Genomic DNA, 68098 nt, shown 5'->3' with positions numbered 1-68098 from the left:
TTCCCAGGTTTTGTGGAGGGAAGATATTAGGCTTGTTAGGAGAATTCCAAGCCTGTGCCCAGACCGAGACGCAAATCCAAGTCACATTGTGCAAGCCATCTGTTTGGATTTTTGCTTGTGAGGGTCAATAGGAGATCTGTAAAACTCTGTGTTTTGTTTAGCAGCTGAATTCTGGATTTGAGGCTATTCACATCTAATGTGTTCAGCAATCCAAAGATAATGCTGTTGAGTGTGTTTCTTTTAAAACTGAAAATAAACAAACTAACTAAATAAATCTCCTGCCTCACAGAGCAAAATTTTCCACTGGGCTCTAATGCTTGAATCTATAAAGGATTTATTGCCTTTTTTGTTAAAAGAATAAAATATATCATTCAGCTCTCAGAGCAAATCATAATACAGCACTTAAACCAAAGAAACACAACAGCAGCATCATTTAAACATTATTAAAACAGTTAATAAAAATGCATACAATCATAAGCTGTTTATACTTTTTGCACCTATGGACATGACAGCCAGACAAAAGAGAAAATGCCAACACAAGTTTGGAAAGTATGCATCAGTTATTACGTAGTGATTTTTTTGTTAATTCATTTGTTTATGTTAAAGAGGCTTGAATTGATTTTTTGCACATGTTCAATAAAGGATGTGATTTTAACATACCTGCCTGCTGTTATTTTAAACTACCAAAAACGTCAGCACTTCAGCCAACAAGCCTGGTGATATATTCCATGTACAATGTGCTTTCTCAGACAATGAAAACAAGTCTTTAATTTTCCATGATAATATTCCCAGGCTGCACTTGTGAATGTTTTATTTCAGACGCTTCAAACTCTTCCCTACGTCATCTTCAAATACTGTCTTATGTCTCCCTTTTTAGAAAAGACAGCATGTTCCAAAAGATAATAATTTAGCACAGAAATAAGTGTGGTCTTTTTCTGTTTGAACCTTTTTTTTAATAAAAACTTTATCTTTGTATGTGGGTCCTAATTTTTAAATATTGTCTTTTGAGGCCCTGTGCATTTCTGCTTGTTTTCTGAGGCTAAGACTTTCAAAAGTAGGATCTTAAATTTTTTTACTGAAGTTTATGGGAACCATGCCAGCAATGGAAAAATCACTTAGGCTAGGTCTACACTGCAGCTTTTTCCAGTTTTTTTTCAGAAGAGGCTTTTCTGAAATTTGGCCTTTCTACACTGGGCCAAATTTTGGAAAATCCCCCTCTTTCGGAAGATCCCTTCTTCCTCATGGAATGAGGAAGACAGGGCTTCCAAAAGAGCGCATTTGCACTTCCGCAAAAAAAAGCGGAAGAGCAAATGCGTTCCCTGGATGTGGCAGAGTTTTTTCAGGATACCGGAGTACAGACATACTCTGATTCAGGTGTCTAAATAGGGTTTTTGAAGCTTAACATAAGGCTCTTTTTTCAAATCTTGGCTTTGCTTTGGAACTCATATAAAACAAGTTTTAAACTTGTTAATCATCTATCTAATTTCAAGATTCTTATTTGCTCTGTGTAAAAGGGCATGTAGTCATGCACCTGAGCTGTGATGCAAGTCAAATCAATGGCAAGTTCACAAAAAAGGACGTGTTATGTTCTGCTTAATTAAAAAGTGGAGGAGGAAGGAAACCCCAAGAGCTATCAGACCACAAAAACAGGAGAGGCATCAGAAATCAGGAAGTTATATAGTTCTATATTAAATATAGGAGTGGAAGATGCACCTTTACCAGATGAGGACATCATAGAATCATAGAACACTAGAACTGAAAGGGACGTTGAGAGATCATCAAGATCAGTCCACTGCCCTCACGGCAGGACCTAGTACCATCTAGACTAGTCTCAATAGATGTCTATCTAACCTGCTCTTAATATCTCCAGTGATGGAGATTCCACAACCTCCCTAGGCAACTTATTCCAGTGTTTTACCATCCGGACAGTTAGGAAATTTTTCCTAATGTCCAACCTAAACTTCCCTTATTGCATCAGAGGCCAAGGAGAACAATTTTTCTCCCTCTTCCTTGTGACACCCTTTTAGATACCTGAAAACTGCTATCATGTCCCCTCTCAGTCTTCTCCTTTCCAAACTAAACAAGCCCAATTCTTTCAGTCTTCCCTCATAGCTCATGTTCTCTAGACCCATAATCATTCTTGTTGCTCTTCTTTGGACCTTCTCCAATTTCTCCACATCTTTCATGTGGTACCCAGAATGACAGCAAGCACTGAGAAACCTACCCCACCACCACTTGCCTGCTCTACTTGTCCCAGGTTCAAAATATATGACCCACCCAACCCATAACTCATGAGAAGTCCCCTCATCTTTCTTTTCTTATGAAATGCCCTCTACATGGGGTTACATGCAGGGGCTCTCTTTTTGAGCAGGGTTTCTTGCACATTACCTTACTGCTTTGAGATTGGCATTAGCTTCCCAGTGATCCCCAGGAGAAGTTTAAGATGTTGGTTTGACCCAGAATGCCCTAAATGGCCTGGGACCAGCTTTCCTGACAGACTTCCAAGCCCTATTGCACAGCTGGGGTCAGCAGAGGTGCTCAGTAATGTTCCCTCTAGTTTTTTCCACCCATGTGTAGAATGCATTTTGTTATGTGCATTGAGACCAATGTGGATGTGCGCCACCAGAGAAACACATGCTGCAGGCTGTGGGTGCTCTGCTAATCAGTAGGGTTGCATGTGAATCTCTCCAGGATGGCCGTCCAGGCACTCAGCTTAGAGGGAACACTGCTGCTCAAGTTGGATTGCCCTCATTATGAAAGAGAGGCGTCAGCTGGCGGGGTGTTCTCTGTGTATACAGGAATTTGTTTCCTGCCTTACTCCAAAATCACACCGATTTGTGACCTTCCTGGTAGGGTACATTCAGCAGCAGCCAGTACTCAGAGTGGGAAAGAAAGAAGTGAGAGTAGGCTTCATATCATTTTTAACTTCTCCCTCAACAGACGCACACACACTTTCAACCATTAGTGAAGACATGACCCATTCATCTGCAACTTGCGGTTAGCCTGCCAGTATCCAGGTTTGATTGTTCTGTTGACAGTTATCTAGTGTTATACATGACCTTTTCTGATGAAAGAAATACAGCCTAATGATACTCAGGGTACATCTAGACAATCCAAGGAATGCATCTGCTTTCCAAAAAAAAAAAAAAAAATGTAGAGAAGCAGATGTGTTTTTTCAGCATCCCTGTAAACCGCGATCTATGATGAAGAAGGGATGTTCTGAAAGAGGGGTTTTTTTCCTCAACATTTGGCCCTGTGTAGACAGGTCAAATATTGGAAAAGCCTTTTTTTGGAAGAAAAGCGGAAAAGTATACACAAATTGCAGTTCGCAATTTGCATATCTTTTTCCAACTTTTCTTTATAGTATAGACATAGTCTCAATGGTAAGGACCGCTGAAAAAAATAGGGATGTCTCTATATTAGGGGTATGGACAAAGGGACTTGGTCACTATTGGAAACATATGGGCTGTGTCTACATTGGCATCCCTTTCTGGAAAAGGGATGCTAATGAGACACTTCAGAATTTCAAATCCGCGGGGGATTTAAATATCCCCCGGGGCATTTGCATTTACATGGCTGCCGCTTTTTTCCGGCTCGGGGTTTTTGCCGGAGAAAAGTGCCAGTCTAGACGCGATTTTCCGGAAAATAAGCCCTTTTCCGGAGAATCCCTTATTCCTACTTTTCAAATTATTTCAATGACCCTTTCCAAGCATCATTTAAAATCAGTTCACTTTAAGTTGATATCAGACTTTTCAGATACTCTATGGTGGTGGATTTCTCTCCTTCAATTCCATTTAATCTGCTTTTAGAGAACAAGTTTTGTCAATGGGAGACCTTTCAGCCATGTCCTGGGAACTGTAGGAGGTGTCTGGGGATGGAGCATGGGCAGAGCTACAACCATCTGTTAGGGGAGGCACAGCCTCCCCCAGATTGTGATACTCTTGTTTTCTGAGAAAGGCCATAACTGCAGCCAGGCTTTCAAGCTGTAGCCAGGGAAGGAAATGCTGGGATATGCGTTCCCAGACTGCAGCCCTGCAAATTCACCTGCTGCCAATGCTCAGCCTGTTCCAGCACTTCTTTCCAGCGCTGCATGATGCAGACAAACCAGGTGCCACAAAACTATTTCCCCTATGTGTTAGTATGGTTGAAATGGATACTGATGTGGTAACAATGTATTCAGACTTTGTGAAATGCTTCAAGTTCCTGCTTTATAACTGTAAAAAAACATTTGCTCTGGGACTGTGAACCCTGCCAAAAGGAATTGTCTTCTAACAATCAAGGAGGTCCTATCAACAGCAGACTTTGTTAATTGCCATTTCAAACCCATGAAGAAGCTATGTGCAAAAGGACTCTTCCCACCATCTTGCATTCTGGAAGAAGGAAACAAGAACAGCTAAGAAAATTTTTCTCTTTTTATTGCTGTTTGGACTCTCACTAGGCCAGGGCTATGAAATAGAAGCAGAGACCCTGCGCTCCTAAAAGAGATCGAGCAAACATATTCCTATAGGGGCAGTGTTCTCTCTAAGCTGTGCGGCAGCACAGCATCACGGGTGATTAATCATCTCTGCCCAGCCAGTCTGCTCCGTGCACAGAGCCTTGAGCTTCTGACTGGGAAGGGCTGATTAATCACCTGTGAAGCTTAGAGGGAACATATATAGGGGTCAGCTTTTAAAACCACAAAATATGTCATTTGTGTATGTTTGCTTATTTAACCTTTTAATAACCCTATAATTTCTTTTTTCCTAGTTAATAAATCTTTATTACAGGATTGGCTGTCTTTGGTGAGTCACTGACGGTACAAATTGGCTTACAGGGCATGACTGATCCTTTAGGACTGAAATCAATCTGAAACTTTTGTGATCTTTGGTATATAGCAATCAACTGATTACCACATCCAACTTGTCTTGATGGTAAGCTGGACTGGAATGCCCAAGGAGGCCGTCTGAGTCTCCATGGTAAAACTATTATGGTGCTTTAAGAGCAAACACTTGTACTGGGTTGGTAAAATCTAACTACAAGAAAATACAAGTCAGAGGTGTCTGCCCTCAGGTGGGCACTCATGCTGGAGGTATCTTGAAATAGCTACCTCGCGTATTCACAAGCCGCTCGTTATGTCAAAATATTTTTTAAAATAATGGGCATGCTATTTCGGCATGCCAGTAACCCTCATTCCGCGAGGGTTAAGGGATGTCTTGAAACAGTGCATTATTTCAAAATTTGGCACTGTGTAGATTGCCAAATGTCAAAATAGCCTATTTTGAAATTCAATTGAAATAAGATACGCAATTTGGATAGTGCAAATTGTGTATCTTATTTTGAGTTTAGGTGCTGTGTAGTTGTACTCATACAGTGTATCTTCCTTTCAATCAAAGCCAGTTTTGGAGAAAAATTATTAATAGTGGTAACTTAAGAAAACAGATCAAAAGTTAGATGTGTTTGTTTCATAGTAAGTTCTTGTGGAGAATATTAGGAGTAAGCTAGGTGGAAAGAAAAATGAATGATGAATTTAGAAAAGTGGCTAAAGCAAGGTCTCTATTACAAATAACTTACAGACGACATCAATGGCTAGGGTATGTGTTATGAATGGCTCATAACTGACTATTGATTGTTGCTCTCAGTTGGGAGCAACAAAATTCAACAAGAAAGAGGGGTAGGCCTAGCATGACTTTGAATTGCATGATTATCAATGACATAGAAAAAATCTAATTTGAATTGGGAGGACTTAGGTGATACGGCAGCTGATTAGCATGCATAGAGAATCTGGATCCAAGATGTAGAAGGAATAAAGTTGCAACTATGGGCAATTAATGGAATACTGTTAGAGAAATAAACCATGGCAAAGCCATGGATATAAGGCAACTATTTTTTTTTTAAAAAAAAAAGCATAGCAAAGCACGTCCTGGGTGAAACTGCAGGCACCCTTTGAATTTTGGATGGATTTCTTACTACATACTATTCTAGTTTTGTTATAGATTACATCTTGGTGGAAAAAAACTTCAAACTTTCTTTTCTTGTGGTTTTACATTCTTTTACTTATTTCATCACAAGCTGAATGAAAAAAAACAAACCACCTTTACCCAAGGCAGACTACTTTGAGTTTTCAAATGGTGAGCCAAAGTTGCAATATAGCTAAATTGTTGATAAAACGGTCCATATGACAACTGACTCCTGACCTTTCACTGACACCAGCCTCAATACCCCTTAAAATCTCCTCTTGCAAATATCTTTGTGGCTGTCTTCCAAAATTTTATTCAATTACCTCATTCAAATCCTTCCTAACAACTAGTTTCTGCAATATCACCTCCAAATGAACAAGTGCATTTACATGAAATAGTTTATGAACCCACTAAATGTGCATAACTAATACAGAATAGCAATATAAACACGTCTATAGACCATCTTCTTCCCCATTGCGCCCCGTTCCATAATATATGTGTTATCCTCATTTATTAAATCTCTCATTGGAATTGTAAGCTTTCTATGTGTTTTTGATTATAAGTGTTAGGAAATCACAAGAGACCATTTGTATAAGCTCTCCTAGTACATGATGGCCAGACAAGTATGATACATACATAAACACTAAGTAGCTAAAAATATCTTTGTATCATCCTTTATTCTCTGTGCCAATGCAAACAAAGTAATCACAGGCCCTGGAATAATAAAAATAGTTTGCATAGTTAGTGGCACATCTGATTATCTTAAAACACTTTACAACAAGGCTACGTCTACACTGGCCCCTTTTCCGGAAGGGGCATGTAAATTTCACAAGTCGTCGTAGGGAAATCCGCGGGGGATTTAAATATCCCCCGCGGCATTTAAATAAAAATGTCCGCCGCTTTTTTCCGGCTTTTAAAAAAGCCGGAAAAGAGCGTCTAGACTGGCCCCGATCCTCCGGAAAAAGTGCCCTTTTCCGGAGGCTCTTATTCCTACTTCAAGGTAGGAATAAGAGCCTCCGGAAAAGGGCACTTTTTCCGGAGGATCGGAGCCAGTCTAGACGCTCTTTTCCGGCTTTTTTAAAAGCCGGAAAAAAGCGGCGGACATTTTTATTTAAATGCCGCGGGGGATATTTAAATCCCCCGCGGATTTCCCTACGACGACTAGTGAAATTTACATGCCCCTTCCGGAAAAGGGGCCAGTGTAGACGTAGCCCAAAGGTACATAGTAATAGATTTTGAAAGCTTATGTTTATGACCTGTTAAAGATATTGGGAAACATTATTTTAAAAAATATTTGTAAATAAAACAATGGTTAGAATCCATACAAGCTGTGAGAATTCAAACAGTTCAATACTGCATTATGTGATGCACTTCTGGTGTTGAATGAAGCTGAAGAAAAAATATTGCTTCAATGTTTTCAGTAGTGAGACAGAGTCCAAAATTAATAATGGTTGCAATAGCTGTTCCTGCAGCTTTAAAGTGGATTTTTTATTTGGATGTTTTCATGAAATATCTTTTGTTGACATTCTGCAAATGATGCCATCCAGCAATGTGCCAATTTTTTCTTCCTGTGGAGTAAGTTTGTACATCTGTAGAAACAAAAAAATGTAACATGTAAAGGTTACATGAAGAAAAATTTGGAATGTACTCCTTTTCTTAAAAAAAAATCCAGTGCAATAAAACATTTCTTTATGAAAGGTATAAAGAATATATACAAGAAACATGTTAAATATGTTTTCATTTTTTTAACTTTAGAAATGTAGATCTTGTCTTTCAGGCTATACATGATGGAGAATGAGGAACCAGACAAATTTTCACAAGAGGAAAGAGAGTGAAAATTAAGAAACTGAGGAAATGGGACATTTAGCCAGGCACTTAAAAGAGCTCTGTGTTTTTTTGGTCTGCATCTAATTAACTTTCTTAACATAATGAGCATTTTGGAAACTGGGACTGAAATTCTGACCCTGGAAAAATTCTACTGACTTCAATGGGACCAGAATTCCACACAGGATCTGTCTAAATACTTAACACTTTGCCCTTCAGTTAAGTGTGAGAGCTTCCCACACATCTCAAAGATTTACAAAAGGTTCTGCAACAATATAGAAGGAAAACTGGACTTGGCATTCTTGATATTTCTAAAGGTAAAAATGTAGAATTAATCGTCCCCTACCAAATCCCCAACCCTTCGTTACATATTATAGAAAAGAAAAAGAAAAAGAAAAGACCCGAACTCGGCTTTTAAGAAGTCCTTTGCTGATCATGTTTAGATATGAAAATGGGTTTGCAACCATTACTGTAAATAAATTTATTATATAAAGCTTTTCAGTTAATGAACAGCTATTTTATATTCTAGTACAGTTAACCACAGTCCTGTTTTGGTTTCCAGAAGACTATATATAACACACGTTGAACAAAGCAGCAAGGACTTGAAGTAAAAGCTATGACATGGCATTTTTTTAAATTTCTAAAGCAACTGCCCACAATATGTCACTTCATTACTATTTTAGGACCCTCGTACAAGGTCCTTTATTCACATGCTTTGCGTTAAGTAAGTGTATAAACTTTTCCAGTATTTGAACCTTATTTTTAATTCCATGCATCTTCCCCAGAAAAAAACAGAAAGTGCAAATCTGCTGTTGTGAGAAACCTCTAAACGACTCAATATAGCATTCCTTTTCTATCCACACCCATTGCTGGAGCCAATTTTAGATGCTGTTGGATCAATAGCCATTGAAAAATGAAATTCTCTGAATAGCAAATAGAATCAGCAGCAAACAAATATTCCATTTTCACTTAAAACAAAAGCTTCCAATCACTTCTGCAAAACCCCACAAGGTTAAAGAAAAAGAATGAATGAGTAATCACTGAATTTAGAAACTAGTTAAGTAAAATATCCTAGTCTTATTTCATATATTCCTAAAACAAGCCTTTACAAACCTTTTTAACTTTTGCTATGTCTGTTATTTTGTGGAGTTCTTCCAGAGAAACCTGCTGGCCTTCCACTTGAGATATTATGCCTTCCAGATTTACAGTTTTTTCTTTGTCTTCAATGAGAACAATGAGCACTGCAGAGTCAGTGTCTGAAATACCAAACTTTTTCAATGCATCTGAAATCTAAGATGAAAAATATTGACATTGTATTAGTAATTTTCTCATTACATGGAAGCAAGTGACCAGTTTAACCTGTTTGGTCATTTTGCTAAATTTTACAATGGTATAAACTGGCATAGTTCCACAGCTGTTGACCAGTGCCAGTTATAGCAGCAGAGAAGACAGGCCCAATTTTTACTTTGGTTGCCCCAAATACTTTTGGATCTAAAGTGTTTAAGACATTTTAAAGATTTTTTTTTTTGTCAACAGGAGAGTATGCCCATAAATTGTCAGAAAACTAAAGTAATTACCTTTGGCTGCAGACCAAACATGCATAAATGGACAATGACCACTGTCCTGAACAAATCAAGCCCTTTTTTAATCTGGGTTTTTGTTGTACATGCAGTGATGAATAGAATACAGAAGGTTAAAGGGCGTGCCTTAAAGTCTATACAAGCAATTCTTTGTTTTTCTCATATGTATGGAAATAATTTAATCGCTTCAGTGCTTAGGGCAAAGTTTGTACTCAAATATTCTGTGGCACAGAAATTTCACACTGTAAAAATTGTTCTTAGCTCATTAGAAAAAGTGTAAAATATATTTTCGAGGAAAATGTTTGGTCTTCCTAATTCTGTCTCAGCTCTTTTACTTACGACAAAGGTGAGTGAACGCGCTCTCATCCAAAAGCACAATGCTTCTATATTTATATGTACTAGTTATATACATGTACAACTACTGCATTCAGAATATATCATTTACATTTACAAGTTTATGTCTGGAGAAACATCTTAAATCTAAAACTTAAAAATTGCCATTGCTTTTGCAAATCCATTAGTTTTTGCATTCCTGGGATCTTCTAGAACTTAAGGTGTCAGAGAAATAAGTAAAAATCTTAATAAGCTAATTAGAAACACAAATTTCAAACAATGTATGTGACTTTTAAAAAAGGGCAAGTGAACTTGCACTGACACACACAACTATTCATATACCTTTAGGTCCAGCTATGTTGAAGATTTGCCATATTACTTACTATTTTGTAGCATTTATTGTCAGACATGTTTTTCCCCAATTTTGGCTAAGTCCTCTTATTGATCTCATAATTAGAATATGTGTTATACAATAGTTTGGTTATCCAGACAGTTGTCATATTTGGTTGCTTGGTGGCAAAAATAATAAGAAATGGTATGAAATTAATTTTTCCTATGGATAAAATGGATTATTATTTTTACTCAATTTCATCTTTGTATATTATTTTACATGGTGTTTTAAAAATTTAAATGGAAGGAGAAAAGCTGGGAGTATATTTTCTGTCCTTGGTATTATGGTAACTTTAAAAATGTGAGCCTATTGTGTTGTGATTATATCCCACTCTAAGGATGCTATATTAATAAAATATGTACTTTGATAAATAAAACACCTAAAATCAAATATTTTAACAATTTTTACAGACCTCAAGTTGATTTCAAATACTGACAGACACTGGTTACATTTACCTTTTGCTGAAGATACTCATTAGCAGTTCAATGCTCATTTGAGTACTGTCAAGTAAATATATTTCTGACCGTTTGCACCAGGATTTGGTGTCAATTACAGGTAGCCTACTTTTTGGTATTTAAAAAAATAATTGCAACAGGCTCACAATCAGGGCTGCTGCCACCTGCAGTCCATATAAAGAGAAAATAAGTCAATCAGGAGTATTCCTGGATTCTCAGGGATGAGCTAGAGAAGTCATAGCACTGAGAGCTAAGTATACACCAAAATATGACTAGGGAATTTTAACCTCTGTAGCTATTTAAGCAAGTTCAGTACCTCACAGAATTGGGTACTCTGAGACAAGCAAAATGTTCAGTGAATATTTATTTTCAACTTGGCTAGGTGGATTTTGGAAAGCACATCTAGCAACAGAGATATTTGCTCAGCAAAATAAATCTTACATTGTTATTTGGGGAAAGGTTGAAAATGATTTCTGCATAAAGAGTTCTAGTCTTCATTTTACCAATCTTGTGTAAGTGAACTGCTTTGTTTGTTGCCACAAGTATCTGAAATGGATCAACAATCTGCAGAACAGAATAGGAAAAGATAAAAACTTTACAAATTAGTTTTTTCCCCAGTCAGAATAAAATCTTAATAATATTAACTTTCTCTCTGAATTACTTCTGTTTTACTACCCTAAAATCTACCATCCTTACACTGAGCATCAGATTGTTCTGTGAGTTATCCCTCTGAAGTTAGTGGAACTACTCACTGAAACAGGTAATACTCAACTTTAGGATGACCTAAGTGTGCACCAAAATATGACTAGGGAATTTTAACCACTGTAGCTATTTAAGCAAGTTCAGTACCTCACAGAATTGGGTACTCTGAGACAAGCAAAATGTTCAGTGAATGTTTATTTTCAACTTGGCTAGGTGGATTTTGGAAAGCACATCTATCAACAGAGATATTTGCTCAGCAAAATAAATCTTACATTTTTTGGGGGGAAAGGTCGAAAATGATTTCTGCTTCTTAGGGTGTGTCTTTTTTTTAAAAAAAAAACTTCCCCTGCGTCTAGACTGCTGCCGCGTTCTTTCAAAATTAAATCAAAGAGAACATGGCATTTTTTTTGACCGTGGTAAACCTCATTTTACAAGGAAGAACACTTTTTTTTGAAAGTGCTCTTTTGAAAAAAGGCATTCTTGAATGCAAACAGGGCTTTTTTGAAAGAGAGCATCCAGACTGAAAGAAGTGGTTGCAGTCTAGATGCTCTCTTTCAAAAGAGGCTTTTTCAAAAGAATCTTTCGAAAGAGGCTTGTAGTCTAGATGTAGCCTCAGTGATGAATGCATAACATCACTGGCTAACAGTCTCAAATCAAAGAATTTAAAAGAATCAAATCCAGCAATCTAATGTCTCAAATTGTTGAATAAAGTTCTTTTTTCTTCACCCCAGATCTTTTGCTTTGCTATTTATTTCTAACAAAAGGTAATGTCAGGTTCTAAAGAAGAACAAGGGCTCCAGATGTTAGCTATTAGAATACGAAGACTATTCAACTATTTATGGAACTAAATTTTCAATTTATTAGCTTTTATTTTGAGAGATGGAAGAAAATCAAATAGCTACATATTCTAGGAGGTTGAGTAAATCAACATGTACGGCTCTTAAAGCCCAATCCTAAATCAGATCTGTATGGGATGGACTCTTACTCTTGCATGAAGTCAAGTGAAGTTCATGGGGATGTGGATATGCACAGAAGTCCAATCATGTGCAGAAGCTTGCAGGAATACAAACATACCCAATTTTGTATACCATTTTTAACAGAGGAAGAATTATAGCCTATACAACTGTAATATAAACAGTTACAAAGTGCAATTATTTGGTGATTTGCTTACCATTGCAGGATTTATTAATGCTCCATCAATAGATCCTTCCATTGCTTTTTTTCTTAGAGCAGCAGCATTTTTGACATCATTAAACAAAACAAGAGTCACACTACAGTCAGGAAATAGTTCCAGTTTGTGTGTGAAATGCTGCATCTTGTAACAAATAGTTTGCCTTGAACCAGTATACAACAGCCAAACCTAGAGTATTTATAAATATAATTACTGCACAGGAATCATAATACTTAAGTTAGCTTTGTCTTAAGTATAGTGTTTCTTAATGACGCTTATGTGGTAAATATCATAAAATATAAGCCACTTCACCTTTAATGGTCCCTTGAAATGTGTGTTAACTACTTATGATAAACAAGTGCTTTTCAACCAGTTTTAATTTGCGGACTCCTAAAAAGATGGGTGGACCTCTTTGGAAATCTTAGATATAGTCCACAGATTGAAAATGACTGTTCTATGGACAATTTTTTTTCATAGCGTTTCGATATAGTCTGTGGACTCTAAGGGGTCCATGGACCACAGGCTGAAAATCACAGGCTAAACATTCTGTTCCATCTTGTATTTAGCTGTGACACGGATTAAGCTTTTCAGAGCTGAAGAAGAGCTCTGCGTGAGCTAGAAAGCTTGTCTCCCTCACCAACAAAAGTTGGTCCAATAAAAGATATTACTACACCCACTTTGCCTTTCTATTATTCTGGGACCAACATGGCTACAAAAAACATTGCATAAGTTAACCACCTCATCTGTAAAGACAGACATTTGCAAATATTTTCCTAATATGGACCACATTTTAATAAAGAAATTGTCTCACAGACCACCCCCTCTCCTATTGGGACTGCAAATCCTGTCATTCACAATCAGATGGCATCCCAATAGTTGATATAGGAAAAAAAATTAAGAAAGAACTGGAAGATGGCAAATGAAAGTTTGACAAATGGAAACAAGAAAGCTGGGGCAGCAATACATGACCAGATAGCTACCCACTGGAAAATCCCAGTCTTCTAAGATGGACAGCATCTTAACAAGGTGCTGCCCTGCCCTGTCCTCCTAAATGGGAGCTAAAGGCACTTCAGTACCCTGTAAGAGAGGCAGGCCTGCTGACAGGAATTGGGGGGCCCAGTGATTCAAAAAGGCCTTGGGCTCGAGGTGGTTGGTACTGTGACAATAGCCACAGCCAGAATGCTGCACAGTGTGCTCTAGGCAGCTCTGAGGGCTGGGAGAGGAAGAGTGTGCACCACAGTCTGGGAAGTGCTGAGGGCTGGCTGCCCAATCCTGCTTCTTTCAGGAACATGGAACTACTAACTCCCTTCTCCTTACACAAGGATCCAGCAAAGCTGCCAGCTCCCTTGAAGAGAGACCATTGGTGTGACTCCCTTTCTACACATACTTTCTTTCCTCCTTTTCCCCTCTTCTTTAATAAGTAAACATAATTTTGTACAAGTTAATACTTTGTAAAAAGTTTTACAAAATGTTCCATTTCTGGTTTTTACTCTGACACAAAACTTAACAATTATTTTTAGAAACGGAATCCATAGCATATGATGAATCGGTAAGCCTACTATGCATTGCTAATCATTTTTCTTACCCCCCCCCCCAAGTTTAAGTATTAATATTAGCTCCAACTATCATCTGCTCCAGGCCGCCAGAGGCTGAAGAAGTGTCCGAAATGGCGTGGGCCGAGGAGGCTCTGCAATGCTGTGGCAGGGCAGAGAAACAAGCTTTATGTCTTATGCCTGCCACCCTTCGCCCCCCCCCCCCCCAGCTCGGTCTGTCCATCTGAGATGCCAGAAAAGGGGCTGCCAGCGCCGCTTTGCTCCGGCCTCCCATCAGAGGGCATGGGAGGGGCACTCAGTCCTGCACAGTAGCCAGCCCCTCTCCACGCCCTTCCCGCAGGCACCTGCCTGAGGCACCCCCGGAGCGCTTCCGCTGGGGCTGCTCAGAGCGAGCTCCTGTGGGCACCTTCCCCCGGCCGCTCCCTGCCCGCGCGTCCGTCTGTCCGACCGACCCACCGGCTTCCTCCTCCGCTCCCCGCGTGCGCGGACAACCCCTTCCCCGGAAACCCGGGCTCGCCCCGAGCTGCGGCTCGGCAGGCTCCGTTCCGCCCGCCATGGAGCGCTCGGAGGCCTACGGCTTCTCCGCCGCCATCAGCGGCACCTTCCTGCTCTCGTGCCTGCTCTTCTCGGCGCTGAGCCGCCAGCAGCGCGCGCCCTACATGGACGAGACCTTCCACGTCCCGCAGGCGCAGGCCTACTGCCAGGGCCGCTTCCAGCAGGTGCGTACGGGCCGCTGGCGCCCCGGCCCCACCCCGCTCCTGACAGGGTGCTGCAGGGCCCCGGGCCCCTCCTGCCCGGGTGGCCGCCTGCTCCGCTGAGCGGGCCCAGGCTCCCAGGGCTGGTGGGATCCCCTCCCGCAGGTCGCCAACCCCTTCCCAGGTGTCCGGTTTGGAGCTTTCTGTTGGGGAAACGAATTGAAACAATATAAATGAGAAAATAGAAATGTCCGGTATTTTCTAAATCAGATGTAATGGAGATTGTGATGTACTGTCAAGTGTGTCTGGTATTTTTGTTGAAACCGCCTGGCAACTCTACCAATCCTCTGGGGCTGCTTCCACCTTTCCCTGTGGGGCATGAGCCTGGTTAAGTGCCAGCTGATACAGTCGGTTTGTCACTGGACAAATCATAGAATACTAGGGCTGGAAAGGACCTTGAGAGGTCATAGAGTCCAGTCCTCTGCCCTCATGGCAGGACCAAGCACCATCTAGATCAGGGTGGGCAAGATACCACCTGTATTGCAAATGCAGAGCCCCATTGATTTCAGGGGTGTCCATGCTGCAAGGGTTTTCGGGGGGGGGGGGGGGAGGGAGAGGAGTGGGGAGGTCAGCCCTGCCATGGGGCCTATTGTGTGCCTAGGAGCTCAGTATCTCCTACCAGGCTCCATGCACTGAAAGCCCCAGCTGGATGATGCCCTGCTCCTTATCTCCTCCCATTCTCTAGCTACACTTCATTGAAGGAGATGACAGTACTCATAGCAAAGATCTATCTACTTGTATGTTCTCTGTTGCCATCCTGGAATGAGTAAGTGTCTCCAAAGGTGCTGGAAGTGGGCAGTTTTTATCATATACAGGATTTACAGTTTGGTACAACAGTTCTCAGCAGCCCAGCTATACAAATTGGTCTAGCACCCCAGGTACCCCTTTATTTTTTGCTATCAATTATTGGTCTTTTTGTACCGGAGTAGGGCAGCTTCTTTCACAGTGTCTACACCCTATGTACCAAAGGCGGGAGCATGTAGGATGAGTTCAGTTACAAGCTACAATGAAAAACAGGCTTCATGCATAGTATGGTGCATAGCTATGTATGTCAGGAAGAGATTTCAACAGTTTGCCATTATGCAGTTATTCACTATGGTGAGGAAAAGCTCTGGCAAGGAGGAGGTAACGGGAAATATAATTTTTCCCATTGCCTCCTGCCTGCTAGAGTCCTTCCTAGGTGCTAGAAATAGGGAGTATTTCCCTGCTGCTGAAATCTCTCCCTGTGGTGCAGAAAGACTCCAACAGCCTAGAACTGCAGCGTTCTTTCCTTGATGTCTCCCATTGCCAGAACCTTTCTCTGCTGCAGGAGTCTTCCTGTGGCTAGGAGGGGCTCCAGCAGTAGTAATGTGTAGCTTGGGCAAGTAGAAAGCCATGCAAGTTATGTATTTGGGTCCATACTAACTCTGTTCAGCAGGACTGTTCTTAGGCATACATAGTATATATCCCAAATTAAGAACTAGCCACATATACCTGGGGCAGCTCCCGCATCCTATGGACTCAGTGTCAGGGCTCCAGCATCCCCCAGCCCTTAGCCACCCCTGCCCTTCCCCCCTTGTGGACTCTGCATCCAGCCCCTGCTCACCAGACAGTGATGAATCATGGGACTCCAGAGGAGCAGAGGGAAACCATGCTGCCAGTGTAAAGAAGTGGGCTGTTTTTACATTGGCATCCCTTTCCGGAAAAGGGATGCTAATGAGAAACTTCGGAATTGCAAATCCGCGGGGGATTTAAATATCCCCCGTGGCATTTGCATTTACATGGCTGCCGCTTTTTTCCGGCTTGGAGTTTTTGCCGGAGAAAAGCGCCAGTGTAGAAGCGATTTTCCGGAAAATAAGCCCTTTTCTGGAAGATCCCTTATTCCTACTTTCAAGCAAAAACCCCGAGCCGGAAAAAAGCGGCAGCCATGTAAATGCAAATGCCGTGGGGGATATTTAAATCCCCCGTGGATTTGCAATTCCAAAGTGTCTCATTAGCATCCCTTTTCCGGAAAGGGATGCCAGTGTAGACACAGCCATGGTGTTTTTCCCCACTCCTGAGTTGCCAACTCTCCCAGACTGGATGGGTCAGATGCCATTGCAGCAAATGGCATCTGGTTCAGTAGAATTGGCAATTCTCTTCCCCCCCCACAGCTTTTGACCTCTGCATGTCCTCCCACCCATGCGGAGTGATCACTCCCCCCTCAGGTGTGTGTGCTGGTGCTTGTCTGGTGTGCTCTGGCCTCACTCCTGAGGAGCCCCCTGCCACTCTGCACTGCTGCCTCAAAAACAAAATGTTTTTGTTTGTGTCAAAACAAAATATTTAATTTTGTTTCACAATAAATTACTTAATTTACTTCTTTTATTTCCCTAGAAAAGCACCTGCAAATTAGTTCCATTTCATGTCTGTTTGTCGTTCTTCTACCTTCTTCATCAACAAACACACTTGGAAGAGTTTGGCTTATCTGAATATCATGCCGAGCTCTTTGCAAACTCGTTTTCTCATCAACTGTCTTTTGCTGTTTTACACGGTGAATCTTCTATCATCTTTCTCCTCAACGTTTTACAGACAAGCTTATACTCCAGGCTGGTATTGCCCTTTGCTGCCATGTGTCTTCGTTTAGCAAGAGGATCAAGAGTTTGCTGGGTTAGACAGTTTCTGGACTCTTTAGGATTCTTCACAGTGGCAGCATTTTTACATTTGTCCAACTTTGCAAAGAAATGATAGTAGTCGGAATCAATATCTTCGATTTTATCCATTTCCCATGACTCAGAGTTGACAGCATACTTAAACAGATCTGAGCGGAACTGTTGTACCCGCATGCAGTCCCAAACTCTCCTCTTTATCCTTTCTTCCCATTTGATGTTTATTTTGACTCTTGCTCTAACTGATCAATGATAAGAACATAGAACATAAGAACGGCCGTACTGGATCAGACCAAAGGTCCTTCTAGCCCAGTATCCTGTCTACCGACAGTGACCAGCACCAGGTGCCCCAGAAAGGGTGGACCGAAGACAATGATCAAGCGATTTGTCTCCTGCCATCTCTCTCCAGCCTCTGACAAACAGAGGCCAAGGACACCATTTTATCCCCTGGCTAATAGCCTTTTATGGACCTAAGCTCCATGAAATTATCTAGCTTCTCTGACTGTATACAGATCTGATTGTATACAGATGGCCGATTCCGAAATGCCTGTTATATCTGTAACCAGTCACCTCTTGTCCACTAGGACATAATCAATTTCATTTCTTATTACATCATTTGGTGCTCGTCAAGTCCATCGCCATCCAACCCTCTTCTTGAAGAATTTGTTCATGATATATAGATGCGAGGCTTCTACGTAGTCAGTCAGCCTTTGACCTCTTTCATTTCTCATACCCGAGCATATTGTCCCATCTAGTTTTCTCGATCTTCTCCTATATCCCCCTTAGCATTGAAGTCACCAAGCACCACCGTGTATGAATACAACTCCCCGACTCTTCCTTCTGCTGCTCCCAGAAAAATTTGTGATCCATCCTTCCATTTTGCTACTTCTGATTTCAGTTATGGCAAGAATGCCGATGTGAATACGATGCAGTTCTTCCAGCAATATATTGACCTGCTTATCACTTGAGAGGGATCACACATTAAGTGTGCGAACATATAAATTAATACAAATGGACAGTCTCAATACTGCAAGACTCTTGGCATCCTCTGCCCCTGTATTCACCACTCCACTACCATCACCGTCACTGTGGACGTGAAGAGGAACTACATAGGATTGAAGGTCATGCTGTATTATCACAGTGCTCGTAGCTGCTGTGGCCAAATCGCCAACCTTTTGGTGATGAACTTCTCCGAACTTTGCTAGGCTGGTGCTTGGACGGTGGACACAGAGTCTGCCACCAGGGCCATACTCAAAACCTTTCCAGTTTGGTGGAACCTGTCAGAGCTTATGCACCGCTGGCATAGCGTTTGAGAGCCCACAATGAGGCAGCAGAATAGGATTTTGTGGACTATTTTCGTCAGCAACAGCAGTAAAGCCATTAAACCTGAGCTCCGTCACTCCTGAACCTGATGTGCTCCACGAAGAAGTGGCAGCGGCCCTTCAGAAGATGAAGTTGGGAAGAGCAGCACATTTAGACCAAGTACACGTAGAAGAACTTCGTGCAGGAGGTGATACACTCTTAAAAACATTTAGTGAGAGACTCTGAAGATATGTTAAAGATTGGAGAATTCCAAAAGATTGGAAGAGATTGAGAAATATTGTTCTGTCAAAAAAGGCAATCGAGAAGATATTCGCGATTATCTACCCAGCTGCCTACTTTCTCATCTTTATAAGATCTTTATGAGAGTGAGCTATGCCCGTATTGAGGATGTCCTTGGGGAAAACATGAGAAAAGAACAGGCTGGCTTTCTTAGGCAATTCTCCACAGTGAACCACATTTTTGTGGTCACACCAATGACCAAAAGGGGTAGAAAGTAGAAGATCCCGTTATGCTTGTTGTTCATTGACTTTAAAAAAGCTTTTGACTCGGTGGACAAAATGCAGCTTTAATTCATGATGCAACTTTAATCTGGAAATCACGCTTTTTGATGATACTTTGATTATTGAAGCAAGGAGCAAAGCAAAGTTGTTTGCCAGCGTCCTGGAAAATGTCCTGCAGAAGATCGAAGTGAAAGATGGATTTCTGATTAATGGCAAGCTTCTTCAGATTCTCCTTTTCACAGATGACATCATCCTAATTTTGTTAGAACCTGAAACATTGCAAAACCTCCTCAGTGACATTGGTAAGAACGTGAAGGAGATTGACCTGACCATCCACACTGGAAAAATGAAGAGGATGAAAAACACATATTGTCCATAGTACATCATGCAGCTGGATGAACAGTCTGTTGAGTTAGTGGATCAATATATATATATCTTGGACAAATATTGCAGATGGACAATGAGTTGGGCCTGAAATTGAGCAGGAGAAAGAAGTTGGGCTTGATTGCTGTTAGGAGTCTGTCCAGTGTTTCTGTTGATCCCAAACTTTCCACCACTGCAAAGCCCATGTCTTTAACACCATTCTCCTTCCGATAATTCTGTATGGTTGCGAAATTTGGAACACAATGCTTACAGAAGAATTAAAGCTGTAAACCACCCAAAGAACAGTGGAAAGAGGCATGGAGTGTGTAAGTAGGCCACATCATGTTACTGTCGATGATTTGTGTGCAAGAAGTGGTATCATCGATATCCAAGTTGTGTTCAATCGGAAAAGAAGATGGGCTGGCCATGTAGCGAGATTGAGAAACAACAGATGGACAGTGAATATACTCCATTGGTATCTGCAAGATGTAAAAAGAACAAGAGAAAGGCCTCTCCATCATGTTGGGTGGTTCCTTTTTGGAGGATTCATGGAAGGACATGGACGAGACTTGTACAAAACAGGACGGCATGGAAAAGCTGTAATCTGCATCGGTGGCAGACTATCCTCACTGATGAAATCACAGATATTCAAAGTATTTTCTTTATTTAGGAGACCAGTAATCACAGTTTTTGGAATGAGGCCCCTAGCAACTAGTTGACACTACCAGGCTAGATGATGGGGTAGTTACTTGCTGCAGGTCATCACAATGAGCCTTTTCTCTTCTGCCTTTACAGTTCTTCCATTGTTCAGATACAGTGTCAATTGAGAGATGTAATGTTACTGATGCTGCACCGTGGGCTGTGTGCTCCTCTGTAATTGACTTCAAAACTAATTGTTTGCATAGCAAAGATATGTATCCATGTGCTCATCCAGAATTTATATGTCTGTTTTTTCATCTGGGATTAACTCTTATCCCACCACAGATATGCAAAGTATGGGCCAATAACTACTTCAAATATATTGGCTAATTATTTGGCTTAACAAAAACTTGAGGTTAATGTTGACTAATTTACACCCTTTGTAAATCCAAATTACTGCAGTATGATGGAGTCAATTTGGCCCATTGATTTAAATTAATGTGTGTTTTCCCATACTCGGGAATCAAAGATGCAGCTAAACATACAGAAAAAAAATGGTAATATTTCTTTGTGATGCCCCACTTCTCTACTTCCTCATGCACACACATGCAACTCAATAATTGTTTGAAACTTAAGGTCAAATTCTCAGTTACACCTTTGGGCTCCTGTTTTATAAAGGTATAAGTGAGAGCAGAATCTGACCCTTAATACAAAATGGCATGCTGCCTATGTGCAATGTGAGAATTTTGAAATATTTTCCCTTTTGTTATTTCCAAATCAGTTCCTTCCTTGCCCCGTCTACTATCTCAAAAGCAAAACTGTAGTGAGCACTGAAACCAAGGCATGTTTAAAGTTTTAGTTATCCATGCACAAAGAAATAAAATCTTTCATTGATGAAACATACCAGTTTTCTGAATACTCAGAAAACTCCTAAGTACAAGGGTTTTACAAATCTTCCAATAACTAAAAAGGCCCTGCTGAAACAGTGGCCAAATGTTAACTCCTTCTCTTTTAATAGAAATGTGCTGCTTTTAATAGAAATGCCTTGCCTTTATCAGTCATAAAGTTGCTTGCATAGTGCTATGATAAACAAATGGAATTGGACATAAACAATTCTGTAGTGGGGTGGAGTTGGCCGCCCACTGACCCGGAGGGGAAAGAGTCCCTTCGTGACCCCTCCGTGACCCCGAGCCTGACCCCCCCAACCCCTCACCTGACCGGAAGTCAGGAGGCGTGGCCAGGGCTATAAAAAGAAATCCCAGGATCTCAGTCAGGGCCCAGCCAGCAGAGGAATCATATGTCTACCCTGTGCTCCCAGATTGGGAGGCTGAGGACTGGCCTGGGCCCCTGTGTTTGCAGGAGGCTGAGGACTGGCCTGGACCACCCTGCCTGCAGGAGGCTGAGGACTGGCCAGGCCCACCAGGACTCCTGCTGGAGCTACTGATCCCCCAACACACCAGCGAACCTGCTGGAGAACCAGGTATGCACGGAGTGGGAGAATGGAAGTAGCCCTGGCATAGCCAACTACAGTTTGGCTGAGCCAGGGCCGGGGTCAGTGTATTGTGGTCTGGAACCCAACAATAGACTGTTCTGCTCCTGTTAGGGCTCTGGGCTGGGATGCAGTGGAGTGAGCAGGCCTGAGTCCCTCCTGTCATCCAACCTTCCAACTCCTCCACTTCAGACTAGCCGCCTGGGTCTCCCAGATCTCCATCTGAGCAAGGAAACCAAACTGTTTGTTTTGCTGCCCTACCCTGAACCAGGGTCTGGGCTACTGAACTCTGGGACTGTTTGTTTTGCTGCCCCACCCTGAACCAGGGCCTGGGCTATTGAACTCCAGACCTGTTTTTTGCCACCGTGCCTGAACCCGGGCCTGGGCTATGGACCTGCGTGACTGTTTGTTTGCTGCTCCACCCTGAACCAGGGTTGCGGCTACCAAATTCCGTCACTATTTGTTTGCTGACCCACCCGGGCCTCTCATTCCAGAGACTGGTGTGCTGAGCTTGATCTAGCCTGGTCATGGACCTGAGGCCCAGGACCAGAAGGGTGTGTTTTGGGGTGAAGTGGCCACCCACTGACCTGGAGAGGGAAGAGCTCCTCCGTGAGCCCAGCCGCGCTACAAATACACATACAGAATGAATTAGATAGAGGATATTAGATAGAGCTATGATTAAGACCAGAAAGTGCATATACTGAACAATGTTGTTCAATGAAATGCACAGCAAAGTCCATTATTTCTTTTGCTGTAAGCATAGTTAGGCTGAAATCGTCAAAGACTTATGGGAGTTAGTCAGAGGTAAAAGTAACTCAATTTTTTCTTATAGGTTCAGAGCAGGGCAGGAAGGGTGCGGAGGAGGCGGGGGAGCAGCACATTCGCAGCTGAGGCAGTCCCTATAGGTTACCTGATGGTCCCTGCCCCACACTGCTCCTGTTCTTGGTCAAAGGGAGCTATGGCTGTGGGGGTGCTGCATATCTCACAGTGCAGCCCTGGCTCAAGCTACAGCACACAGGGCAGTGACCTGCCACACAGCCCCGTCCTGGGACTGGAGCAGCTTAGTAGCCACCACATGGCCCTGGCCTCAGCTTCAGCCCTTTGCTAGGGTTGGAGCTGCAGCGAAAGTGGGCTACCGAAGCAGGAGCCAGGGCCATGGTGCTATTTTTAGTACCACAGCCCTGGGCCCAGAAGCAGCCGCACGGTGGCCCCAGCTCCAGCTCCGGCAGCTATGACGTGGCCCACCCTGCTATAGCTCCAGCCCTGGGGAAGGGCTGCAGTTGGGGTCAGGTCCATGTGGAGGCTGCTCACCTGCTCCTAGGGTGGGGCTTCAAAGGCGGGCAGCTGCCCCGTGTGCTGCGGCTGGAGTTGAGGAGGTGGGCCACACATACATCATTCAAATTCTTTATCAACGCCTGTGCAGGTGCGCACCCTATAGGACACATAAGTCGCCACCTATCATAATAGGTGCGGAGGGCTGGGGCCACAGCAACCCCAGCCTTTCATGCCCTCCCATCCGCTGGGGATGGGAAAGCCGGGACCATGCCAGCCCCAGCCTCTTGGTTTCTCCCCCCCGGCTGCAGTCAGCCCTGGTCTCTCAGCCACCCCAACCTCCTACCAGCCTCAGCCAGCCCCGGCTTCTTGCCCCACCTCTGTAGGGTTACCAGATGATTTAAAAAAAATACTGGACACACTTGAACTCAGATGGGCGGGGGGGGGGAGACCGGCTGGGTGGGGAGTGGGGCTGGCCAGGAGAGATCAGGGCGGGGGGGAGGACCAGCCAGCGGGAAGCAGGGCTGGCAGGAGGGAGTCGGGGGGGGGGGGAGTGGGGGTGGCTGGGAGAGATCGAGGGGTGTGGGGCGGGGAAGAATGGCTGGCAGGAAGCAGGCTGGCTGGGAGGAGGTCGGGGGGAGCGGGGCTGGCCGGAGAAGCTCAGGGGGGAGGAGGGACTGGCCGGTGAGAAGCAAGGCTAGCCAGGAGGGAGTTGGGGGGAGCAGGGCTAGCCGGGAGGGAGTCGGGGGGAGCGGGGCTGACCGGAGGGGAACCAGCTGCTGGGGAGCAGGGCTGACCGGGGCACACGCACATCCTAGGGTGCTGCTTGTTCCGCGCACAGTCCCGATGGGGCGCATGGGCGAGTCTGGCCCCTGGGATTCCATCCCATCCCGGCCCCTACCCCTCTTCTCTCTACTGCGTAGTTGCGTGCTGCCTGGCTGGTAGACACACTCACACAGTGAGAGTGTGTCTACCAGCCAGGCAGTATGCAACTACGTACTGATACTCATGATAATAATAAAAATGTAATTAGAAAATTTTCTGTTTGTTTCCCAGATAGAAAACTCAAATACCGGACTGTCTGGTTCAAAACTGGACACCTGGCAACCTGCAGCCAGCCCCCCGGCCTCTCGCCTCTTCCTCCCCCGTTCCCCCATCCAAGAATTGTGGAGTCTTGGGGCTTTCTCCTCACCCCTCCTCCCCTGCAGGAGGCTGACGCTGGCACTGGTGCTGTAATTTCATGTGGGAGGAGTGGTTGAGGCTGGAAGGCCAGGCAGGCCATGGCCCGAGTGCAGGCCGGGGGAGCCAGTGGTTCCCCCCTGGGTCCTAGAGCGTCAGGGCCTCAGAGCAGCTCTTATAGGGGAGCCAGGGCACATCCCCCTGGAGGGGCTGGGGGAACCCTGAGCCATGGCCACTGCTTCCTCTTCTGGGGACTCTGCTCAGACTGGGGGATGGGATGATGCAGAGTGATGTGATGATGTGACTGTTGCCCTGCAGGAAAAGTTTTTTTTATATATCGAGAGAGATGAGCAGTACAAACAGAATCAGCATCGCATAAGATTTCATTAGAAACCTCAGTTGGCCCACTTTGCACTGAATCTGGGGCAAATGCACAACATTATCTTATTAAAAACCAATAATATCCTAGGGGGCTGCGTATTCTACAAGCCACAGAAAGAAATGTTCAGTATACATATAACTCTTTCTTCTAGCATATATGTCTCTGTCTGCTGGAACAGATTAAACTGCTTTGGCACTCAGATGATGTGATAAGTGAAGTGAGTTTTTAACAATTATTGGACTGTGCAAGTTATTTCTGAGGGGGGAGGCAATTGTCAGGCCTTAGCTGTTACTAGAAAAATGTAATATTGACTGAGACATTATCAATATAATCATAAGTACTTCCTAGTAACAATAATTTGAGGGATGCCTGAACAGTGGCAATTAGGGACAACCACAAAAAGGAAGATAGCACAGCACTCGGGGCCTTTTTTGTTTAGGATATATAAAGAAGGTTTAACATTTTTTTAAAATTAAGGATTTTTTCATGCTTGTTATTTTTAAGATATATCAGCAATGCTAAGAATGGTCTCCTCTGCATTTAGATAAATTGGGGAGGGAAGCAGATGGGAATTGTTCTCAGAGGTTACAGAAAGGTAGAAGAAATAAAAAGAAGGGAAAAAAAGAAAAAGTAAAAAATCAAGAGAATAAATCTACTTTAGACATTTTTTTGTACTCATTGACAAAGAAGAATAGAGGACAAAGGTAGAGGGAATGGGGAAAAAAATCAAACAATGTCAAAACCATTTTGTCCACCTCCTGTAAGGATTACGGTGTTACTCCATTTGGAAAGTCTCCCAAGCAGCTAGGAATCTACCACTTATCTATCCCCTTTCTTCTGTTTGTTAAGTATTAACAAAACCTAAGATTTTAGACCGTCGGAATAGATGTCTACAGTGAATTTTAATGTGGTAGATGAAGTTGATGGGATAATCTTTTGGTTTGTCGGTTAGTTGTCCAGAAAGTCTTTAAGAAAAATAATAAGATAGTGAAAGCTAGATGTCTAGTCATACAAAAACAATCAGAAAAATAAACTTTTTTATAGATGGGTGGGTAAAGAGGGAAATAAGTGAACAAGTGCAATTTTTTTCTTTTCGGATTGTCTTTAGTTCTTTTATACAAAAATGATTTTTTTTTTTATAAACCAATGCATAGAATCCTTAAAAAACTAAAATATTTTTTGTAATTCAAAGTAGGCTAAGGCTATTTTTTTACAGATCTGACTAATATTGAATTCATAATTGATGGCCCCTACTTAATGGAACTACTTGAGTGAAACAAGTTAGCCACGTGCAAAAGTGTTTTCAAGATTTATACTCGCCTTTACAATATAGCCTATCTAAATGGAAAATTAATATGTTGAAGTAAAAAATAAAACTGCTTATTAACCAGTTATTTTTAAAATTATTTCTGTGATACATCGTTGGGTATACCCAAACCTTTAATTCCGTGTTTGTTTTTAAATTTTTCAGTGGGACCCCATGATCACTACATTACCTGGTTTATACTTGATGTCTGTTGGAATAGTGAAACCTGCAGTTTGGCTCTTTGGATGGTCTGGAAGTATAGTGTGCTCCACAGGAATGCTCCGTTTTATTAACCTCCTTTTCAGTGTTGGAAACTTCTACTTACTGTATTTGCTTTTATGCAAGATACATAATAAAAACAAGGTACATTCCAAATCCATTAGAATTTCATATAGTAATATATACAAATTTATGATGAGACCATAAACTGTTACTATATGAGGAGTTTCAGCTCTCTTCAGTTTTATGCAACAGATATTTATATCATTTGGATTATTTTACTGGATCCTTTCTTTTTCTATAAAAACAGTTTTTTCTTCCTCCCTAAGGGCTTGATAGTCCTTTTCAAGTTAATGGGACTACTCTTCTTAAAAGTTAATATTAATAGATTTTATAGTCTGAAAAGGGCAATTATGACAATTTAGTCTGACCTGTATTACACAGGCCTTGAACTTAGCCAAGCAATTCCTTCATCGAACCCATAACTTGGAGTTGAGCTAGAACAGTAATACTCAGACTGAAGATTGTGAGCCAGGAGTGACGTTTTAAATGTGTCTCCTGTGACTCTGCAGCACTAATATTAAATCACATAGTGTTTTAATATTATTAACCAATAAGGATGCTTTTAATGTGTTATTAACCAATTGTAGTTGATAAAATAATTATTGGTCAGTCATTTTGCTGTAAGAATAATCAGATAGACAATACACACACACAATATTTCCTGTCATACAGTTTAAATATGAATATACTACAAGATTTATCCTGCATTGCTTGAGTCTTTAACTCAAATAAGTTTTCTTTTTCTTTTTTTAAATTATTGTTCTGAGGTGAGGCTGGGGATGAGGGGTTTAGTATGCAGGCTGCCCTGGGAAGAGAGGACAATTCCAGCCCTCTCTCAGTACAGCAGCTTAGGGCCAGGTGAGAAGTTAATGTCCATGGGCTCAGCCACAAGAGGGGTGCATCTCCCCCAACTGTAGGACAGACAGACAGACCCAGACAAACTCTCTGAAATATATAGTGGATAGCCATCCCTTTCTCTACCCCGGCTGGCCCAGTGTCCATCTCTGGCCCTTGCTACCCCCATTCTGGTCATTCTGCCGTATAGCTCCCTCCTACCACATCCCTCTCTTTCCATTGTATGAAAAACAATCAAATTTCATCCACAGCCCATTATCCTGGCACAACCAAAACCTGACCTGGCTTTAAGTTATGATAAGAGAAATCTTCATACCAAATTTGGTGGTTCTTGAGGTGTCCTTGAACAAACGGACTCACAGACAGACACACATTTCTAAAATATATAGTAAGATAATATTGTACTACTAGGGGGCTGTATCCCCTGCTCACTACTCTTGCCAACCCCCTCTCTCCAGCAGCTTTTGCAGCCAAAGAGCATGAGAGCTTCGCTCACCAATTCCCCTCTCTTTGACTAGGCGGGAGGATGCAGGAGCAGGCTGGGGGCAGGTGTCTGGCCAGGGAGGAGGGGGCAGGAGGAGCACGTTAGGGATAAGTGTCTGGTTAGAAGGAACAGGGTGGCACAGCCCAGAGGGAGTTGGGCTTGGATGGCAGAGGGGAGCCTGATCTGCCTTTCCTCCCCCCTGGGCTGTTCTAGGTCCACACCACCATCTAAGCTTGACGCTCCCTCCCTGGACTGTGCCAGATCACTTCTGCTATCCAAGCCCTCCCCCCTCCCCGGCACCCTCAGCTCCCTAACCCGCAGCCCGCTCCTGCTCCCTCCCCCCGGCCAGACATGTACCCCCAGAGAGAGGGGATTTGACAGGCATAGCAAGGGGCACTGAACCCTGCATAAAGCCCATTAACATTAAGTTGAACTAAGGAGGAGGAGATGGGTGGGGGTGATGGCATGAGGACACAGATAACATGATAATGTCACTGTCATCCCGCAGGAATTTTTTTTATATAAAGAGAGCGATAGCAAATGAAACAATGAATTCATACTACTATGTGTCTCTTAGGTAATGGTTGAAGCAAAATGCAGGACAATGTAGCACTTTAAAGACTAACAAGATGGTTTATTAGATGATGAGCTTTCGTGGGCCAGACCCACTTCCTCAGATCAAATAGTGGAAGAAAGTAGTCACAACCATATATACCAAAGGATACAATTAAAAAAATGAACAAATATGAAAAGGACAAATCACATTGCAGAACAGAAGGGGGATGCGGGGGGGTGGGAAGGGGGAGGAAGGAAGGTAATGGTAATTGCTAATTTGGCTAATTAGGTAATGGTAATTGCTAATTTGGCTCCTGAACTACTGAGGTCTGAGTATCACTGAGCTATAACTTATTGTCTAGAAAAATACCTAATTTTGATATAAAGATTTCAAGTGAGATTCCTAGGTAAATTATTCCAGTGGTTAATTTAAATAAAAACTTTCACCTTAGTTCTAATTTGAATTTATCTAGCTTTGGCTTTCATCCCTAAGATCATTTTATGCCTTTGTCAGCCAGGTTAATGATCCGTTTATCATCAGAAATCCTCACTCGATGTAGATATTCTCAGTCCAGGATAAAGTCTTTAAAATACATGCATTAATCTTTACAGAGTCAGGGTCTAATTTAATAAAGAAGTCACTGGCTTTAGTTTTATATATGTAGATAGAAATATAAATGTAAAGTAATTGGTGTATAGAGTTTGACATCAGTATTTTTAACTATAGGAGTTTTTTCCCCATAGTTTCTTTACTAATTTATAAAATAATAATTAAAAGGAACTAGGGATGTAAGTGACTAGTCGACTAGTTGCTTCCCACCTGCTTGCAGCCTCTGTATAGAGGGGACTGAAGCAGCAAGAGCTACTTACTACATTTAAAAGGCAGAGATGCAGCCAGGATAGCGAGTGCCCCACCCCACACCTTATTGACTAATTGAGTTGTCGATGGAAATTCCATCGACTACTCGATTAGATCATTAATTGAAATGTAAATCTTTAGTAGAAACCACACCACATATTTAATAGATTAAAATGATGCTCTGTGGCCTGTTTCAGCAGAAATGGTAACTGTTCGGACAGAGAATGGTGCATTTGAATGTCATAGGGAACTGGAGTAAGATAGTTGCAGGATGGGGGCATTAGATATGCCATGACAGACATTGTATAAACACTTAAGATTGAATTGAAATTAATGTAATTTTCCTATTTTCTTCACAATTTACTTTTAAATCACCAGCAGTGCTCTAATATTCTACATTATCATCTTTCTCGTACACTTTTTTGTCTTATGTTCCATATTAGTGTAACAAGTTTGACAATAAAGAGTGCAGTGTCCATACTGGTGCCATCAAAACTAATGCCATTCATAAAAGATGCTGTTTTATGGTACTGAGGATTTTAAAGAATGGTACCCTTTAAATAATTGTAATTTTTGTCATGAAAGTAATAATACTGATAGTTTGTTTTCTCCCTCTCTCTCTCTAGACTGTGTCTGGTTTCCAGAGAATCTTATCTACCGTAACCCTTTCAGTATTCCCTACTCTTTATTTTTTTACATTCCTTTATTATACAGACACAGGATCAGTATTTTTTACTTTGTTTGCATATTTAATGTGCCTTTATGGTAATCATAAAACTTCTGCCCTACTTGGGTTTTGTGGCTTTATGTTTCGTCAGACAAATATTATATGGACAATTTTTTGTGGGGGAAGTGTTGTTGCACAACAGCTAAGTGAAGCCTGGAAGACAGAATCACAGAAGAAGAAAGAAGAAAGAATTACAAAGGGATCATTTTCAGAATTAATCAAAGTATTACAGTTTCTTACTGAGTATATCATGTCACTTAAAAACGTAGTAACTCTTATTATTTTGACCTGGCCATACATCCTCTTAGTAATTGTGTTCTTTGCTTTTGTGGTAATCAATGGTGGAATAGTTGTTGGTGACAGAAGTAGCCATGAAGCCTGTTTCCACGTTCCTCAGCTGTTCTACTTCTTTTCCTTTACTCTGTTTTTTTCTTTTCCTCATCTAATGACCCCGAATAAAACGGGAAATTTCCTTCAATGTGTACGGAAGCACTTGATTCAATATAGCATGCTCGTTGCTATCTCTTTATTCCTGGTCTGGAAATTTACATATGTTCATAAATACTTGATTGGGGATAACAGACATTACACATTTTATGTATGGAGAAAAGTCTTCCAAAGACATGACCTTGTGAAATATATATTTGTTCCTGCCTATGTATTTGCTGGCTGGAGTTTGGCTGATTCACTGAAATCAAAATCTGTTTTCTGGAACTTATTATATTTTGTATGTGTGTTTGCTGTCACAGTTCCTCAGAAACTACTAGAATTTCGTTACTTCATTTTACCATTTTTAATATATAGGCTCAATATTCCAGTTCCACCTCTTTCCAGGCTTCTTCTTGAGCTGGCTTTTTATGTTGTTGTGAATGCAATAACTTTTCATCTCTTTCTGAACAAAACTTTTCAGTGGCCAAATAGTGAAGAAATCCAGAGGTTTATGTGGTGATTTGGTACTCTTAAGAAAACTCAATTCTGTGCCTTTTCTGCAATTTACATGTGAATACAGAACCTGAAATTAAGTAGAGTGTATTGCTTTGTGTAACTTTTCTGAGTATAGTGTGGGGACTGATGTGAGTTGTATGTTTATAGTATTGAAAATAAATGTGAGATCTGATTTCTCTTTCCACATGATAGGGCATTACGCCAAATTTATGAAGCTTTAATATATATGGCATTGGGGGAAGTATTTTCAAACATTCTGCAATTAATGTGAAGTGAGGAAGATGTTTACAGTCATTTTTCCTAATAATACTTTTGTTCTATGGTAAATACTTATAAAACTCTCTTTCTTCAGTGGGGATTCTGAAGAAATTGGTATCTGTTTTTAGATGCTTGGGAATGTTGGAGTAAACATTACTTTTTTGGGTGGAAACCAGCACATATATAACTCCAACAAAAAATTGCAAATGAATTGGTAAGCATCCTTATGTCAGATTGTGTTTTTTTTCAAAGTATTTCAGCAGATAAATAGTTATCTAACAGTTATGAAGAGTTACATAAACAGTAAAAATCTGCAAAGTAAATAATTTCCATCCATATCTGTTGGTGTGCATCTACACAAGCACCCTAAAGTCAAAATAAGATACGCAATTTGCACTATGCAAATTGCGTATCTTATTGTAATTAAATTTCAAAATAGCTTATTTTGAAATTTGGCATGTTTACACAGCGCCAAATTTAGAAATAATGTCCTATTTTGAGCCATCCTTTATTTCTTGTGCAATGAGGTTTACAGGGATGGAGAAATAGCATGCCCCTTATTTCGAAAAATATTTTGAAATAACAGGATGCATGTGTAGACGTGGGGTAGCTATTTCCGGATATCTCTGGTATCCCAAAATAGCTGTGCAGTGTAGACGTACCCTTAGAGATCAGGGGTTAAAGTCAATGAATCCAAGATATCACCTCAGATTCTTCAAGGATAATATTTTCAAAAGTTCCTACTTTGCAATGACTTTCAGTAAAATTAAGCTAAGTCCCTAAGTCATTCTTCAAAATGTGACCTAGGCTCCTAAGTCACTTAGGTGTTTTGAAAATTTTACCCCAGGTTCAATATTTATAAATTCATAATGCAAACCTTATGCATGAAATTTCTTTTTGAGAAATATATGTGATTGTATAACAAAAGATAAATTGCTTTTGATAACATGATGTGTTAAAAAGGAAGCAATTTCTAAAACACATCATTACACTGTGGAGCTTAGTATAATGAACACTCTTTAAAATAATAGGCTTTCTATGTTCTGAGGTTGTATACTTAACAAGTTTGCACTTAAGTGGGATGTAAGCATTCTCCCAAGTTGAATTGATTGTTTCTAAGATCTGACATACAGTCTTTAAAAGTACCAATGACATTATTTAATTGTATTTTTAAATGTTTTTCATATTTATAGAACTAGTACTTTTTCCATACAAAGGTATACTGTATATAGTATTTTTTTTTTTAAAAAAAAGCACATTTGTGTATTTTGAGAATCAATGAACGCTGTGTCTCTCCAACTACTTTAATTGAATTTGCAAGTATTCTTTGAACATTTCTAATAGCTTATAAAGCAGCTTTATAAATATAGTGCCCTAGAGTGAATTGTCTCTCAGCAACTCCTTATTCTGGGACTGAAATATTTCAGTTATTGCTGTGTACTCATAGCAAATTCAGCCTATAAGACGGATATAGCCATCCGTAATTCTGAATTGGAATTTTTTTCTCAGGGTAGAACTATGTGGTCACACAGCTGTCATTTCTCAGCTGTGTGGCATGTAAATTGTTGCTCTCTGGTTTGGAATCCAATCCATACATTCACAGCATACTCGCCCACCGCTGTCTTTGCAACCTCACTTCTCTGAAGGAAAGCTAAGAGCCACCCTTCAGTGAGTAATTTCTTTTAGTATTGTATTTAAAGCACTCCCCTGCTTCCTGCTTGTTTTCTTGCCCTGCCTCCAATAATAGTAATTTATTGTTAATCTGTATATAGCATTTGAATAGGGGAGCCCACTCAGAAACTTCAACATGACGGAGCCAACTGTAAAGAGATAGAAGCATGAGTTGGGTAGCATTTCAAGCACCTTCACACATCATTGCCTCCAAATCCAGCCCATACCACGGTCTTAATTTATGATTTAAGGGAGAGAATCCCCCATGGCTCCAGACTTTCTGATTGTTTAATTAAAACAGTAATTAATATTATGTAAAAGGTGTGTGTGTGTGTGTGTGTAAGCTTTAAATATAACTTTAAACATACACTCCTTAATTTTGGTATATGGGGAAATGGAAGAACTAACCAAGGTGGTTCTGGTAGTTTTATGGCTAGAATTCTGACCTCTTCCTGATAGAGTTTTTCTGAATTTGTGGGTTATGGGGAAGCTGGTTTTTCCTTGATTAAATGGAGGAGAATTTGTCTACATTTAAATGGTCTATGTACACTTATTTTCAGTGTAGATCTCTGTTGATATTGTGGTATTTTTATGCCTTTCAGATAAATGTAAGGATGGATAGCTTTTGTGCTCTTTTTACTTAATTGAGGGAGCTAAGCTATTTTTCAGGTGAAAAGAAGATTCAGTTTAATACTAAAATTCTGATGCTGTCATAGCCTTCCTGTAAAGAGAAGGGACCCAGTGTGGAAGCCCCCGAGCACCATGCATTTTCTGATGAGTATTTTAATATGGGATACTAGTAAGCAGTTCATATGACTTATACATATGTCCTAATAACTATTTAAAATTAAAAGGATGAAGTTTGCAAATAGAAACAGCTCCACATTTTAACACCGTGAATTTTCTTCTCCCGTGAAATGCATTAATTGAATTTCTGAATGCATACTATAGGGTGCTTCTTCCTGTTACTTTTGATGCTCTAATGTAAAGTGTCTCTAGCCTCTGTTTGCCAGATGCCAGAAATAGGTGATAGGAACTGGATCCCACTTGATGATTATCTGTTTTGTTCATTCCCTCTGAATCACCTGGCATTGACCATGTTGGAAGCCAGGATTTTGGGTTAGATCTGTGTCAGGCAATAAAACTGCAGCAGTTCACCAGGGTTAGCCCCAGGTGGGCTACTGCTGGTATCTTTACCTGCACTTCCTCAGGTATGGGTGATCGCAGCTCCCATTGGCTGGGAATGGCAATCTGTGGCCAACAGGATCACAGGGCAGGAGCGGTGGTGGGAGAGGTGCGACTCAGCCAGGAGCCCGATGGTGAGGGAGAGGTGGGCGGCACAGCAGGGAGTTCTGATCTGCTGCCAGGTGGTAGTGGGGGCCGGCAGCAGAGCCCCAGCAGCCATGGAGCCCCGACAGCCATGGAACTCTAGCCTGGGGAGCCATAACTGAGCAGGCAGCGGGGCTCATCTGGAGTTCTAGCTGGGGGCAGCACAGGCCATGTTGGAAAGCACCTTGCCTCGTTCAGCAAATCCCCTTGTTTGGGACCAGTCAGGTTCTGAGGGTACAGGATGGAGGGAAGAACAACCTGTAAAATGATTTATTGAAGCATTATAAAATTGAATTATTGTAAATGTTTCTAATGAAATGTCTATTTACAAATAATTTCATCATACTAATTTGAAGCAGATGATTTTGTCCAGGGTGGCAGTGAAGGTGTTTTTTTAATGGCATCCAAAAAGCAGTAGCTCTAGATAGATTGATATTTTTTTATTAAATAGGAAAATGAAGGGTGATCTTCCACACTCAGTATAAGGAAAATCAATATTGCTTGCATCTCAGACAGCAGAGAAATATATAGAGAAAAGACTGAATTTTGACCTTTACGGTTACTTTCATCTGAATTATATAAGAGGGAAAAAATCATATGGATCCTCTTGGCTCCACAATATATGTGGTTTAAAGTGAAGAGGAGAAAGGGTACAATTGACTTAGTTACAGTAACATGTTTGATTTGTTATAGTGTGGGAAAATATAACATTTTACATAAAAATGTGGCGGTCAGCAAATAGAGGCTGAATTACATGATGCCTTTGCATTCAGTTCTTAAACAGAAAATTGAGATTATTATTTTGGAAGTTTTACAGATGATATTTTCTGGATAGCAGTATACAACTAGTCCTGTAGAATTAATTTCATTTTCTGTTGCTTCTGTTCTTTACTTTGGATTATATTAATAACTTTTGATAGTAAATAGCCACTATCATCATATATATAATTTCTGTTCAGATTTATTCTGTGAAAATGATGTAGCTCAGTTGTAATCTTTGAGAAAGAATGGTTAATTTTGTTTTGAGAGGCACACTTTTAAAAATCCTCACAAGGTGGCAGTCTTCAACCATCTTTTTCAAAGTCCAGTTATTTATTTTAACACTATTTTGAATTATAGTGTTGTGGTTCCTTAGTTTGTGTTCAAGAGTTAAATCATTTAAAATACTTTAAATCCTCATGTAACTTTTTCAATTACTTGTGTAGCTACAATGTTTGTGTTCTTAATTTGTTAATTTTTATGTTAGGATTTTTAAAACCATGTATTTTTGGTATATTATTTTAAAATACTTATTTTAATTTGAGATTTGGAATTTTGTTTCTGTGAAATCCTTAATGTATTTTAATACTTCATGTTAGGAAAAACCAGAAATTAAGCCCAAAAGCTCTCTGTTGAAATTGGGGTCTTACTATGCAGCATATTTTATGGCGTGTGATATCTCCTTCTGACAATAAAAATTACTACACGACCCCAGGAGGAGGAGACCGAAGCCTGAGCCTGCTCCAGACCCAGGTGTAGAGGCCAAAGACTTAGCGTCGCCACCCAGGGAGGGAGAGCTTATAACTTGAGCCTTGCCACTTGAAGCTGGAGCCCTCCGGCTTTGGCTTCAGCCACAGGAAGTGGAGTTCAGGCTTTTACCTCGGCCCCAGGCCTCAGCAAGTCAAAAACAGTTCTGGTGACTCCATTAAAACAGGGTCCTGACCCACAGTCTGAGAACTGCTGTGCTAAAATATTCATGCTTTTTTTGTTGTACTATGTGCTTTTGAAAAAAAGGTCATACTCCAAGGGCTTTGAGCCATATGGTACACTACTATATGTTAAATGTCACTTAGTTTTTGGTGTACTTGAAATATGTAGAGCCAGAGAGATCTCAAGGATATTCTCCTGCATATATCTCTTGTGCTGTATTAACAATCTTATTTTTTGTTTTATCTCACTAATTTATATTTTTTGCTTTAGTGTCTGCCCCTTCTGTGTATTTCAGTGACTTGTTCAATATTTGCTTACAAAATGTCCGTCATAAGAGTGCTTAGGTCTAAGCCAGTACAGTTGGATTGGTTCTGCTCATCCTTTTTAGCAATAAAGTATTTGTTCATAAAGCATGAATGCTTGTCTAGCCCAGGTATATTGACATTTGGATCTGGATAAAATGCCTGTGGTGCTACACTTTTCATCTGTAAGGATTTTGTTTTCAATCCTGCAGTCTTCAGAACTCTGTGAACTTCCTTTTCTTCAGTGAGAGTTAGAGATGCTCCTTGCAGGATCTAAAAGGAAAAAACAATATTTTTCACACACAGATCATTATTGTAATCTTATTAGAATTGCTACTAGGAGCAGCAGTGGAGGGAGGTGATTCATTCTGGTTTTTGGATACCTTCTCTGTACTTACTTGGTGGTGCACAGTGTCTGGATCAGGTGTATGGCCAGATTAGGGAGTTGTCAGTCTGTTTGTGGTTGAGAGCACCTGGACCTCTCCCTTTGGAATGGGAAGTACTCCTGGAAACAGGTCTGCTCCCTTGTGTGACAGATATCATTGAATCTCTGTTTTGTAATAGTTCATCAGATTATTCTTCTTGTATTTAGTTGTACTTGTTTAAATACTTTGCCTCTTTGCTTTCAAGAAAAATAGTATGCTAATTGGATTTGTGACTGCCATGTTTGTATTATGTATTTTGTTCATCATCCAAAGACTAATGTAGGTGCTTTATACAGTAATACATTTCAAAGATGTCTTGCCATGAACATGTTTATTTCTATGTTTTTAAATAAATGGTTTTGTATATTTTACCAGTTTTTACTATTGTGTGCACTGTATATTTGACTCAAATTGCATTGAATTAATTAAAAATAGTGCTGTACCTCTTTTCAGTAATATAATCAATCTTCAGCTACCTTCATATCTGTTCCAATAAGCTGTGAATTCTGTTTACCTCCATCAAGTCTCCTAAATATATTGTTGAATAGTGATAGAAATGTAGCCGTGTTAGTCTGGTATAGCTGAAACAAAATACAGGACTATGTAGCACTTTAAAGACTAACAAGATGGTTTATTAGATGATGAGCTTTTGTGGGCCAGACCCACTTCCTCACATCAAATAGTGGAAGAAAATAGTCACAAGATTCCTTTGGTATATATGGTTGTGACTATCTTCTTCCACTATTTGATCTGAGGAAGTGGGTCTGGCCCACGAAAGCTCATCATCTAATAAACCATCTTGTTAGTCTTTAAAGTGCTACATAGTCCTGTATTTTGTTTCAAATATATTGTTGTGATTGGTAGCCTGCACCTTAGGGTAAATCTGCATACCAGTCAATCCTCCTTATCACTTGCATTGCCTTTAAGGATATGTCTACATTACAGTGTCAAATTAATTGCATAGCTGAAGTTGAATACCTTAACGTTTGGTGCTGTCCACACTGCAGGAAGTCAAAGGGAGAATATTCTCCCTTCGACTTCCCCTTACTTCTCATAGAAATAGGACTATCTGCATCGACCGAAGAGTCCCTTTCTGGCTATGTGTAGACTGCATGCTTCTTTCAGAAGAAGCTTTTCTGGAAGAGATATTCCGGAAAAACTTCTTTTGAAAGAAAGTGTCCACATAGCAAAAGCGCATCAAAAAAGCGACCTGCTTTTTCGAAAGATAGCGTCCACATTGATTGGACACTATCTCATGTTTAAGTTGTGATTACTATGGACAGAGTGGCCACCAGGGCACCTGTGCTTTTTCCTGGAGACCTCTTCTTTCAAAAAACCCCCTCTTCCCTGTCCACACACACTTTTTCCCAAAAGAGCTCTTTCAGAAAAAGCCTTCTTCCTCATAGAATGAGGTTTACCGCTGTCGGAAAACCCTGTGTTCTTTTGACTTTGTCAAAAGAATGCAATTGCAGTGTGGACATAAGTGTAGTTTTTCCAGAAAAATGGCAGTTTTTCTGGAAAAACTCTGCAGTGTAGACATACCCTCAGTTCCAATTAGTGTGTCTTCACTAACTCGAACCCTGGAAGATCGATAGTGACAGCTTCAGTCTTCTCGGTAGTGTAGATGTACATAGCGGCCACATTGGGTCAGACCAATGGTCCATCTAGCCCAGTATCCTGTCTGCCAACAGTGGCCAATACCAGATGCACCAGAGGAAGGGAACACAGCAGGTAATCCTCATGTGATCCTTCCCCTGTCACCCACCTCCAGAGAAACAGAGGCTAGGGACACCATTCCTACCCATCCTAGCTAATAGCCATCGATGGACCTAACCTCCATGAATTTATCTATTTATTTTTTCAACCCTGTTAAAGTCATAGCTTTCGCCACATCCTCTGGCAAGGAGTTCCAGATGTTGACTATATAGTGAGTAAAAAAACCCTTCCTTTTGTCTGTTTTAAGCCTGCTGCCTATTAATTTCATTTGGTGACCCCTGGTTCTTATATTGTAGGAATAAGTAAATAACTTTTCCTTATTCACTTTTTCCACACCAGTCATGATTTTATACACCTCTATCATATCCCCCCCTTAGTCTCCTCTTAGTGTACCCTAAGAATTTTGTAGTAAGCTTATACATAAAGACTGAGGAGATATGGATGGAGAGGAAAAGGGTGCTGAGAAAAAAAAGCAGTTAAAAGAAACCCCATAAGTATCTTTCAGAAGCTGCAGCTTTACAGTGAAGGTGAGGCAAGACTCCCTTCTCATGCAGGCCATAAGAAATAAGCAGCGAGCAGGGGCCAGTATAATGCTGTTTCCTTCTGTGCAGCAAGGCAGGGTGACTAGGTACTGCAGGGAGCAGTAAGGTTCTTACAGGGTCCCTGAATTAACAGAGAAAACAGCAGCAGGGAAAGGTCTGCCTGTTGAGCCCTTCCAGTCTGAGAGGGGAAGGACTGATTTGTAAGTAGACCCAGCTGGAGGAGAAGCTGGCTTAAGCCCTGCAGTTGGCATGAGCCACAGCTCCAGCTGCATGGAAGAGAGCTGTGGGAAACGATAACCACAATTTTGAAAACAGCCTACCAGGTGCCAGAGAAACTGAGGAGAAGAAGGTCTGTTTTTGTGATGTTCTGCTTTGAGGGTTGAATAAACTATACCGGAGTGGGCAAATACCAGCCCACGGACCAGGGCCAGTTTGCCAGGGTTAGTCCCTGGTTGGTCGCTGCCACTATATTTACTGGTGCCTCCCCAAGTACGGGCAATTGCAGCTCCCATTGGCTGTGAATCACCGTTCCTGGCCAATGGGAGCTGTAGATCCCCAACTTGGCTCTTGGATATTCAATATACAAGCCTCTAGGGACTAATTAAAAACACCTGGGAAACAGGTAGTGTTGCAATGGCAGCCCTGTCCTGGGCTGCTGGGGAGTGCTCCAGGGGTGAGGGGTTCCTACTACAATTGCTATAGAAAATCTTGTCATTTACCCAATTTAAAGAGAATATTTTTTTATGATTACTTGCCACAAAGGCTGTAATTTTAGAGTATTGCTTAAAACCTGGTTTCACTGGAATGTCTTCAGATATCTAAACTGAGTAGATGAGACTTCAAGAGAACACCCAGGGATATTGTTGATTTCACAGCTGGCATTCTGTTCTGTGAACTGAAGAAGTGCTATGGCATTGTATTAGGAAGCATGCTTTTTCTAGGAGTAAGAACGTTAATCCCTGTTTTAGGCTAATTGTCACTTTGGTAATTAGGCTTTTTAAAATTATCCTTGCGGTTTGTTGGCTCTTTTTCACTTCCTGCTGTAAGCAGTTTCGTGCAGTTAAATTGCTGACACATTTCACCCAAGAGCTTCTGCACTTCCGTAGTGTTTATTGTAACAGTGCTCAAAAGCACTGATCAGGATGTGGGCACATTTGGTACCAGCTAAGGTAACACAGAGGAAGAGACAGTCCTTTCCCCTTAGAGATTAGGTCCCAATCCACTAAAGAATTTAGCTACCTAAGTAGCAGATTTAAGCACTAGTGAAACTGACAAGCCTGCTGCTTGGTTGCTGCCTGATCCTTATAGGTGCCAAGAGTCACTTGGGGTCTTACTGTTTTTTAATAAAGTTCCTCAAATGCCTAAGGTGCTGCTGCTGGGCATGTGCACTGCTGTCTTATGCTACGTATCCAGATGCTTTTCTTCTGCTTATGCCCCAGTGCAGTCAACAAACAAGCAAATGAAAGATTAAATGTTTCTCTACCTAACTCATGTGATCAGGCAGGCATACTCAGGGGATGTCTACCAGAGTGGGCCCCATAATAAAATCTGTTCAGAGGTGGAGAGATCCCACCTGAGAACCACTGGTTCAGTATCCCTCACTGCTGGAGAAGGGCTTATGACTAGAGGTTTCCTACTTAGGCAAGTGCTCTAACCACCGAGCTATGGGACATTCTGATGTTTGACATCTCCCAGTCCATCCTGTTGAAGCTGTTCCACTGTGTATGAATTAGTTATTGGACCAGAGAGAGGATGACACTCATGTAGTGATTAGGGTACCCACCTTGGAGATGGGACACAAGAGTCCGGAACTCCTGCACCAAATAGTTTCATTATTTGTCCATAGTGGAACAGCTTAATCAGGAGAGCTTGAGGGAGCCTCACATCGGAAGATCTTATAGCTCGAAAGTTAGAACATTTACCTGCAAGGTGTGGAGCACAGATGATGTGTATCTGTTGATAGTGGCGGTGGGAGAAGACAATTTAAATGTTCTGGTGGTACACAGCAGAGTCAGGATGGGAAATAGACCCTGGCCAAAATCCAGAAACCTGGACACATGCCCCCATCATGAATGATTAAATCCCTACTCAGGTTGTGGGGTTTGGATCTGGATCTCCTGTATCCTGGGTGAGAATTTAACCACAGTTGGTAGCAGCACCATCACACATCCTCTGGCTGTTTTGTGTGCAGTGAGGCAGGTACTTGGTTCATTTTCATAGTAAATAACATAGGCACTTAAGCTGTCTGACTCCAGGAGAGGTGTTCCAGGCTAGGGATTGCAAGCAGAGATGGGCACTTCCCTGCATCTTGGATTTAGACACCTAACTCCATGAGAAGTGGACCATATTCCTTGACATCTCCCATTGACTAGCTTAGATAGCTTCCCACCTAGAATGCTGGCATTTGTGAGTGATGTTCTTAGGGGCTTGTTTCTCCATGCTCATTGTACAGGTGCCTAGGCACCAAATTTTGTGGATCCCATTGTTGTTCCAGTTAAGCACCATGTTGCTTAGCATTGCACAGTTCCTTTGTGGATCTGTAATGTAATTTCAAACAAGCAGTACCAATTGTAAAAATGGAGATGGGGAAGACAAAGGAAAAAGTGAAGGATCATGCAGATACCCAGGGATATAAAGTGGATTATCTGGGAATTTGCAGGGCTCTATTCATAATTAAGCTTGCAACCAGACTTCTATGTTACAACCTTACAACCTTCTGTTTTTTCACAGGAACAACTTTTACCTCTGAAATATTTTACAATAGGCAGGATAACAGTTTTTTGCTGTACATTTTAAATATGTGGAATAAGATTTTCATATTTATAAGAAGCTTTAAAGTGCCCATTAAAACTACCACATTTGTGTAGATTTTTTCACTGTCTGTGTCTAAAGAATGGAGCTATTTTAAAACATGAAACTTCAGATGAATACATATTTATGGTGGACCCCAGAAAGGTGGCTGGGTAAGGAAACTCTAGAGTTCCAGGCAAGGTTTTTCTAGGGAAGAAAGTTAATAGGTAGGGCTTTGCAGCAAATTGGGCCCATTAGGCTGTCAGGAAGACAGCCTGGAGGATACTAAAGGAAGAGAAAGTTGTATGATAGCTGTGAGCCAGAGTTATATACTTGCGCTAAAAGAGGACAGTAGTATGTTATCTTTCTTCAACAATAGTGGACTCTGATTAACTGCTGATGAAAAGGAAGCTTTTCTACTGTCCTTTCCTGAAGCAAGGCAGAGTGATAGGTTATTAGCTGGAAACATTTGTAGGAGGTATTATAAATGTTGGACTACTTTATAGTTTGGGTTTCTTTGTATTTGATTCTTGTTTGGACTTTTGCTCTTTCCTGATGAATGGGAGAAACCAGAAATTTTGCTTGACTGTAAATTAAGCATTTTGGAGATTTTTTTTTTTTGGTTTATCTCATGAAGAGAGAATTTTAGGATTGTGTTCAGTCTATATGCTACAAATTTTCTTTATTAATTAAAAATATTGAGTCTTACCTTCTGCATAACATTAGGCCTCCTAGATTTGAATTATTTCCAAATTATGGAAGTATATATGTATTGCTGACAGACACTGGTCCTCCACAGGCAGGATTGACCCTGGGAACCCTGGAACTAAATGCATGAGCCAAAAGCCCTTAGCCAGTGCTGGAGCAGACGCCTCAAACTCTAGCTGGGCTAGATGCCTCTAGAGGGGTAGAGAGCACCACACCAAGCAGGCATGGCTGACAAGTACTGAACTTTAATATCTTATGATTGAGCTAAAGCATATCTTTTAGACCAGGGGCAGGCAATAAGCCTGTAGCAGTTCACTAGGGTTAGCCCCAGTGGACCGCTGGCATTTGATTTACCTGTGCACTCTCAAGTATGGCTGCTTGCAGCTCTCATTGGCTGCAGATCACCTTTCTTGGCCAAAGGGAGCTGTGGTAAGTTGTGTGGGCTAGGGCACTGCTTTCCACCTTTCCCATCGCCGAGAATGGCAATCCGCAACCAACAGGAGCTTCAAGAGTCAGTACCTGTGGATGTACAGGTGAATAAAGTGCCGGCAGCCTGTCCAGAGTTAATCCTGGCTTACTTTGTCCAGTCCGCAGGATGCTTCTTGCCCATCCCTGTTCTAGATGGGCATGCACTCAGTTTGAAGATTCCAGGTAATGATGAATTCACTATATTATGTGGTAAGAGATTCCCATTACCTTTGCTGTGTAAAAGCTTGCATCTTATCTCCAGTTAGAATTTTCTAACTTCAGCTTCTAGTTACTGGATTTTGTGGTAGTCTCCTCAAATCCAGCATCAGTTAACTTTCCTTCTAAATCTTCTCCAGTGTTTTCCAACATCCTTTTAAAAAGTGTGGTAATCAGAGCTGGACATGGTATTCTGGGGGTGGTCTCTCCAGTCTACATGTGGAACTACAATCATCTCCTGCTCCTTTTTGATTCCCCCCCACTTTATCTGTGCAAGGGATATATTAACCTCTTTTGTCTCAACATCATATGAGCTGCCTTGCGAAGAATCACTCCTCTTTAACATCCAAAACTCCATTTGAAGGGAAATGGATCCAAATAAAACTTGGATTTCTGCTAGCGAAGATGTTTTCTAAAGATTTGCATATCAGTAAGTTGTAATGGAAAGGGGAGACAGTGAGGTTGTGGAGCATAGTAGCCATAGTTTATGCCCTGCAGAGCTATTTCGGATCCATTTACCTCTTTTAAAAGCTATTTGGTTATAAATACCTATTGACTTAATGTTCATTAGCTTGGTCTTTAAATGCTTCAGTGCTTAAGTTTTATGTGCATTAAACTTTAAAGTGTTTCTCTGGCTGATTGATCAGCCATTTTACCTTTATACCTCAGAAGACTTGTACACGAGGGGAAGTCCTGCAATGTAGCTCTAATAAACAGAGAAAAACTACATGATTGAAAGGGTATGTTTGTGTGCATATAAGTGATATTAGCAACCATCAAATTATATACATTTTCATGGTTCCTTCAGTTTCTGCACAGACACCTAGTACCAGCAATGATAAAATTTAATTTTATAGTGAAGGTTGCCTGATGAGTATAAGGATTATTTGGTTAAATACATCTCATTAACATTTTAAAAGAAACCTTAGCATAGAAGCATTGAAATGACCATTGTAACTAGGATACTTTACCTTTTATAGTTGATTCATTCAGTTCATGACAATATTGATGTGGAATCTTACCCATATACATTCTAATAACTTTAATGCTGACCCACAGGATCTGCTTCTGACTTGTCATGAACATCCATCATATATTATGGTACAATATCTGAAATATAAGTCCAAAACTCAATTTTGTTTTTGATGAATTCTGAAAGTAATCTATATTGGCTCCTGAGCTGTCAAAACATTTTTAGTAAGTATTACTAAATGTAATCCAAGTTGGATTTCTTTGTAGTTTATTCATGTATCATCTTTACTCTTTACCACCAAGATATTAGAGACTTGCAAAACTCTGTTACTTTCTATGGAAGTTAGACATAATTTGCTGTTCAAGTCGTACATAGAAAAGTTAATTCATCCAAATGTCCTTGACAAACCCTCTGCAGTAAATAAAAAAATCTTTAAAGCCTGATCTATGAACTCATGTGGTCTGCTGCTAACTCTGAAAACAACATCTCAAAAGCAGTTCCTTGTAGTGACTACTTTTATTTCAGCAAATAGGTTTAAAAGATTTCTGACAGCTTTTGCTATGGGATTTTCAGTGATGGATAGTCTTTGATAGTTCTTTTTCCTTACTGAAGTTCTACATGGTGACTCAGATGAATATGCAATTATTTTTATTTTTAAAGTGAAAAACTGAAGTGCATATTATATAGAGAATATAATACTGTGCAGGAATTTTAAAAATAATTAGAACTATATTAAGGCCTAGTACACGTATACATGAGACAAAATATTTAATTAAAATAATAATAATGATCTAACCTAAAATGTCAAAGGATATAGATAAAGGTCCCTACTTCAACCATGCTTCGCTGTTCACTGTGTTCACAGACACAGCATAATGATCTTACATTATATTAATCCTGTTCCTTTTAAAGTCAGTAATGAACCTAAGTCATTGTACAGAGAACCTAAGAGCCTAAATATGACTTTGTAAATCACAATGTTCTTCAAAAAAATGTTGTTCTTGTGACTTTTTTCCCAGGTGCCTAAAAACATCTCAACACTTAACTCCCATCTGTAACTTTAAAAAAAATCCTTTTAGTCATCTTTTGAAAATATCAGATAAACAAAAAGCAACTTCTGTGTCTCAAAAGTTCCACAAAACTCCATTGAAAATAATAGCAGTTAAATAATAGTGACTAAATCATCTAGACAGGTTGAGAAAAAAATCTCAACCTAATTAGCCAAATCTGAAATACTGTCTTCAAATGCTTGCTCAATACAATTCCTATTATAAGAGTACCATACAATCAGCAACATGATCATATTTCATCTCATTAACTTTAGAAGTGTATAAATATGGAGAGACTACAGAACAGAGTGAAAGAGGGGGAGCTATAAGGGCTGTAAAGGAAAAGAAAAGCTAAAATAAATTCCAGTGGCCCCAACTTGCTCAGAGCAAATAGAGAATTAGATCCTGGTGTTGTTATTGTGATTGAGGTTTTGAGGCTTTGATGTTATAGAAAGTGTATGGAAATTGACCAGTAATATTCATGAAAATCAAAGGAACAAACAATGCTAACTGTTCCTTTGCTTAATAACTCAGCCTAAAACACACTAGGCTAAATGCAGCTCAGATAAGAGTGAAAATGGCTATGGGAGCCAAAGATATGTCAAGTAAGCGCACAATGCTTTTGTTCCTTCTCATTATTGTTATCATTGTTTGTCCTGCATTGTTTTCTACTCAACAGTTGATACTAGATGATATTTTATGCACACAAGGACATTTTTCATTACAAATATTAGCATAAAATCAAAACTACTTTGCATTGCTACATTTAAATTTTACCCTATTTGTGGAATAAAAGAAAATAGCTGTTTCTCCTATCTTGATATATTAATTAGGTTGAGATAATTAGGTTGAGATTTTTCCAACCTGACTAGAAGATTTAGCCACAAAACTGCTATTATTTTCAATGGAGTTTTATGACTCTTATTTTCTTTTTCTATTGAGTGTCTCACTCTGAGTTGCTACCCTTTACAATACTTAATTGCAGAGCAGGCTGCAGTAAACAATGGGTTTGGAGTTTTTTTTGCTAGATATTTTTTCCTTACACTTCATTCTAACTGCCTGCTTCTTTAATATATTTTACTTACGCTGTATGGCAAACTGTTCTCCCTGCACGTACCCTTTCCCGAATACATATTTTTACTAAGGCTGACATTTTCCCAAATGTTTTTTTGGCTAACTGTATTTTATTCAAAAGCTTCAGAGGGGTAGTTGAGTTAGAATGTAACAGGAAAAACTTAAAAAACAACAAATAGTCTGGTAACTCTTTAAAGACTAACAAACATGTAAATGGTATCATGAGCTTTCATGGGTACAATCCACTTCTTCAGATGACTGGAATGTCCAACACTCCCATCATCTGAAGAGGTGGGCTGTGCCCATGAAAGCTCATGATACCATCTACATATTTTGTTAGTCTTTAAAGCGCTACCAGACTATTTGATGTTTTTTAAGCTTTTCCTGTATTTTATTCCTCATTGATTGTAGCAAAAACACATTCTAATGTGTGTAACTGGAAGATTGGGGCTAATTATATAGAATTCTCCCTCCTGCTTTTCACCGTAACTCTTTGCTAAAGAAGCTTCAGGGGGTAGCTGAGTTAGTCTGTACTGGATAAATTACAAAAAAACAACAAATGGTCTGGTAGCATCTTATAGACTAACCAAACATATAGATGGTATCATGAGCTTTCATAGGCACAGCTCACTTCTTCAGATGACCGGCGTTTTGAGTTTAGGATGTTCAGATCCAAAATAAATAGGGGAGAAGGCAGATGGAGGAAGAAGGGGAAAAAAAGAGGCGGGGGTGGGGTGGGAAACAAGAAGCAGAGGGTATGAAACTATCAAAGGGAAAAACAAGTAGACAGAACTGGTATCTATAAACACATGAAGATTGGATAGTTAAAAAGAAGTGGATAAGGATCAAAGGATAGCAATAGCGAGAATCTACACAGGCAAAGAGCTGTTTGCACCTTCATTGAATGTTAGGTAGATAATGTCCCAGCCATCCCTCATCTTGATTGAGGTCATTAGCATGTGGATAAATAGTAATTCCAAAACTTCTCTGTCTATGTTGTTGGCTCCAGTAATGAATTCACTTGTGGGCAGAGTTTGTACCGCAGCTGATTGTAGGGCTGGGTTCCTGGATGTTTATGATGTGGTTGTGTAGCATGGCTACTGGAAAGAATTTGTTTCAAGTTGGGGGGTTGTCTGTAAGCGAGAATGGGCTCTTTCCCAAAGGCCTTTCAGAGTGAGGGATCATTTTCCAAGACGGGTTGCAGATTGTGTATAATGTGTTGGAGGGGTTTGAGTTGTGGACTGTAGATGATAACAAGTGGGATTCTGTTATTCTCCCTTTTGGGTCTGTCTTGAAGTAGTTCATGTCTGGGTACTTTTTCTCACTTCTCCAGGTGGGTATTTCAGTTTTAGGAATGCTCTATAAAGATCATGCAGGTGTTTGTCTCTGTCTGGTTGTATGTTAGGGCTTGGCTGTATACAATTGATTGAAAAATGTGTCTGGGATGGAAGCTGGAGGCATGAAGGTAAGTGTAGCGGTCCGTGGGTTTCCAGTATAAGGTGAGGGAAATTTGTCCATTATTTAATTGTACTGTAGTGTCTAGGAAGTAGATTTCTCATGTGGACTGGTCCAGGCTTAGTTTGATGGTGGGGTGGCAGTTGTTGAAATCCTTGTGAAATTCTTCAAGAGTCTCTTTTCCGTGGGTCCATATGATGTAGTGTAAGTAAAGTTGGGACATTAGGGGGCGAGAGCTGAGGAACGTTGTTCAAGGTCAGCCATAAAGATGTTGGCATCCTGGTTTTTTCCTCCTTCCCACATCTCCTTTCTCCCCTATTTATTCTGGATCTGCACATCCTAAACTTAAAATTCCAGTCATCTGAAGAAGTGAGCTGTGCCCATGAAAGCTCATGATACCATCTATATGTTTTGTTAGTCTATAAAGTGCTACCAGACCATTTGTTGTTGTTTTTTTAATTTATCTTTGCTAAAGCACAGTGTAGAGTTCTGCCATGTTCCAACCTGGTGATATTAGGTCTGATTTTTCAGAAGTGTTGAGCACCTGCAATTCTATTTAAAGTGCAGATTTGGTCCATTTTATTTAAACTCTGGTATTTTAGGCTCATTGGGAGCTCTGCCAGAGAGAATATTGCACAATTGCTTAGTATACAAATATTCATATTAAATACAAATATGCAATATTTGCATCTGCAATTTTCTTTAAACCAATCCTATTGAGGGGGAGACTCCTTATGGAGACTACAAGAAAATATAGGTTCTTTAGTACCAAAAATGTTAGAGTTGATCAATATGTTCTTTGTCTGTCAATACATATCCATCATACATTGAAATAAATGTCATAGCAGCAACAGTGCCGGTAAGACACTGAGTTTTAGCTTCTGTCTCTTTTATCATGACAAAAGTCAAAGTTACCAAAAATTATACCCCTCTCACTCAGCAGAGATCAGTATTCCATGCCTTCTATCACTTCTGCGGCATCTTCCTTTTAAAAATATATTTTAAACCAGAAATCATATGCAAAGAAAACGTATCAACCAGATGCAAGGCATACGTTTTTAATAGTGAGCGTAGTTAATTATTGGAACAATTTTCCAAGGGTTACAGTGACTCTATCTGGCAATTTTAAAATTAAGATTGGATGTTTTTTCCTAAAATATATGTTTTACGAGTTCTTTTAAAGTTCTGTTTACAGAATTGGGAGGTCAAAATAGAAGAGCACACTGGTCTCTTCTAGCTTTAGAGCCTATGAACCAAAAATAAAAACTAGAAATCAGTACAGACAGTTAATAAAACAAATAGAGACATCTAGGATAAAAATCAAGGTACCGGACAGCTGTCAATGAATATTTCTGAACCTCAGTGACTTTCCGAGAATCTGGTCAGTACTTGTTCTCAAAATAATTCCTTCTGTGGTAATTTGTTCAGTTACTGATATGGCTGTGCCACCTGGAGCCATTTCAGCTCCTGTTTATGTGTATAATCTGAATGCAAACAGTTAGCTTTGCAGGTTGGCAGCCATTTTCTGGTTGAAATGTAGCATTTTCTCGAACTTGCAGAGGGAGTAATTATCTATTGGGCATTGCTGTGCATTTCTTCTGACCTATTTTTCTGGCACATAGCACTTCAACAACTACTTCAGGTTTAATTGGTTTGATTCAAGAAGCTTAAAGAACTGTACAATTCAGCAGCAGCTATGGAGCATCCCTCCACTCTGACTGGCAGAGATGATTTCATGGTCATGTAATTTAAAATAACTGCTGACAGCACAAATCTGTGTGAAGGTAGGAGACATACTGCTGAAGGCCACGGGCATGCCAGCCATTTATTTCAAAACTGACACTTCATTTCCTCTCTTCTCAGTGCAACTGTAATAATAAAGACTAAACAAAGACCTATCCAACAAACCTGTCAGCCCAGTTGTCCAGTTCATTGTAAAACATACTATATTTAAATGTACGACTAGCTCTACAGCATGTCTGTGATAGAAAATCTTTGATTTTTCTCTAACAAAAAGCAATTCATGCTCAAAATTGATAATTTTTCAGTCCTAATGGCAATAAGATCCTGTATCTACTGTGTGCATTGGAGCCCACTGTTCACTAAATAGGACCCCTTGAATGGAAATTCCTTAACTGAGCTGATGACCAGGGTTATTTTTTCCTCCTGTGGAGAGCAGAGCTGTATAAGATTTTCATTTAACATGGCATGTGTTGCAGTAAGTCCTATGTGTTTGGAAAATATCTTGTTATTCATAGGCAGGACCCAAGGTATGTTGATTAACTAGAAAGAATTGGTTAGGCAGAACTTATCTGCAAGGACTCTAGGCACTCATTGGAATGTCACTGGTGCCAGGATAGTGTTTACTACCACTGAACCTATTCTTCTTCAGCCTTATTAATTAAAAAAAGATTCAATGAACATAGGTTTGTCATATCTCTGTGGTCAGAAGCAGTGTTTCCATACCTGAATGGAAAAAATTTAGAGGAGACATTGGTCAGAAACCATGCACAGATCATTTCTGGCTACTTAAGCGATTTGTAAAAGGAATTTTTTGTGTGCGTACGTGAATTTTTAAGTTCATTTGCCTGCTGTACTGCTATTATATTCCTCAGACAGCAAGGGTAAGAGGGAGAGTCAACTTTTAGGGTCTCATAAGAACATAAGATTGCAATACTGGGTCAGACCAAAGGTCCATCTAGCCCAATATCCTGTCTTCTAACAGTGGCCAATGCCTGGTGCCCCAGACGGAATGAACAGAACAGGAAATCATCAAGTGATCAATTGCCTGTCGCTCATTCCCAGACACTGGCAAATAGAGGCTAAGAACACCATTCCTGCCCATCCTAGCTAATAGTTGTTGATGGAACTATCCTCCATGAATGTATCTAGCTCTTTTTTGAACCCTGTGATAGTATTGGACTTTACAACATCCTCTGGCAAGGAGTTCCACAGGTTGGTCATGCACAGTGTGAAGAAATACATATTTTGTTTGTTTAAAAGCTGCTACCTATTAGTTTCATTTGTCCAAGTCCATAGTTTTATAGACCTCTATCACATCCTCCCTTAATTGTCTCTTTTCTGAGCTGAAAAGTCCCAGTCTCCAAATGTGTTTTTTCCTCCTTTCTCTTTACCTACTCCAGAGTCATATTAACTAGTTGCAGATCTACTCAAAGCAGGGGTGATGTGTATGGAGAGGGAGGTACGAAGGGTCACATGCCCCCCAAAGGCCTTGGTGGGAGGGATAAGGGGCCAGCAGGCAGAGCTGTCCTGTCCTATGGATGATTCATCTAACCAACCTGGGCCTTGTGCTTTGGGGGGCCTTGTAGCGCCCAAGGAACTAGAGGTGAGTCTGGTACTGGCAGTAGGGGTTGGGACCCCACTGCACTCACTGATGGCAGTGGAAAGTGGAGTAACCCAGCCTCAGGCCGCTCCGTTCCACCAGCTCCCAGCTGCGCTGCTCCGCTTTGCAATGCCAGTGAGTGCAGGGAGTGGTTCCATCCCTTCTCCCAAGCCCTCTCCCCCATTGACCAATGTTCCCTCTAATCTTTTTCATCCATGTGCAGATTTTTTCCGTCCATGTGCAAAATAATTTTTATGTGCATCAAGGCTTGTGCAAACGTCCATTAGTAGAAACAAAAACCTGGCTGTGGGTTATCTGCTAATTAGCTGGGCAGTGCTTGAATCTCTCCCGAGCAGCCACACAAGCACACAGCTTACAGGGGACACTGTCAGTGATGCAGCCTGGACAGGGGTGGCCGTGACTATAGGCCGACTCAGCCGTTGCCTATGGCGCCGCCTTCAATGGCGCTCGATGATGATATCACGGGACGCCCGGGGCGCCCGATGATGATGTCACCCCATTAACGGCCATGCAAACGGGGGCGCCGATCGCGCGTTCCGCCTGAGGCACCAGCTGCCACAGCCCACCTCAGGCAGTCGCTTCAGAGCCTCTTGAATGCATCACCGTGTCTATGCAGGTTGAAATAACAGCCGTTATTTCAAATTAACTTTAATAACGTCTATACATATGTCGGGGACTCGAACCTAGACGGCTTCAGTTCGTTGTCTGACCGCAAAGAGACAGGCAACACCAGCAAGATCCAATCACAAGCTCTTTATTGAATAGTGCGCACTACAATAGAGAGCAGCCCGTCTCTACCAAGAACCAGCCCCCGATTTCTATAGTAAGTAGGGTTATATAGACAGTTCCGTCGTGTCATAGACTGTTTACTCAAGCAACCCACCCCCCTTTGTTAGTTAGAAACTTCTAGCATGGGTACATACCTTGCCAACTATACAAGGTGGCCTTGATACATTAGCAACTTTCTTATTAAGACAGAAGGTGAGTACCAGACAACGAGGAGACAGAGAGTTTTCTTATCAGTTCCTTAAGCAAGCTATTCAGCTCAGCAAGTACAAAAATGCAGCTGTTCGCTTATCTCATGCCCTTGCTCAACTCATGTCTCAAATTTTGTTCAGGGACTACCCAGAACTCTTTGCTGGACTTTTCTCGGTCTGTCTTAGCATAACCACCCCAGGCCCAATTTTCTGTGGCCTAACACATACAAACCGCTATTTTGAAATTAATTCGAAATAGCGGAGCACTTAATTCAAATTTGGTAAATCTCATTCTACGAGGAGTAATGCCAGATTTGAAATAGCTAATTCGAAATAAGTGCTAATTCGAATTAGCTGGCCTCCAGCCCTTTCCAGTTTCCCCTGGTGGCCACTCTAGGCCAAACCAGGAAAACTCCTCTCCTGTCCCCCAGCCCCGGAGCCCTTAAAGGGCTAGACTCTGGCCAGACTGCACGTGCCAGATCCAGGCCTGCCAGCAGTCTCTGCCCCTGATCCAGTGGCCCCACCATGAGCCGGGCAGCCAGTGCCAGCCAGCTGTCCTCCACCCAGTCCCCCAGCACCCAGGAGCCAGCCAGGGGTCGTAGACACCACGCTTCCTCCTGGACTAGTGAGGAGCTTATGGACCTCATTGAGGTTTGGGAGCAGGCCCCCAAAGTCCATGATCTCTGTACTAGACGGAGGAACGCGGCCATCTACAGCTGCATAGCTGCCACCATGGCCCAGAAAGGCCACAGGTGCACCCAGGAGCAGGTGCGCCTGAAAATTAAAGAGCTGTGGCAGGGGTACGCCAGGGCCACTCGGGGCAGCTCCTCAAAAGGGGCAGACACCTGCCCCTATTTTGACATCCTGGATTGCATCCTGCGGGGGGAGGGTGCAGTCACCCCAGGGGGCAGCGAGCCGGGACCGGAGTGGCCCTAATCAGGGTGCGGAGGAGGAGCTGCCATGCCAGCCGGACCCCCGAGCACTCCCAGGAGAGGAGTCAGCAGGGTCGTCTGGGGAGGCCACACCATGTAAGTGCTGTCACTGTCCCCTTCCCAGGGGGGCGTGGGGAGGGAGTTCAGGGCCCTTGCTTACCACGCATCACGCAGCAACCTGTGCATGTGTGAGCACATGCTGTGCCACCCCTGGGCAGGTGGCTCCAGCTGCCTGCCACACGGGCCATGGCCTGATAGCCTCATGCGTGTGTGAAGAGACTTGACATGCTCCTGATCCTGGGGTGGGACACAGCAGGACACCGTCCCTTCACAAGTCCCCTCTTACATCTCCCCCCCCACCTCACCCACACTATACACAGCACAGGGGCATGGGTGCGGTCTTGGGGCAGCTCCAACTCCCAGGGATAGCTGGACATTCCGACCATGGCCTCTGTGCAAGCACAGCAGCTCTGAAGGTGCAGGGCATGGTCATCCTCACCTCGCAGAGGGGGGCTGGGCTTCACTCACTGTATTCCCAGGGAGAACTGACCACTTCTCTTCTTTCTCCACAGCCACACCAGCTGTACATGCAGGGCTCACCACCCTGCCCGGCACAGCCTCCCGCACCTGAGGGCTCCACAGGATGACCGCAACATGTCAGGGGTACCGAGAGCAGCAGCTGGGGGCGCTGCGAGCCCTGACCCGCATCATGGAGCAGCAGGCACAGGAAGAACGGGAGTTCCGGAAGGAGCTGCTTGCCCAGGGTCGTGCCATCTGTACCCATCTGCAGACCCTGGTGCAGAGCATGCTGCCTTGTGCCGCTCCAGCGTCTGCTGCCCCCCAGCTACTGCTCCTCTTCCCACTCCCGCCTCTCTCTCCTCAACCTCCTCACCCTCCTCCTCAATCTTCACACTTCCCACCTCAACCTCCACACCCTCCTCCTCCTCATCCCCCCGGGGACACCGAGGCTCCCGCACCTGCCGTGCTGGGAGACGTGGCCCAACGAGACCCCCATCCCGAGCGAGGAGCTTTCCCACACCCTTCATCCCCTTGCTTCCCCCTTCCAGCTCCCTCCTCCCAGTTTTCTCCCTCCCCTCTCCCACCCTCTCTCCTCCCATCTCCTGCCTCCTTTCCCCTGTCTCCCCAGAGGTTTATCCCCCCCCGCCATTTTGTTAAATAAACAGAGTTTCTATTTTTGAAAAAAGTTTATTTATTTGACATCAGGAAGGGTGTAAGTGGAAGGACGTGAGGGAGGAATGGGGCACAAGCCCTCTGTGGTGCAGACCAGGGAGACTGCTAGTGCTCCTTGGGGCAGAAGCTCTCCCCAGGACCCCCTGGATACTGACAGCCTCCCGATGGATCTCCCGGATGACAGCCTGCAGCAAGTGTAGCCAGTCTGATGGCAACGCATCCACAAGACGCACCGGAGTGCCCAGAGGCAGCTCTGGCTCCCTGTGGCAGAGTGGTGTGTCCCGAATGAGGGCAATCAGAGCATGCAGATGCAAATGCTTTGCTGTCCCTCATCGAAGTAGACAAGCAAGCAGGGAAACCTGAGAACTGTCTATCCGAGGTAGGGGTAGGGTCCCTTTAAGCACAGATCTCAGCTAGCCTCAGGCAGCAGCCCTATACATTAAGTCCTGACCTGGTGTCCTGTCAGAACTGCTTCTGGCCAGCCTTAACTCCGATTCAGAGTCCACTCAGTGTGGACGCCCTATTTTGAAATAGCAAAATGCTAATTCAAATTGCATTTTGTGTGTAGATGCGCTAATTCGAATTAGCTTAATTTGAATTAACTATTTCGAATTAAGTTAACTCGAATTAGCGCTGTAGTGTAGACATATCCCTTGATGGTAGTGCTCCTAATTATGCAGCCCAATATTCAGTTAGCTTTCTTGGCAACAAGGGAACACTGTTGACTCATATCCAGCTTCTCATCTATTGTAATCCCTGGGTCCTTTTCTGTAGAACTGCTGCTTAGCCAGTCAATTCTACAGTCTGGGATTTTTCTGTCCTAGATGCAGGAATCTGCACTTGTCTTTGTTGAATCTCATCAGATTTCTTTTGGACCAATCCTCCAATTTGCCTAGGTCACTTTGGACTCTAAACCTACCTTCACAGTGTCTACCTCACGCCCCACCCCTCTTCCCCTGACCAGCTTAGCGCCATCTGTGAGCTTGTTGATAGTGCAATCCATGACATTATCCAGATCATTAATGAAAATGCTGAACAAGTTGGCCTTAGGACCGAACTCAGGGGTACTTCACTTGATGCTGACTGCCAACTGGACATCAAGCCATTGATTACTACCTGTTGAGCCAGTCAATCTAGCCATCTTTCTATCCACCCGATAGTCCATTTATCCAGTTTTTAACTCACTGTAGTCCATTCATCTAATGTTTAACTCTTTAACTTGCTGACAAGAATACTGTAGAAGATTGCATAAAAAACCTTTGCTAAAATCAAGCTAAAATCAATCATATGCCCCGCTTCTCCCATCATGATAAGCCAGTTACCTCATCACAGAAGGCAATCAGGCTGGTCATGCATGACATGCCCTTGATGAATTCATGTTGACTGTTTCTGATCACCTTCCTCTTCTCCCTGTGCTTCAAAATGGATTCCTTGAGGACCCATTCCATGATTTTTCTGGTGACTGAGGCTGACTGGCCCGTACTTCATCAAATTCTTCTTTTCTCCCCTTTTAAAAGATGGGTACTATATTTGCCTTTTTCTAGTTGTCTGGGGCCACCCCTGATCACCACAAGTTTTCAAAGATAATGGCCAAAGACTGCAATCATATCAGCCAACTCCCTCAGCACTCTCTGATGCATTGCATCTGCCCCAAAAGACTTTTAAATGTCCGCCTTTTCTAAATAGTCCTTAACCTGCACTAGCATTACTGAGGACTCTCACCTTCTCCCCATACTGTGCTGACCAGTACAGCAGTCTGGGAACTGACCTTGTCTGTGAAGACTGAGGCAAGCAAACAAACATTGAGTACTTCAGCTTTTTCCACATCATGTCACTAGATTTCCTTCCACATTCACTAAGGATCCCACACTTTCCCTGACCACCTTCTTGTTGCTAAAATACCTATAGAAACCCTTGTTGTTACCTTTCACTAGCTGCAACTTTAATTGTGTTTTGGCCTTCCTGATTACACTCCAGCATGCTCGAACAGTATTTTTATACTCCTCCCTAGTTGTCTGTCCAAGTTTCCACTTCTTGTAAGCTTCCTTTTTGTGTTTAAATTCACTCAAGATTTCTCTGTTAAGCCAATCTGGCTGTTTACCATATTTGCTATTCCTTCTGTACAACATAAAACATGAAAACAACTTTCTAACTTCATGGGACTTTAAATAAAATATTATACTCTCAAAATTATAGTATGATTCCAAAGGTCAACTGGTTTTAATTAGAATTGCTATAATAATAATTAATAATCCTCTGCAAAGATGCACTCACTCTTGGGTCAGATTTTGATCTTCCTAATTGCAGTGTAAATCCAAGCTAATGTAATTGAATTTGATGGTGATACTATGGGTTAAATATTGGCTCCTGTGAAGTCAATAGATATTTTTCTTGACCTTAATAGGGCCAGAATTTCACCTTCATATTTACTTAATTGTAAGAGGCATGAGAATCTCATTGTTGGAGTCTAATTTATGATGACTCACAATATATGTGATCTCAATCTCTGTTCTACATAACATTTTTTCAAGGCTTCTGCTACATATAAATCTTGCACCAACCCTGCTTTAAGGCAGGTGCCTTTAATTTTATATTCTAGCAACACTGGCATTAATTCCTACTTATTATTTCTTTCTCAGAATTAAAAATATGTTGATGATAGTGCAAATCAAATCTTTGTCATAGCATTAGTCAAACAAAATTGTGTACAAGTATTTTCTATTCAATTCACTTTCCCAAAAATAATTGGATGGGAGAGAAAATAATAAAAGATTCATCTAAGGCATCAGGTTTAAAACTTGGACATTTGTAATCTGTAATACTGAATCATTTTGAAATAATTCTTAGGAGACGTGAACAGAGAAAGGTCTAATCTAGTAACTGGGCACCTATATATTCTGTGTGAACCCTAACTGATTGAAGATAAAGTTGCCAGTGATTCTAGTATGCATGCTTCAACAAACCAATTTATAATTTTAGTAACGAGGCCTGTAATTTATACTGGGGGATGAGAGACAAACAACCCTGTGTAGGAGGTTAAAATTATAGTGAGTAGCATTTTAGTTATTCTATTTTTATCACCTACAAAATAGTGAAGGAAAAAACCTTGTATCATACCATCATCACAGTTGCTAGAAGAAACAATCTTGGAGCTATTTTTAAATTCATATGGTGGGGAACAATACACTTTTGAGGAAAATGCACAATAAAGGCAGGAAATAGTTCACAAGACTAGACTTTATATTTTTACAATTTTCTTATCAATATCAATGCAAGAAAGATATGCACAGTTTTTGTCTCCCCCCAAGTAACAATTATTTACACTGGGTTTAATAATAAAAGTGATTTTATTAAATATAAAAAGTAGGATTTAAGTGGTTTCAAGTGATAGATCAAAATAAGCAACTAAGCTAAATAAAACAAAACACACCAGCTAAGCTTAGTACTCTAAGAAATGTATTACATGCAATTTCTTACCCTAACCGTAGTTCTAATAATCTTTTCTCACAAGCAAGCTAGTCTCTTAGCTTGGGTATGATCCTTCCCTTGTTCTGTCTGATATATCCAGTAGTCATCAGGATGCTAAGCAGGGAGTCTCTTGGTGTCTGGCAACTCTGCTATTGTTTGTTTTCATGCCTATAGATTTTGTGCAAGGTGGGAATCCCTCATGTTCAGTTTCAGTCTTTTCACACCCCCATGGAAAAGTACCACATCCAAAATAGGTTCCAGCATCAGGAGATTTAGACCCATATTTTGTCAGGACCAACCATAGTCCAGGCCTACAGGAAAAGCAAGACTATGCACAGACAATGTTCCCTCTAATTTTTTCCACCCATGTACAAAATGAATTTTGTTATGTATACCGGGGCACGTGCAGATATGCACAACCAGTAGAAACATGCTGTGGGCGCTCTGCTAATCAGTTGGGCAGCACCTGAATCTCTGCTGGGTGACTGCCCAAGCGCCCATCTTACAGGGGACACTGTTCACAGATCATTGTCATGAGCAAATGGGCCATTAAGTTTCTTGAGTACTACTAATGGCTGTGGTTAATACTTCTAGATATATAAACAGGTTTATACTTCATATTTCTAACTCCAAATACAGGAACGATACATGCACACAAATAGAACATGCAGATTTAGGAGATTATAAGTTCTCCATCATTAGGTTACATGCCATATTTTGCATAAAGCTTATTTGAATTAGACATTTTCATATTCAAAAACATATTTCCATAAAAATATGGGGACACAATGTCACACTTACTACTTTTTTCCACTCCTTACAGAATATGATTTTCCAATGAAATAGGCAGAGAACACAAGATGTACTTGGTTTTCCAGAAGATGATGTTAATATCACCCTGAGATTTGTACATGAAATAAAGTTTGGTATCCTACCGTTAGTGTTCTTTCCCTTTGCCCCTTGAAGACGGTCAGGTGAGAGGTCAGCCATCTCTACAGCACTGGCTCGAGCCCCCATGGAGTTGGAATCTGTGCTTAGGATGTTGATTGGTTAGGGCAGGAGAGAGGGCCTAAGGTAAACAACAGCTTCCCTGAGTAATGTGGGAAATTGTTAAGAGGCATAGACTAAGGTTCACTAATATTTCCAAAGGCACCTTTTGATCTGTGGAGCTATTCTCCCCAACCAGGGAGTGGTCAGGGGAGGAAAGAGGCTAGGAGATGTTACAAGTGGGAGGAGCCCTGTTGTCCTGGCTGGTGCAGGAGCACACATCACTTCTCTGATAATCACATTTCCTGATAAACACTGGCTTTATTCTGTGAGGAGGAACATCTGGTGCCATCATGGAACAATGGGAGAAACCAAGTTTCCCCTACCTCATATCCCCTCTTGTAGTTATTTCCCAGGTGCAGGGGAGACTGGACAAGGTGAGTGTTTGTTTGTTTTTTAATTACAGAACTTCACTCGCAGGCTCATGTAGGCCTCGATGAAGAAATGAATTTTAAATAGAATGTGATAGTTTAGAGAGACTAATAATATAATACTCCTTCCTGGTGTTTGCATTTGAAACACTGTCAAAGTGCTATTTCTTTAATAACTGAAATTGGACTTACACATGCAAAACCCCTAGGTACCACTTCTGAAAATGTCATGGTAAATAGTAAATAGATGGGTGAAACAGGACCGGGGGAAAAAAAAACTTCCATAAATTTCCCTCATTTTAGGAACCCAGCTCAAACCAAGCCTGTCTTTGTGATTCTGAAATGTGTAAGTAACTTCTCCGCCTTACCACCCCCATTGTTTGTGTCTTTGCACTCCTGCATTATGGATTCCTGCCAAAGTTGAAAGTGCCATTATACCACAAGAAGTACAATTATTTTGCAACAGGAACAGGTGTGGGTATCTCACAAGGAAGTCTGTTGTTACAGAAAGGAACTGAATATTTTTCAGGCTTGAGAAATTGGGATCCACTTTGCTTAAGGATCCAGATTTTGATGCTTATCTGAACCAAGCCCACATTCCAAACCTTTTTGAAACCAAATGTCTAAATACAGGTCATATTTCTAAAAACACTATAGAATGCTTCAGAATGGTCTAAAGGATTTTTTACTTATTTTTGGTTATATTCAGTTTTAGCTATGGTGAGAAATACAACATGATTTTGATTCACGTCTGAAAGCATCTTGCTTTCAGTTTGTTTCAAAGCAGTCTGTGGTTTCACATTGTTAATAGGCACCTAGAAACCAATGTTTCCCTCTTCTGCCCTGGAATGTATAGCACTCTGTGACTTCTAACATGTTATGAAGCATGTTAGATATTCTTATTCAGATATGGCACCCAGTTTCTTTGTAGTGTGGCAGGGGAAGGGAAAAGAATATATGAATGGGAGGAAAAATAGCGTTTGTAACTAGCATTGTGGGTAGAGTCAATTTCAGTATTTACCCTGCATAGTTTTCTCCCCCTCCCCCATAAATGTCAAGATTAAACAATAAGATGTATTTTGTAAAACCACAGATTTTGGCAGGAGTGTTGTGGGACAGTATCTGATTTCAATATCACAGTCTGTGTAAAGGGACACTGTCAAGAAGGAATTTACTTCTAGGCACAACATTTCTGAGAAAAGACTGTTATCCAGTGGGAATCTATATTCAATACACTGTTTCAGAGCTTTAATAGCTATATGTGACTGTTATTTATTTGCCATATTATTTTGTTAGAATTCATAGTTAAATGTGGCACAAACAGATGGGCTTTCACAGCTAAGTTGGAAATGAACATCATCAAAACTGTTAAATAGAATGCCCATGTTGGGCGATTTTACTGGAGAGCATTGTCATCCTTTCAGGTGAAACAACTGGATAGCAAGACATTGCGACTTAACCATTATGCCGCTAAATAAAATGCCTTCAGTGTCTCAATATGCAATTTCATTTAAAAACCATTGCATATCTGATAATTTTTAATAATCATTTTTGAGAAAATGTGGAAGTTATGAGCTGCCAGACTAGCTAGTACTTGGCTGAGGATCTTTTGAGCTTCTCATGCATCCTTCCAGAACATAATGCAGCAACAGTGCCTGTCTGGGACAAGAGGCATTCCAATGTTGAGTCCTCTGTTCGTTTCCTTCTAAGGATATTTTGTACTCATCCTGGCTGGGCTGGAAAAGGAAAAGGAGAGATCCTATTCTTTTGTCTGAGTGACATGCAGAGTCCTCATCAACTCCTAATAAAATTGCCCTATGCATTTACTTTCTTTTCACTTTGGTGGGGAAGGGAAATATGTGAGCGCTCATCAGATTTATGGTTCTTGTGACTTAAATATATGGTAGCTGTTCTTTAATGGAATGTAACTTGTCACTGACAGGTTACATTTAATACCTAGGAAAGGTAAACAAGAACTTAGGAATGGCCATATTGTCGGACCAATGAGCCATCTAACTCAATATCCTGTTTTTTTACAGATGTCAATGCCAGATGCTTCTAAGACAGGAGTGGGCAAATTCTGGCTTGTGGGCTCAATCGCAGGATTAGTCCCTGGTGGGTCCCCACCTCCGTGTTTACCTGCACCTCTGCAGGTATCAGAGGATTGCAGTTTTCATTGGTTATTTGCGGCCAATGCGAGCGGTGGGAAGTAGCATCCCCGTCCACGACGCTTCCTGCTGCTTGGATTGGCTGCGAACAGCAATTTGCAGCCAACCATAGCTGAGATCCTTCAATATCTGCATAGGCGCCGGAAAACATAGCAGCAGCATCCCAGCAGTGACTAACCGTGAGGGCTGCCTTTTTTTATTGCCCACCCCTTTTCGAAGGGAAAAGACAGAACAAAGAAATCATCAAGTGATCCATTTCCTGTCATCCAGTCCCAGCTCCAGCAGTCAGAAGCTTAGGGACACTCAGAGAAGGGAGTTGCATCTGTGTTTATCTTGGTTAATAGTTGTCGATGGACTTATCCTCCATGAGCTTGTCTAGTTCTTTTTTGAATCCAGTTATAGTTTTGACCTTTACAACATCCCCTAGCAACAAGTCACACAGATTAACTGTGCATTCTGTGAAGACAGACTTGATTTTGCTTGTTTATAAACCTGCCGGCTATTAACTTCTAGTGTGATTTTTGTATTTGTGAGTTATGTAAAGGAGTAAATAACACTTTTTAAAGTCCTTTTCTATGCACCATTCATGATTATAGATCTCTTTCATATTCCCAACCTGAAAAGTCCCAGTCTTTTTAATCTCTACTCATATAGATGGTGTTCCATCCCCTTAATCATTTTTGTTGCCCTTCTCTGTACCTTTTCCATTTCTAATATCTCTTTTTTGAGATGTAGTGACCAGAACGGCACACAGTATTAAAGATGTGGGTGTATCATGGATTTATATAGAGGCGTTATGGTATTTTCTGTTTTATTTATCTATCCCTTTCCTAATGAATCACAACATCCTGTTACCTTTTTTTGACTGCCACTTCACAATGAGTGGATATTTTCAGAGAACGATCCACAATGACATCACAACTCTTTCTTGAAAGGTTACAGTTAATCAGAGCCATTCCATCCATAGGACAGTTTGGGGCAGCTGCCCCAGGCCCCATGATAAGGATGGGATTACTGAGGGATTGTTATGGAGAGGGAGGGGCAGGCACCAGCAAAAGTGGGAGCCATAAGAAGCTGAGTGATCCTGTTCTGCTTCCCTGGAAGACCTGCCTGGGAGCTGGGCTTGGGAGAATGCAGTGGTCTAGGGCCAGGTTGCTCTACTTCTGGAAGCCATGGTGAGTGCAGGGGGGCCCAACCCCTGCTGCCAGTGCCAGCCCCCTCCTATAATCACCCAGGTCACATGGTTCGGGGAAGGGGTCTTGAGGGAAGGGATGCAGTGGAGGTGGGAGGAGGAAGGGAAGAGGTGGGGGTTTGGAGAAGGGGTGGAGTGGGGTGGGGGTGTGACAGAAGTGGAAGAGGTGGGGCAGGAGTGGGGGGTGGGGTCTGTGATGGAGGGGGTGATCCCAGGCCCCATACTGCCAAGAAACAGCTAATTTAGATTTCATCATTTTGTACATAGAATGGGATAATGCACATTAGAAAACATAACTTTGCATCTATCACTACTGAATTTCATCTGCCATTTTATTGCCCAGTCATCTAGTTTTATAAGATTGCTTTGTAAACTCTTTGCAGCCCCTTTGGACTTAATTTTCTTGAGTAATTTTGCCATCTCATTGTTTACCTCCTCACTTTTAAATATGTTGAACAACACTGGCTCTAGTTCAGATCCAGGGTATATCACTATTTACCTCTCTTCATTTTGAAAATAGACCACTAATTCCTACCCTGTGTTACCTATCTTTTAATCAGTAACTGATCTATGAGAAGGCCTTCCTTCTTATCCCATGACTGCTTAGTTTGCTTAAGAGCCTTTGCTGTGGGATCTGAAAGTGCAAGTATCCTATATCCACTGGATCACCTTTGTTCACGTTTGTTGAAATCCTCAAAGAATTCTAGTAGATTGGTAAAGCATGATTTTCCCTTACAAAACCTGTGTTGACTCTTCCCTAATAAATCATATTCATCTATATATCTGATAATTCAGTTCTTTACTATATTTTCAGACAGTTTGCCTTGTCCTGAAGTTATGTTTATGAGCCTATAATTGCAAGGCTAATCTGCTCAAGGAATGTAGAGATTGCCATAGAGCTGTTTTCCAAAACTCATACTGATCTGTTTCTTTCTGCCCAGGAGATAGAAACTGATATTCTGAATATTCTCTGTGATTGGAATCAGTCATTTCCCCCACCCTCCTTCAATGATTCTAAGATACTTTTTGGTGTTGAAAGTTTAGATCCTTGTTCTTTCCAGCTCTGGAGACCTCACTTCCTAATACTAATTTGGTGATTCTGCAGGAAACTAACTGTAGCTTTGTGAACTTGTGAGAATTAATAAGTTTAGGAGATTGTGTAAGAAGAGTTGTGGCCTGATGGAGCTGATCTGTAGAAATTTCTTTAGGCAAAAAAACCTAGGGAAAAATCCTGACCCCACTGAAGTCAATCAGAAACCTCCCATTGGCTTCAACAGGCCCAGAATTTTACTTCTGACACTGTTCCAAATATTCCATTATGGAGTATCTAACACAGGATAGAATAAAAGGAAGAGGGCCACATCCACCCTGATTGAATTAGCCATGTTAACGCTGGTCCTTTGCATAGGAATGTAACATGCCCATCTTTGTATGTGTGTATATATATCTCTTCCAAGCTGAAGTTTCCACTTCATTAATCTTATGAAGTGGACTACAGCCCCTGAAAGCTTTATGCCCAAATAAAATTGTTAGTCTTTAAGCTGCCACAGGACTCCTCAGTGTTTAGGCTGGGCCAGATCCAGTACACCAAGCTTTTGATCCAGTCCATGCTCATCCCTGCGGCAGGGAGCAGTGCCACTAGCTGCTTTGTGTGGCTCCTTGTAGTGCAGGGAGGGAGGGAGAGGCTTCAATGTGTTTTCCCCACTCCTAAAAAAAATCTCTCAACTCCTATTGGCTGGAAACTGACCAATGGGAGCTGCAAGATTTTGCTGGGGTCGGGGCAGGGGCAGTGCAACATAATTTCTCAGCTCCCATTGGCTGATTTCCAGCCAATAGGAGGTATGAGATTTTGCTGGGGGCAGGAGGCAGCATGGAAAACCTCTCCCTCTCTACTTCTCCCTGCAGTGCAGAGAGCCATGTGCACAGCCAACCAGTGGTCTGGGCCTGCTGGGTGGCGGAGGAGGGAAGACTGAGTGCTACTGACCAGGAACTGCTTAGCTAAGTGCCTCCTGGCCAGAGTCTGCCTCTGGCACCCTCCTAACTCCCTCCCAAACCCAGCACCCCTTCCTAAGTCTTTACCCAAGCCAGAATCCTCTCCTGCATCCCAACCCCAACTTCCATACCCCAGGTCACAACCCAAACCCTCTGCACCCTCCTCCCTCCTGCCCAATTCATAACTCCTGCCCACCCCCAGACTCTGTACCCCTCCACCAGGCCAGAATCCTATCCTGTACCCGTACTTTCTTCCAGACCATGCACTCCAATCCTCTGCCACAGGTCACAACCCCCTCCTTCACCCAAATTCCTTCTCAGACCCCACACCCTCTCCTGCATCCCAATCCCCTACCCTGAGCTCCCTTCTACACCCAACCTCCATCCCAGACCCCACACCTCCTCCATAGAAAAGTGTGGCCCTTGACCACTTACCAAAATCTTGGATTGCCTCCCCATCAAAATTATTGCCCATTTCTGGCTAGATAGACTTGGGCAAAAGATTGTAGGTCCAGGATTGAGCCCCTCAAAAGGTTGACTTTTGCTGAGTCAATAATAATAGAAGAGGTTTGGGGAAGTCTTTTATCCAGGCTAAACAGGATCTACTTGTCTTAAGAAAATAAAAACTGGAAAGCTTCTCCCAGCTATAAACGTCTTTGATTAGGCTAGCCAGGGTTCAGTGCTTACTTGTTTGGGGCTGTCAAAACTGTTCCCCACTCTGACACTTCGAATGCAGAAAATGAGGGCTCACAAGAGATTTTAAAAAATACCCTGCCTCTAAAACTCTCCAAGATCACAGATTCCCTGAGTTTGGGCAGTACTCTGCCACCACCCAAATGCTAAAACCCCTTGAGAGCCCAGGAAGACACACTTGGGAATTGCTTCCTTTCAGGATAACCCCAAGCTCTTTAATCCTTTTTAGGAGACATCTTGAAAAACAATCTGCAATTTCTAATAGAACTTGAGTCCCAGGCACCTACACACAGAACTTCCTTCCTGTTTTCTAGGACACAGGAATCAGATCATAGTCTTAAAATGGTGAATTTAATAACAAAACAAAGAGAGATATTTGGTAAAGCATGCTTGGTTGTTAGGTGTTACAGAACAACTGAGAAAAGCAGATTAAAGCACAGTAATTCCTTGTAATTCACTTTAAAAGTTACAGTGTATGGTGGGGTTACTTTGGTTCAGCACAGAGGAGTTCACAAACCAGAAAATAACCTGATCACATCTACCTAAATGTAAGCAGGGTCAGGGTAAGCTCTACCCTGACATCTGGTGGTGAACTGTGGTGAGTGGTGCAAAGAGACTTCAGGGGCTGATCTCAATTTGCATAGACACACCCACCCTGTCTAGTATGTGCTCACAGCAGCCCAAATGTTCACTTTGGCCACTGTGGGATTCCCAGTCTCTCTGTTATTGAGGCAGGGGGCATAAAAGTGTTGTTACCCTGATTATGCGAATCAAGGACAATGGAATGGTGGAACTCTTTATGACAGAGGGATTTGCCATAAACTAAGTAGCACTCGCTAGACAAGGGGCATGGGTTCCAAACCCAGTCAAATTGAGAGAGATTGGGGATAGGTCTTTGTACCTGGTGGTGGGGTGGCCTTGTCTGAGGGCTTAAACAACACTGTACTGCAGAAGAGCTGAAATCACTGTTGCTGAGGGGAGCCTGGCACTATACTGCGGAAGAGCTGAAATCACTGTTGCTGAGGGAAGACTGCTGAGCCATAGGCGGACTGCTGAGCCATAGGCGGACCACGTAAGGCATATCAATCCCCTCCCCTCCAGGTTGGGATGATAAAACCCTGCTGGGTGAACTTTTGAACCCTGGGACGGCACTGACCGGGGCAGAGACTTTTGGGGTGTTGGACTTTGTGTGATTTTTTGGGTTGCTGGACTTAAGAAACTCTTGGCTGGAGGGAGGGTCTTTGCTTATGTTTGGTCTATGAATCCAAGTTGTGGTGTTTTCCCAAGTTAATGCTGATGTTGGTTACCTCATGTTATTAAAGGTTTGCTGCTATAGTGAGGCTCTGTGCTTGTGAGAGGGAAAGAATTGCCTCTTTAAGGCACCCAGAGGTGTATGTAAGATTTCCCAGGTCACTGGGTGGGGACTCAAGCCGGTGTTGCATTACCTTGTTGGAAGGAGACCCCTAGATATTGAACCCGGCCCTTGCTGCTATTAATTTGGCTTGGCAGAAGGGTTACATAAATATCCCCTGTTCACTTACATATCTATTGTTCCAAGCTTCAGTCCTTTCTGGACATGGATATTGCTGAAAATTCCATGCTTTATTCTTGGCTCAGTCCATCTTTCCCCAGTTCTTGCTCTGAATTCACCCAAAAGACTGAAGCAGGCAGAACCTATTTCAATTAAAATTTCTCTTTCTTCCCATTGGCTCTTCTGGATCCCTGCCACCACTTACTGGTTACTCACTGTCTTTGGCTACGTCTACACTGGCATGACTTTCCGAAAATGCTTTTAATGGAAAAGTTTTCCGTTAAAAGCATTTTCAGAAAAGCACGTCTAGATTGGCAGGATGCTTTTCTGCAAAAGCACTTTTTGCGGAAATGCGTCCATGGCCAATCTAGACGCGCTTTTCTGCAAAAAAGCCCCAATCACCATTTTCGCAATCGGGGCTTTTTTGCGGAAAACAGTACTATGCTGTCTACATTGGCCCTTTTGCACAAAAGTCTTTCGGAAAAAAACTTTTGCCCGAACGAGAGCAGCATAGTTTTTCCGGAAAAGCACTGATGATTTTACATGAGATCGTCAGTGCTTTTCCGGAAATTCAAGCGGCCAGTGTAGACAGCTGGCAAGTTTTTCCAGAAAAGCGGCTGATTTTCCGGAAAAACTTGCCAGTCTAGACACAGCCTTTGGGTTTAACCCTTAATAGGCAATTTAATTAAGTGAATGGCTGGGATGTTTAGAAAAGGGTGGTACCCCTCCCATCCATCACAGGGGCTAAAAAAATCTGCAGGGACTTGTGAGAAGACTTAAAAAGAAACAAAGAGGTTATCTTGGGAGTTGTTTCAGCTGCTGCCCCAAGGATAGAAGTATTTTGCCTTTCTCTTATAGGGAGCTTACTTATACCTGAGGTTCCCATGACTGCTGCTTTCAGGAACTTTCCAAAAGAACTCCAATGCTTGAATATTGTTTGGAGCAGGTATAAGGTTAGAGATAGTGTCTGTCACAGGACTGCAAACCAATACGTTTCCAATTACAAATACATTGGAACAGTGTGTGTTGGGAAGGAAGGGGAATGTACGAGTACAAGTTCATATTAATAAACCACATGACATCTACTGGACCAAGTGTCTGAATAAAAGACTTCATTTATAGGAAGATTCCAAAGTATACACAGTGTAATGCAGCAGATGATGCATACTTGTTATAACTTCAAAAAAAAATCTGGGTTTTGTTGGTGTATGGTTTTTTTGTTTGTTTGTTTTGCTGAGCACCTTGTTTCCATAATAAATCTTCATTTTTAAAGATGCTCTCACTCTTGAAACTAAAGAAGCCCTTGCACAAAAATATATTTCGTATGAAGTTATCTCCTTGCTTTTAACACTGTTATTTAAGTCTCAAAGATAATCCAAATCACTGGTTGTTTTCTTGATTATGATGCATGACACAGGAGCTCTGTATCTGTTGCTATAATATACTTGAGAGTGATATGTTTTCGTTGCTGATTGAAATGCTCTCAGAATACCAAAAATTCATCTCATCATCATTTCAAGTGAAGTATTTATCTGAAGTAGTTTCCATCAGACAATTTTATTTAATGAATGGAAAACATAACTTTAAGTTTCAAATTGGTGAAACCTGAGCCAAGAATTTCTGAAGAATATTTATAAACATGTAGGTGGGTAAAACTCTGAGTCTTGCTTGTTAGTGAAAGTTTTTTCCTCTTTCTGTTATCACCTTAAAGATCCCCATTCAATTACATCATCAACATATTTACAGTTCAGCACTATATATAATTCAGCTAGCTTCAGTGCAAATGGACCTTATGTGAAGATTAAATGAAGACACAAAATCACTGAAAGCTTTTACTTCTAAATTGCCAACAAGAGGGTTTTTTGTTTTTTATTTTTGTTGCCATTGGGAGCCAATTATTTGAGTGCTCCTCAATTCATCTCTTTCTTAGTTCTCTCATTGTTGTAGTTGGTGATTGGTTTTTTTTCCTCCATAGATTCTTCAACAAGACATCTCAGACAAGAGTTTCCGTCATTCCCCAAAT

At 41.6% G+C, this 68098-nt stretch overlaps 2 protein-coding genes across 5 annotated transcripts; one reads left to right on the top strand and one right to left on the bottom strand.

The window, feature by feature from the left end:
- Positions 1-7383: 7383 nt before the first annotated feature.
- TPRKB (TP53RK binding protein) lies at positions 7384-14533 on the bottom strand. 3 transcript variants are annotated; one of them, XM_006120410.4, is made up of 5 exons: positions 14402-14533; positions 12393-12581; positions 10961-11083; positions 8874-9050; positions 7384-7525 (listed from the first exon to the last, which is right to left on the bottom strand). In XM_006120410.4, exons 2-5 carry the CDS (start codon positions 12534-12536, stop codon positions 7439-7441), a joined length of 531 nt encoding a protein of 176 aa, XP_006120472.2. In that variant the 5' UTR covers positions 12537-12581; positions 14402-14533; the 3' UTR covers positions 7384-7438. The 3 variants fall into 3 exon arrangements, with proteins under 3 accessions (XP_006120472.2, XP_006120473.2, XP_014427674.2); XM_006120411.4 differs by having other exon boundaries at positions 14294-14410; XM_014572188.3 differs by lacking the exon at positions 14402-14533 and adding an exon at positions 14290-14400.
- On the top strand, positions 14500-36535 carry ALG10 (ALG10 alpha-1,2-glucosyltransferase). 2 transcript variants are annotated; one of them, XM_075927632.1, is made up of 4 exons: positions 14526-14664; positions 21509-21629; positions 25943-26140; positions 29439-36535. In XM_075927632.1, the coding sequence occupies exons 3-4, from the start codon at positions 25952-25954 to the stop codon at positions 30486-30488; spliced, it is 1239 nt and encodes a 412-aa protein (XP_075783747.1). In that variant the 5' UTR covers positions 14526-14664; positions 21509-21629; positions 25943-25951; the 3' UTR covers positions 30489-36535. The 2 variants fall into 2 exon arrangements, with proteins under 2 accessions (XP_075783736.1, XP_075783747.1); XM_075927621.1 differs by lacking the exon at positions 21509-21629 and having other exon boundaries at positions 14500-14664.
- Positions 36536-68098: the final 31563 nt, after the last annotated feature.

This window comes from Pelodiscus sinensis, chromosome 1, assembly GCF_049634645.1.
Source record: "Pelodiscus sinensis isolate JC-2024 chromosome 1, ASM4963464v1, whole genome shotgun sequence".
Classification (NCBI taxonomy): domain Eukaryota; kingdom Metazoa; phylum Chordata; order Testudines; family Trionychidae; genus Pelodiscus; species Pelodiscus sinensis.
This window is presented reverse-complemented; position numbering and strand designations above follow the sequence as displayed.

Bases quoted from the DNA above. Each gene is read 5' to 3' on its own strand.
- TPRKB (XM_006120410.4), bottom strand. From the start codon at position 12,536: ATGCAGCATTTCACACACAAACTGGAACTATTTCCTGACTGTAGTGTG. The intron at 9,051-10,960 runs GTAAGATTTATT...TTTTCATCTTAG, and splicing joins ACCTTTCCCCAAATAACAAT to ATTTCAGATGCATTGAAAAA. The intron at 7,526-8,873 runs GTTTGTAAAGGC...TTGTTTCTACAG, and splicing joins ACATAGCAAAAGTTAAAAAG to ATGTACAAACTTACTCCACA.
- ALG10 (XM_075927621.1), top strand. From the start codon at position 14,500: ATGGAGCGCTCGGAGGCCTACGGCTTCTCCGCCGCCATCAGCGGCACC. The intron at 14,665-25,942 runs GTGCGTACGGGC...TAAATTTTTCAG, and splicing joins GCCAGGGCCGCTTCCAGCAG to TGGGACCCCATGATCACTAC. The intron at 26,141-29,438 runs GTACATTCCAAA...CTCTCTCTCTAG, and splicing joins AGATACATAATAAAAACAAG to ACTGTGTCTGGTTTCCAGAG.